Source organism: Panthera tigris, chromosome A2 (genome assembly GCF_018350195.1).
Source record: "Panthera tigris isolate Pti1 chromosome A2, P.tigris_Pti1_mat1.1, whole genome shotgun sequence".
Taxonomy (NCBI): domain Eukaryota; kingdom Metazoa; phylum Chordata; class Mammalia; order Carnivora; family Felidae; genus Panthera; species Panthera tigris.
The window spans coordinates 13,214,684-13,280,924 of record NC_056661.1 but is presented as its reverse complement, the minus strand read 5'-3'; the positions used below and the strand labels follow the sequence as shown (position 1 = coordinate 13,280,924).

At 55.5% G+C, this 66,241-nt stretch overlaps 2 protein-coding genes and 2 long non-coding RNA genes across 11 annotated transcripts; 2 read left to right on the top strand and 2 right to left on the bottom strand.

Annotated features, from left to right (window-relative positions):
- The first annotated feature begins 6,088 nt into the window (after positions 1–6,088).
- Positions 6,089–16,601, top strand: LOC122236625. Its single transcript, XR_006214727.1, has 3 exons — positions 6,089–6,382; positions 7,859–8,020; positions 16,331–16,601. It is a non-coding gene; the product is annotated as an uncharacterized LOC122236625 (long non-coding RNA).
- FCHO1 (FCH and mu domain containing endocytic adaptor 1) lies at positions 9,458–35,363 on the bottom strand. 6 transcript variants are annotated; one of them, XM_042978545.1, is made up of 29 exons: positions 35,317–35,363; positions 30,305–30,349; positions 29,985–30,074; positions 29,463–29,533; positions 26,316–26,407; positions 25,209–25,283; positions 24,031–24,172; positions 22,276–22,428; positions 22,072–22,176; positions 20,879–20,977; positions 20,689–20,785; positions 19,741–19,785; positions 19,545–19,623; positions 19,017–19,041; positions 18,632–18,689; positions 18,045–18,223; positions 17,935–17,959; positions 17,546–17,597; positions 16,609–16,700; positions 15,972–16,247; positions 14,023–14,135; positions 13,820–13,907; positions 13,574–13,682; positions 12,727–12,882; positions 12,279–12,411; positions 11,626–11,825; positions 10,678–10,733; positions 10,143–10,307; positions 9,458–9,730 (listed from the first exon to the last, which is right to left on the bottom strand). In XM_042978545.1, the coding sequence occupies exons 4-29, from the start codon at positions 29,487–29,489 to the stop codon at positions 9,708–9,710; spliced, it is 2,664 nt and encodes an 887-aa protein (XP_042834479.1). In that variant the 5' UTR covers positions 29,490–29,533; positions 29,985–30,074; positions 30,305–30,349; positions 35,317–35,363; the 3' UTR covers positions 9,458–9,707. The 6 variants fall into 6 exon arrangements, with proteins under 6 accessions (XP_042834479.1, XP_042834478.1, XP_042834480.1 ...); XM_042978544.1 differs by lacking the exon at positions 35,317–35,363 and adding an exon at positions 32,209–32,298; XM_042978546.1 differs by lacking the exon at positions 35,317–35,363 and adding an exon at positions 31,906–32,100.
- Positions 35,364–46,074: 10,711 nt separating this feature from the next.
- On the top strand, positions 46,075–51,840 carry LOC122236623. Of its 3 annotated transcripts, none has more exons than XR_006214726.1 (6): positions 46,075–46,465; positions 46,916–47,041; positions 47,297–47,566; positions 49,147–49,667; positions 49,843–49,980; positions 51,236–51,840. It is a non-coding gene; the product is annotated as an uncharacterized LOC122236623 (long non-coding RNA). The 3 variants fall into 3 exon arrangements; XR_006214724.1 differs by having other exon boundaries at positions 50,713–51,840; XR_006214725.1 differs by lacking the exon at positions 46,075–46,465 and adding an exon at positions 46,549–46,634 and having other exon boundaries at positions 50,713–51,840.
- On the bottom strand, positions 48,415–65,408 carry MAP1S (microtubule associated protein 1S). The gene is made up of 7 exons (XM_042978543.1): positions 65,283–65,408; positions 63,877–63,978; positions 62,333–62,415; positions 61,182–61,322; positions 58,158–60,513; positions 49,503–49,738; positions 48,415–48,661 (listed from the first exon to the last, which is right to left on the bottom strand). The coding sequence occupies exons 1-7, from the start codon at positions 65,401–65,403 to the stop codon at positions 48,506–48,508; spliced, it is 3,195 nt and encodes a 1,064-aa protein (XP_042834477.1). The 5' UTR covers positions 65,404–65,408; the 3' UTR covers positions 48,415–48,505.
- Between the last annotated feature and the right edge of the window lie 833 nt (positions 65,409–66,241).

Here is a 66,241-nt window from a genome sequence, read left to right as displayed (position 1 = left end):
AGTTTTTCTTCTTGCTCTAAAGGAAACTTCTAAGAAATGGGATCTTAGTCATCAAAATGCTGTGAGCTCCCCTTACTGGGACCCCGGCCGGTTTTAAGTTTAGAAAGTTCAGTCCCGGGGCGCCTGGGTGGCTGAATCGGTTAAGCATCCGGCTTCACTTCAGCTCCGGTCTGATCTCCTGGATCGTGAGTTCGAGCCTCGTGTTGGGCGAACTCAAGCCCTGCATCAGTCTCCGCGCTAACAGTGTGGAGCCTGCATGGGATTCTCTTTCTCCCTCTCTCTCTGCCTGTTGCTTGCTTTCTCTCTCTCTCTCTCAAAAATAAATAAACTTTAAAATAAAATAGGGGCGCCTGGGTGGTGGCTGAGTGGGTTAAGCGTCCAGCTTCGTCTCAGGCCATGATCTGACAGATCGTGAGTTCGAACCCCGTGTCGGGCTCTGTGCTGGCAACTCTGAGCCTGGAGCCTGCTTCCGATTCTGTCCTCCTCTCTCTCTCTGCCCCTCCCTGCTCAGTCTCTCTCTCTCTCGAAAGTAAATAAAACGTTAAAAATAATAATGAAAGTAAGTACTTGAGGAACCAAAAAAACCCCAAATTTCTTACAGTTCTCTGGATTAAGTATGAATTATGAGCAAGAGTTCCCCCCCCCCCTTTTTTTTTTTTTTTTGAGAGAGAAAGAGAGAGCAAGTGAGCAGGGGAGGGTCAGAAAAAGGGAGATATTCTCCAGCAGGCTCTGTCTGCTGTGAGAGCTCAAACCCCTAAATGGTGAGATCACAACCTGAGCCAAAATCAAGAGTCAGGTACTTACTTAACCGACTGAGCCACCCAGGCGCCCCCAGGGTCAGGGTTTCCCAAGGTGACCGAGGAACTCCATAGGTTTGCTGAGGAATTTAGCCTCGTTATTCAAAACTTACCAAGCTGGTTTCTGAGATTTTTACCAATTAATCCACATGCTCGGTGGTGAGGGCCAGGCCAAACACTGGATGACACACACTAGCCTGGTGAGAACATCCTGAAAGGGATTTGGAGAAACAGACCCCTAACTTCTGGCAAGATGCTAGAATTCTCGCTGGAAATCTCCACTGAGCAATTATAGTAGCTTTTGGAACAAAATTCAGGCTTGTACGGAAAAGCCTGGTGAACCTGTTCAGGGCCATTTAATCAATGTCAAATTGATTTTTTTATTATTATTTATTTACTTCCATATTTTTTTTGAGAGCTAGAAAGGGAGGGGCGGAGAGAGTGGGGGACAGAGGATCTGAAGTGGGCTCTGCCCTGATAGCGGAGAGCCTGACGTGGGGCTTGAACCCACGACTGTGAAATCATGACTTGAGCTGAAGGTAGACACTTCACGACCGAGCCACCCGGGCGCCACTTAAATTGTCCTGAAAGAAAATTCTGGTCTTCCTTTAGATGTCGGATCCACCCAGGTAGCATTTAACCCTTTGTTTTTTTGTTTAAAAAAAAATTTTTTTTAATGTTTGTATTTATTTTTGAGACAGAGAGAGACAGAGCATGAGCAGGGGAGGGGCAGAGAGAGAGGGAGACACAGAATCTGAAACAGGCTCCAGGCTGTCAGCACAGAACCTGATGCGGGGCTCGAACTCATGAATCGCGAGATCATGACCTGAGCCAAAGTCAGACGCCTAACCGACTGGGCCACCCAGGCGCCCCAACCCTTTGTTTTTATTAATGGGCTGAACCAGTTAAAAGGACCAGGATGGAAGGAGAAATCTGTCTCCGCTCCAGATTTAGTTAATTTGGCAAACCACCTCTCTGGCATCCTACATGAGTCAGCCAGAGGAAAAGCCTGCTAATTCTCAATTTTCAGCTCCAGCAAATGAAGGCCCCCAACCCACACCAACCTCCCCTGCCACCCCCGCCCCACCATTTTCCCCTATTACTGCCAAGGGCTAGAACATTGGAAAAAAAGATTGTTACCAATTTAAGTGCCCCAGGCGCCTTCAGCCCCCAGCCAGCCTTTCCAACGAATGCCCTTCTAATCCTCAGGGACCGGGGTTCTTCCCAGTCCTCCCTCTTAACTGGCTCAGAGAAACCTGTCTCCAGTTGGGGAATGAATCTCTCTGTGTCCTTACGGACACCAGAGCCACCCTCAGAGCTCAACCCCGCTGCTCTCCAGCAGCCCCTGCCTGGGAGGACTAGAGAGCAGTTCACGTAGGCCGGGCCTCTGATAGCCTTCAACATGTTCCTGTCTCTGAACTTATCCCCTTTGCGCCCTTTGAGAGACGCACACCCTTTTCTCCTTAGCTCCTCTGCTCCCATCCATGTGTTGGGCCGAGATTTCTCAGAAAAGTACCACGCTGGGATTTCTTCCGTCCGACAGGGGGATATAACTCTCGCATTTGACAGTGGTAATCAAAGTCACCCAGCAGGTGGACCAGAGGACCCTTCGACATCTTTGATTTGCTCCGTGTCTGACAGCACGACCCGTGGAGTCTGCGGGCACTGAGCACTTGTCCCTTTGGGTACAGCTTGCGTCGTCTTGCCCGGGCCAGATCTTCAACTGATGGCCGCCGAACTCACAGCACCTCGCGGCGAGATTCAAATAGCTCCCTTAAAAGTTCTCCCTGGAATTAATGAGTAGCCTATAAATAATGATATATAATGATAATAAGCCTATCATCGGGCCCACGATAGAGGACTACAAGCCTCATGGCCTCATTATCCGCTGCACGCGTCCTGTAACACCCTATTTTACCTGGGAGAAAACCCAACAAGGCCAAGAGTGGAGGTTTGTCTGGGACTTCCGAGCAGTAAATAGCATTGTCACCCCTCAGCACCCTGTGGCTCCCGTTCTCTGACACCCATTCCCACTGAAAGCCAATGTTTTCCTCTGTAATTGATTTATTCAGTGAGTTTTCGAATTTTTTTAATGTTTTATTATTTATTTATTTATTTATTATTATTTTTTTTAACGTTTTTTTAATTTATTTTTGAGACAGAGAGAGACAGAGCATGAACGGGGGAGGGGCAGAGAGAGAGGGAGACAGAATCGGAAGCAGGCTCCAGGCTCTGAGCAGTCAGCCCAGAGCCCGACGCGGGGCTCGAACTCACAGACCGTGAGATCGTGAGTTGAAGTCGGACACTTAACCGACCAAGCCACCCAGGCGCCCCTATTTATTATTTTTTTAATATGACATTTATTGTCAAATTGGTTTCCATACAACACCCAGGACTCATCCCGACAGGTGGCCTCAATGCCCATCACCCACTCTCCCCTCCCTCCCACCCACCCATTAACCCTCAGTTTATTCTCAGTGTTTTTTTTTTTTTAATTTTTTTTTAACGTTTATTTATTTTTGGGACAGAGAGAGACAGAGCATGAACGGGGGAGGGGCAGAGAGAGAGGGAGACACAGAATCCGAAGCAGGCTCCGGGCTCTGAGCTGTCAGCACAGAGCCCCAACGCGGGGCTCGAACTCATGAACCATGAGACCATGCCCTGAGCTGAAGTCAGATGCTTGACCCACTGAGCCACCCGGGCATCCCTCAGTGAGTTTTTTGAGTATTGCAATTGATGAGGAAAGCCAATATTTTTTTGCTTTCACTTGGGAAGGATGGAAATATACCTGGGCAGGAACGCCTACAGCTTCGCAGAGGGTCCTTCTTACTTTTCACAAATCTTCGCAGCTGATTTGGATGACCATAACCTTTCCTGAAGGTTCTGCTTTGTTACCATATGCCCAGGAGTTGCCTCTCTGCTCCCCTTCTGAAACCTCTTCACAGAAAGACAGCATCCACCTGTTAACATCTGTGACCTTAAAGGGCCATAAAGCCTCCAAAGAAAAAATTGCTATTCGCTCACTTGATCTCAGAACAAGTTTGGATCCAGGCAGCCTTCAAGGCATCCTGAATTTCCCCAAATCTGAAAATAAGTGCCCATTACGAGGCTTTCTTGGACTGGAGGACTACTGGCAGAACTGGGTGCCAGACTTCTCTCTTCAAGCTCAATCGCCATATGGCTTACTAAAAACAACAGGCCTGGGGCACCCGGGTGGCTCCGTCGGTTGAGCATCCGACTTCGGCTCAGATCGTGGTCTCGTGGTTCGTGAGTTCGAGCCCCGCGTCGGGCTCTGTGCTGACAGCTCAGAGCCTGGGGCCTGCTTCGGATTCTGTGTCTCCCTCTCTCCCTGCCCCTCCCCTGCTCGCACTCTGCTCTCTCTCTCTCAAAAATAAATAAACAGGGGCGCCTGGGTGGCTCAGTCGGTTGGGCGGCCGACTTCGGCTCAGGTCATGATCTCGCGGTCCGTGAGTTCGAGCCCCGCGTCGGGCTCTGTGCTGACAGCTCAGAGCCCGGAGCCTGTTTCAGATTCTATGTCTCCCTCTCTCTGACCCTCCCCTGTTCATGCTCTGTCTCTCCCTGTCTCAAAAATAAATAAAACATTAAAAAAAAATAAATAAAAATAAATAAACATTTTTAAAAATTTAATTAAAAAAAAATGGCTCCTGTGTCCAAAAATTATTAGCTGCCATACATGTGCTGGTCTCTCAGGCTATTATTAAGCTGGCCAGGCATTCCAGACTCAAATCCCAGGAGGACAAAATAAACCACCTCGCTGATGTTTCTGCCCCAAATGCTGCTCTCCAGAAAGCCAATAGCTAAACCTCTGTCATGGTCCAAAGGGACATTCTCCCACACGATAATTTGGAAACGACTAACCAGAGATATCCAATAACTGGCTCCAGAAAAGGAAAAAAAACAACATTGGGAATCTAATAATTGTCGGTTTGATAAAAAGAGAGAACTCTAGTTTGGACCAAGGAATTCGGCCCTAGCAGAAATCCTGAAATTCCCACGAGTTACCACTGTATAGGCATTAAGCCATTGGTCTCTTGACAAAATGAGAGCATCCATGAACCAGTGCTGGTGAGGAATGGCAATAAAGCCACCAAAAGTGCCTATCTCGCTTGTCTCACCTGTTCAAAATACAATCCTGGGAAACCTGTTTGCACAATGGATTTCATACAGCTTCCAATGCTCGTGGGTTCAAGCCCTGCATCTGGCTCTGCGTTGACAGTGTAGAGCCTGCTTCAGATCCCCTGTCTCCCTCTCTCTCTGCCCCTCTCCAGTGCCTGCTCTCTCTCAAAAATAAGCAAACATTTAAAAAATTAATAAAAAGGGGGTGCCTGGGTGGCTCAATCGGTGAAGCGTCTGACTTCGGCTCGGGTCACGATCTCACGGTTCGTGGGTTCGAGCCCCGCATCGGGCTCTGTGCGGACAGCTCGGGGCCCAGGGCCCGCTTCGGATTCTGTGTCTCCCGCTGTCTCTGCCTCTCTCCTGCTTGAGCTCTGTCTCTCTGTCTCTGTCTCTCTCTCTCCCTCTCAAAAATAATTGACATTAAAAAAAACTTTAAAAAGTTAATTAAAAAAAAAAAAGAGAGAAAAGATTCTCTCCACCTGGGGACTCCTCTCGAACTTCGTAGCAATCGGGGAACCCATTTTACCAGTCAGGTGCCTCAACAACCAGTCCGCTGTTTGGCTGGTTTAACTTTGACGGTGCATAGCATCCTCAAGCCTCAGGGTCAGTGGAAAACACTAACAGCATCATTAAGACTCGATTTAAGGGGCACCCGGCTGGCTCCAGCCGGTAGGTAGAGCATGCGACTCTTGATCTCTGCGTCATGAGTTCAAGGCCGACGTTGGCCATAGAAATTACTTTAAAAAAAGAAAAAAAAAAGACTCAATTTAAGACACAAAATTTGTACAGACTCTCCAAATGCACCGAGAACATTGCCGTTGGTCTTTGAAATCTCAAGTGCACCCCGTCTGGAACTCCTAGACGGTCACCCTTTGAGATAGTCACAGGATGTCCAGTGCACTTGACCGCTGTCTTTTTGGCCCTACAGTTGATAAAACTGTAGGGGCGCCTGGGTGGCTCAGTCGGTTAAGCGGCCGACCTCGGCGCAGGTCATGATCTCACGGTCCGTGAGTTTGAGCCCCGCGTCGGGCTCTGTGCTGACTGCTCAGAGCCTGGAGCCTGTTTCAGATTCTGTGTCTCCCTCTCTCTGACCCTCCCCCGTTCATGCTCTGTCTCTCTCTGTCTCAAAAATAAATAAACGTTAAAACAAAACAAAACAAAACTGTAAAACCCTAATAGCTTCTAGAAGAAACTAACCCTGCTGTGGTAGAAAGATCTTTTCACAGCCCGCTCCCCGGGGGCCGACGACCTTAAGCATCACCCCTTGCCAACCTGGTGATTTCACCTCTTGGAAGAGACACCTCCGGGGAGGCGGTCTTCAGCCTCGCTGGGAAGGCCCTTCTCAGGAACCGCTAACCACCCTTGTGCCACCAGACGCCACAGAGAACAGACTTGGGTTCACGTGACTTGTCTAACCCTGGCCGGGCCTGTGTACCATCTGGTGACTCGTAAGTAAAGACTTCCCAGAACCCAAGCCGGCGACATCTGACGTGATGGCTTCCCCACGATGTCCGCGGAGCCGGCCTGCACACCTTTTCTTAGAAGTTGTGCTGTTTTGCAAAAAGTTCACTAGCTGTCGCCTGCCCCGTATCTTCCCAAATGCATCTGGTAAATTCCTTCAGCGTACTTCTGCCGTAGTCGCTCTTCTGTTTTCATGCCCGCTTTAAGCAGCACTTCCAGGAGGCACACACGACTCTGGGTTTGCCTCCATAGAGAGAACTTTTCTCCCCTGTTGGAATAAGTGCCGATACATTAATTTTTACACTTGATCTTAGCCAAAAGGCCGAGAAGCGATGATACCTTAATTTCTAAAATTATTTGTATTAAAAAATATTTTTTAAGTTTATTTATTCTGAGAGAGAGAGAGAGAGAGAGAGCTCGAGTGCGTGCTAGCAGGAGAGGGGCACAGAGAGAGGGAGAGAGAGGGAGAATCCCAAGCAGGCTCCACACTGTCAGCACAGAGCCCAACTTGGGACTTGAACCCATGAACCGTGAGATCATGACCTGGGCAGAAACCAAGAGTGGGGCGTTTAAATGACTGAGCCACCCAGGGGCCAATCACCCCCCCCCCCCCGCCCTGCGATACATTTTTTTTAACGATTTTATTTTTTAGAAATTCTTTTGTCTCTAATGTTTATTTATATTTGAAAGAGAAAGATAGAGAGTGAGCAGGGGAGGGGCCGAGAGAGGGAGACAGAATCCCAAGCAGGCTCCGCAATGTCAGCACAGAGCCCCGACGTGGGGCTCGAACCCACGAACCACGAGATCATGACCTGAGCTGAAACCAAGAGTCAGACGCTTAACCAACTGAGCCACCCAGGTGCCCTAAAGATTTTATTTTTCAGTAATCTCCGCACCCACTATGGGGCTCCAGCTCACAGCCCCGAGATCAAAAGTCTCACGCTCCACCAACTGAGCCAGCCACGAGCCCCGGTGCCAATAAATATTTTTAGTTGGCTGCTCTCAGATCTGGGCAAATTTACGCCATATGGTAACTAACTAGAATTTAAAGGAAACCCTGAAACAAAAGCAAAACGAAACAACCCAAAACAGACACAAAAAGTGGCGCCAGGAGAGGGAGCCCTACCCCTCAATGTCAGTGACGGGAAGGACCGTCAATTACAGACTCGGACAGAAGAATCCTCGAGGGGAAAGAATCATCAACTAGCGCCCCCAACAGGAAAGGAGGGGCATTGCACCTCCTACAAGAAATTGTCCCCTCAACTCCCACTTCTGTCCAATGGACTTTAGTCCAAAACAACCCCATCCCGGCTTCCTCCTCCTCTGTGAAACAACGTACCTCTCCTTTGTTTCTTGGACATGCCTAGGTTTTGCCGTAGCTTTCGTGCCCCAAGTTGCAGTTCCTCTGTCGAGCTCGAATAAACCAATTTTGCTGGTAAAATATTTGCTGTCTTATTTTTAAGGTTAGCAACCCCTGCACTGGACTATTACTCAGCCATAACAAGGAATAAAGCGCTGACACGCTACGACATGGCTGAACCTCAAAAACACGGTGCGTGAAAGAAGCCAGACACAAAAGGCCGCACATAGTGCGCGACTCGATTCATAGGAAATGTACAGAACAGGTAGGTCTACAGAGGCGGCAAGCAGGTTGGTGGTTGCCAGGGGCTGGGGGAGGGGGAGGGGAAGTGACAGCTGATGGGGACGGGGTCTCCTTTTGGGGGGTGATGGAAATGTTCTGGAACTAGATAGAGGTGACGGTTGTACAACATTGTGACTGTGCCACGTCGCTGAATCGTTCACTTAAGAAAAGTTTATGTATCTTTGAGAGAGAGAGAACAAGCAGGGGAGGGGCAGAGAGAGAGGGAGACACAGAATCCGAAAGAGGCTCCGGGCTCCTAGCTGTCGGCACAGAGCCCGACGCGGGGCTCGAACCCACGAACCGTGAGATCGTGACCTGCGCCGAGGTCGGACGCTTCACCCCAGGCGCCCCAGTTGGCCCTGAAGTCTCAGCGCCGTACCTGTTTGAGGCGACAAAGTGAGCACGGTGAAGCCTGAACCCGTCGCCGCCTGGAACGCCCCCGTTTGTTACAGCGACTCCTGTAACTGCCGTCCATGCAGGCACCGACGATGATGCACTGGGCGGTTGATGCTCCCCAAACGTCTCCCGGCTAGAGGATTTCCCCCCCGTTTTGCAGATGAGGAAACTGAGGCACACCCAGACACCCCCCCCCCACACACACACACACGGTCGGTGCCTTGTGTCTTGGGAGGACCAAGTGGGAGGATCATCTGGCCCTGGCTTGGTCCTCGGGATCTGTGTGGGCTCAGGATCCTCACGTGTCCACCCGGACTGACCCGCGCCCCACTCAGGCCACACCCCTTGCCCATGTGCGCCGCCCTCCGCCCTGGCTCCCAACAGCTGCCAGCCCAGCCCTGCGGGGGGAGCTCATTCCGTGTCAGGTGGTCTTCAAACTGTGCAACCTCCCTTACAGCCTCCGACTGAGGTGGGTTACGGGGGAGGACACTCGAGGCCAGGGAGGTTAAGTCACTCGCACAAAGTCACACGGCCACCGGTGGCCAAGCAGGCTCTAAACCCAGACCTTTTGGCTTCAGAGCCTCATAGCTTCCAAGAGCGCTGTCCTGCTCACAGCCACGTCCCATACAGCCTGGCATACAGTAGGTAGTCAATTAATGTTTGTGGATTGACTAATTGATTTCTCTCAGGACTCACAAGTCCCCATTCCTTTGCCTGGGATGCCCATCCCCATCTTGCAAACTCTTATTCGTACGTCAGAGCCCCATTTATAATGCCCTCTCCTTAGGAAGAATCTGACATCCCCCTCTGGGTTCCTCTAGTCCCTTCTGCTAGCTCAGATGTCCATGGAGCCTGGGGCGCCTGTGTCTGGCTTTTTCTCCCCCTGGTGCCGCCTTGCATAGCGTGGGGGGGGGGGGGCGGGGTGATGAGGGAACATTAGGGCTATTATATCTTCCCAACCCATCCAGCCATCTTCCCTTCCTCTCCTCTCCGGCGACGTGAAGGAAATTTCCTGGAGCAGGAAAAGGCTTATTTATTTTATTAGAAAATAAAGTGTTTATTCAAAGAACATTAAAAGTCCGAGGACCCGCGTGAGAATTGGCTGGAGCAGGAGTGACCCTCAGGCTCAGCCAGGCTGGGTGTGGGTCTCCTCTCCGCGGAGTCGGGGGGCGGGGGGGGGCGCGCCCAGGGTCCGGCAGGAAGGCGGGGATCAGTCAGCGAGCACCAGGACAGTGCAGAGCTGGGGCCAGCGGTGCCGGTCGGCCTCTGCGGGCTCAGCAGCTCACCAGGTACATCCCTGTGCGGGTGGGACCGTGAGCAGGGAGGAAGAGGGGGGTCCCTTGCCCCTACCCTGGGACCTCCCAACCTTCCTCAAAGCACCCCTGTAATTCACTCTTCCGGGTGCCCCGTGGGCCCCAGCAGCCCCTGTGGCGGCAGGAGAATGGGCTGGGAGCCGCGTGGCAGTGGGGCTTCTGGCCTCCTGCCTTGGGTCCTGGCGAGGACACCCTACGGGGGCCCTTCCTGACCCCTCCCACTGGGGCCCTGCTACCCCTCCCCACTTGTGCCCACCAACCTGGGCCTCCAGGGCCCAACGCCCACCGACCTTCCCAAACGCCCCAACTCCTCCCCCTCCCCCCGTACCCTGGCAGAAGCAGGGGGCCCGGCCCCAGGGATGCGCAGCAGCCGGATGGGGGGGGGGGGCGGCATACCTGTGGCAAACCTCCTCTTTACAAGCGACATGCGGTAGCCGCTGCCCACCAACTCCAGGTCCACGCCAGACAGAGTGGCCCCCTCGCTGGTGAACTGGGCGGCCACAGGGCTGGGCGTGCTGGGCCCCGAGCAGGGCTCCCAGCTGGCGGATAGGTGGCCAGAGCCTGGGGAGGCCTGAGGTCAGCCGTGCCCCAGCCTCAGCCCGAGTCGAGTCCTGCTGTGACCTGGGCTCTTCCCGGGCCTTTTGATCTGTGGCCGCCGTCTGCCCCTTCTGACCTCCTCTTGGGCCCCGGTACCCTCCTCCTTTGGCCCCGTGGGGCTATGTGTAATTTGCAAAGGAGTTCTGCCTCAGGGCCTTTGTACCTGCTATGCCTGCCTCCCGCCATGTCCTCCCTCACAGCTTTGTCACAGCCCTTTCAAGCTTTCCCTCGTGCCCACGCTCCTCCACCCCGAGCACATCCCCAATTCTCCCCCATTTTCAATAAGCCCCTCCCACCTGAAACCCCCGCCATCTCCTGCACAGCCATAACTCACCCCCTGCTTCAGACACATCTGGAAGCTTCCAAAGGAGCCGCTTCTCCTCCAGATTCCTGGCATCAAGAAAAAGCTTGGTCAGCTCTCTCCCCGAGAGGACACGGGGAGCCCAGGGTCCCAGCTCGGTCACCTCTCAAGCTACACGACCCCGGCAAGCCAGGTCCCCTCTCCCCCCACCTCAGTTTCCCCATCTTTAAAATGGGTGTGGGGTACGGAGCAGCTGGTCCCCGGGGACCCCAGAGCCTCGCAGCATCTTTAGATCATACACTCAAGTCCTTTAAGCCTGGCTTCTTTGCGCCAGGTTCTAGCTTTGGCACGAAACAAAGGCGACGCTGCGTGGCGACTAAGAGACCAGGGCAGGGGCGCCAGGGCGGTTCAGTCGGTCAAGCGGCAGACTCTGGCTTTCGGCTCAGGTCGTGGTCTCACGGTTCCTTGAGGTTCGGCCCCAGGTCAGGCTCTGTGCTGATAGCGTGCAGCCTGCTTGGGATTCTCTCTCTCCCTCTCTCTCTGCTCCTCCCCCGCTCGCGCACACGCACCTGTGCGCTCTCTCCCTCAAAAGAAATAAACTTCCAACAAAATAGCCCAGGGCAGAGAGGGGCTGTCTGGGTTCAAATCCTGGTACGGCCTCAGATAAGCGACTCGGCCCCTCTGTGCCTCGGTTCTGCCTCCGTTAAGCGGGAATGACGGCAGTCCGCACCTCGAGGGGTTGCTAGAAGCCCTGAGCCGGTCAGCGTGTATGGAGCCCGTGGAACACGCCCGACACACAGGAAGCCCTTGGTGTCCAATGTTATTATGGTTCAGCGTGTCGTCCTGAGCTCTAAGCAAGGCGAGGGCACACGGAACGGCTGGACCCGCGGGGGACCCTTTAGCTGCTGCATCGAGGGGAGGCCCGGGAGGGTCCTGGGCCAGTGCTGAGCCTCCTCCGGCCTCCCTCCCGCACACCCTCACCAGGTGGCGGCTGGCTGTAGGCGGATGTTGGTCACGGGCTCCCCCACGGGCAGCAGGATCTGGACGTTGGTGAGGGGCGTGGGCACGGCCGTGGCGCCGGGCCGGTAGCTGTACTCCACCGACACCTGAGTGAGGGTCCCCCCGCACTGCCAGTGGGCGCTCAGCTGCAGAGGCACAGACTGGGGACCCGGGCGGGAAAACTAGGAGGGGCGAGAACAGGAGACAGCACACAGCTGAGGCCCTCTGGTCCTGCCCCAGCACGTGCTGTTCCACGAGGACCTAACTCAGACCCAGCTCAGCGTCACCGCTGCATAGACCACTGGGTGGGGCCTAGTCCTTCTCCCTCAGAGACACCGCAGATCAGGGTCCGCGTGACGCAGATCCAGCAGAGGGCGAGAGAGCGCCCGGTTTCGACAGAGCGGTGGGCAGGTGCTGGTGCAGGGTCCTTGGGACAGGCCCTCTTCTAATTTCCATAATGGTGCCGTCTGCACTGCGGCGAACGCCCACCAGCCCCCATTCATTGGCTCCCTCCCTGACTACCTCCCCTGCTCCCTCTGCTCTCTTTACCCGCCCCCCCCATTGCCACTGCTTGCTCTCCTTGCCAGCCCAGCCCCTCCCTGCTCCCTCCGTCCGGGCCCATCCACACGGCCCACCTGGTATCTTAGCAACACCACATTGTAGTAGGAGGCAGCTGGATTCTGCTCTGCCTGGTGCTGCAGGGCCTCAGTCAGAGCCGCCATGTTGAGCCAGAAGTCTTTGGTCTCAGGGTCGCTCTGGGAGGGGTCACTACGGAGACCAGGAATAATCACCCCAACCCTTGGGAGGCCCCTTCCCAAGTTCCTCGGCATCTGACCTACCCCAAGGGCTTCCTAAAGATGCAGATTCCTTGGCTCACCTTGGGGCCAGTAGAGCATGACCCCCCCCACCCCCCGGGGGGAGGGGGGGGGATGGGAAGCAAAGGAGAAAAGAAAAATGAGGTTCAGAAGGGACAGTGATTTGCCCAGGGCCACACAGCAAATCCCAGGAGGCAGAGCAGGAATTCACCGCCGGGGAGTTCCCGGGCCCCCCTGCCTCTGAACCCCCCAACTCCCCCTATAGTACCTAAAGAGCAGGTCAGCATTGGGCTGGAAGTGCTCAATGGCGGACGTGTGCACGAGGCGGAAACTGAGGACAGGTGGGGGTGGGGTCCCGCTGAACACACGCACGATGCCAGCAGGGAAGGTCATGGTCAGTTCCCCAGTTACTCGAGCCAGGCAGCTGAGGTGGGGGGGGTGAGGAGACTGCGTGTTGGCTCAGGGCTCTGCCTGGTACCTCGTCCTCCCCTCTCTCCTGGCTCCGCTGTAGCTTGTGGCCCCCCAGGCTCCCCAGAAGAAGCAAGGCCCTGACCGTGCCCGGCATCCTCACTCCCAGCTCCCCTCCTTGTGTCCTTGCCTGGACAGCCATCCAGGCACCGGGAAGAAACCACACTGGGCTGAAGAAGGCAGAAACATCCCCTTTCCCTAGTTCTCTTTTCCTCTAGGCCGCCAGGAAGCTCAAAGCAAAACAGTTATAATACGGTCCTCAGCTTGGGTTTCAGGCCTAATACTCTCTCCTATGTGTGGTCTGATCTTTCCTGCTGAGCACTGCTCCCAGATTATTCCTGGCCCCTCAACTCACCCTTAACCCACCCCGCCAAGGGCCTTGCTCCCTTCAGTGTGATGCCCACAGCAGCCTTAGGGGACTTGCTCTCAACTGTGGTTACAGCAAGGCCTGGCCCCTGCTCAAACACCCTCTGTGGTTCCCTCGGGACAGGGGCCTGGTTGCTAGGCTCAGAGTTCAAGGCCCTTCTGTGGTAAAGCAGGTCAGGAAACACACTGGAAGGCTGTTTCTCCTGGACCCTAGACACATAGGTCCCAGAGAGTCCTGTTTGTCCCTGTCACTGTCTGTACTCTCCCCGACCACTGCGTACCTGGGGCTATGGCCTCGAAAGTAGGCGTGGACGTATTCGGTGAAGGCTGTAGCCACAGGCAGGGCATCCTGGGAGCCCAAGACCACAGGGCTGGGTCCCCGGGAGACTCCTGGTGGTGGAGGGGAGGGGACAGGGACAGACAGAGTGGGCACGGGTCCCAGGCTCCAGAACCCACCCTCTGCCCGCCGGGCCTCCAACGCATCACTTAGTGATGCCCGAGAAGGGCCCAGGGCCGCCCCCCCATACCGTGTCCTGCCTGCGACGAGAAGCTAGGCCGTTCTGAGATGGTGCTGGCGGACGAGGAGCCCAGCGGGGAGGGGCTCAGAGACCGGGACTGGGGAAGGAGACAGGCCGGGCTGCGATCACCCAGGAGCAGTGCCCTGGGGCTGCCCGTGCCCCCACCAGAGGCGCCCCCAGCCCCACTCCTGCCGCGCGCCCCCTCACCCTACCAGGTCCCCGTTGCTGCGCGTGAGGGGGCAGGACACCTTCCTGGTGCGGGGTCTCCGGGGCGGGGCTGCCAGACCGTCTCTGGCTGTAAGGTCAGCAGGGGCAGGCATGAGGTCTGGGGAGCGAGCGTTAGACAGACAGAGCTCAGTTGCTGCCGTGGGCCTCTCGGGCCGCCCCAGAGAAGGGACTCGGCCCCAGACCGGGAGTCGGGCTTATTCTGGGGACACCCCTTGGGTCTGAGGTCTCGGGGCCGCGGAGAGAACTGCCGGACAGGACTGCAGAGGCCATCCACAACCCCCAGCCTCCCAGACACCAGCCTGACGGGAGGTTACTGGGAGTGCACAAGCAAGGGTTGGATGCTCAGGAGGCAGGCACAGTCCGGGGGTGGGGGGGGGTGGGGGGGGGGACGCGGCAGGCGTTTTCATCCAACATCAGCAGTTCCGCGACCTTCATCCTCTCCGTGAGGATGAGGTAGCCTCCCACCCTGACCTCTGTCCGAGTCTCACCCGTTAAGATTAACTAGTGACTGCATAAAACTCAGCTTCCTCTCGTTTCCCTGCTTCCTCGGTGTCCCCTGCCACCCACCCCCGAGACGTGCTCCTCTCTTCCCCAGGGCTGCTCAGCCGCGCTGCTGACGCCTGGGGCTGGAGCATTCTCCGGGGGGGGGGGGGGGCGTCCTGGGCACCGTGGGGCGCTGACCAGCCTCCCTGGCCTCCACCCACCGCAGATGTCCCGAGTACCCACCCCCCCTAGTGGTGACAGTCTAATATCACGGGTGACACCGCCCCAAGTGTCCCCCAGGGGGCAGAACAGGCTTGGTTGAGAGCCCTAATTCCATAGTGCCGCTCAGACAACTCAACTGGACTAATCTACACCGTGGTCTACACTCACTCTCCTGGACCCTTCCTTGACCCAGCTCCGAACCGGCTCTTTCTCTATTCAAGGATGGTGCCAAGCATCCCTGTCACCACTTCTGGGGACCTCATGGGGTCGAAGCCCACAGCCCTCGGACTCAGGCCCCCAGGAGAGCCCATCCCCCACCCCCTTCACTTGTCTCTTCTTACGACCTGTAGCACTAGGCCCTGCCCTCTCCCGGGTGGCCTCCCCTCCCGCTTCACACAGCTGTGCCTGGGGTGCCCCAAGCTGGACTCCCCCGAACTCAGGGCCCACTGTCCGCCTGACATCTAAAGGCCCAGTCCCAACACGCCCCGGGCTTCTTCCGCCCCACATTCCCTGCCCCTCCTGTCCCTTCCTGGAAGAACAGCCAGCTGCCCGCAAGCCCTCCTCCCCGACCCTGCTGCCGTCTCAGCCCTGTGCCCTCGCACCCGCGGCTCCCCACCTCCCTGGACTCCCGTCCCTGGTCTCTAGCTCCCACCCTCGCCCCCCAGGTGGACAGAGGGAGCCTGCGATCTGAGTCAGGTGCCGCTACTCCTCCGCTCACAGCCCCTCTGTGGCCCAGACCTTGCTAGGAGTAAAGCTCACATCACTCCCATCAGGTCCCAGACCCGACATGGGCCCATCTCCCTGCTGACATCGCTCCCTCCTCTCCCTCCGCTTCCGGGTCATCACTCTGTTCTGGCCTCACGGCCCACCCCCCAGCCCCCAAGCTGTTCCTCAGAGGGCCTAGGCAGCTACCCACCACAAGGCCTTGGTACAGGATGCGCCCTCTGCTGGGAAGCACCCCCCCCAACCCCCCACCACATCCCAATGGCTCCTTCCTCACCTCCAACAAATCTCAGCTCAAATGTCACCTCCTCAGGGAGGTTCCAACCTTCTGAGCCCTCACCAGGCACCTGCCACCTCCACTTTGTTAAATGTCCATCTCATTATTGTCCCTGCCAGGGTGAAGGTTCTGGGCTGTGTCCCCAGCCGCCCATTCAGGCCCTGGCCACAGCAGGCGCTCAGTCTTCCCCACCCAGGGCTCTGATGACTCTCAGACTCCTGGACTCACCTCCTCCGGCCACAGCCTCCAGCCCCCAGGGACCCGGGGATGGGGCGAGGGGCTGCGGCGAGTCCGATGCTGGCAGGGGCCGTGTCCCCCTCGACTCGGAGGCCGGTGCCCTATAGCTAGGTGGGCTCTGCGGGGTGCCGGGGCGGGGGACCCAGGAATCCGGGGAGGGGCCAGGCGCCACGTGGGATGGCGAGTCCAGGCCGGAGTCCTCCACATTCTCGGGCGACGAGGAGGAGAAAGGTGAGGGGCTGGAGGTGAAGCCGAGGCTGCTGGAGCCTAGAGGGGGGGGGGGGTTGGGGGGGGTAGGGGCGCCAGCTCCAGACCCCGCCCACACGGAGGCCCTTTCCTTCCTCCTGCAGGCCACGCCCACGCCGAGGAGGGGCCCACCCCCCTCAGGCCAGGCCCTCTGGTCAGTTCCATCTCCACCGATGCTCCGCCCATCTGCCCATTGTCACCTACACTCCCCGCCTTCTCGTCGGCCCCGCCCACCATCTCACTGCCAAGTCTATCTTCTCGGTTGCCTAACCAGGACCCCCAAGTGCTCCCTCCAGCCTGTCCCCCGCCAAACCTGCCCTGGCAACGGACCCACCCATCTCGCTAGCCAAGCCGGTGGCCCCGAAGTCCCCACCCCCATCACCTGTAAAGTCTTCGTGGTCAAAGGCCGACTCTAGGGGCGGCCCAAAGAGGTTCTTGGAAAACTGCTCATCTGACTGCAGCTTCTCCGCACAGCTGTGGACCAAGCGGAACACAGGGATGGTTTCTATCCTTTCCACGTCTCCTCCCCTCCTCAGGGCCCGTGCACAGACCGTTCCTGGTCCCGAGCTCCGTGTCCCCAGCCCTCCCTGAGGCCACATCCTGCCGTCTTCAAGGCTGGGCTCAAAACCTCCCACCCCCATCCCAGAGCAGCCTCCCGGGCCTCAACTAAAGCTGCCCGCTGGTATCTCCCACCACACTGCCTGCTTTAGTTTCTTCACAGCATCTGGAAGTATCCAACATGCTCTAACTTGTTTGCTGTTCTTCAAACCCGAGCCACGATGGGGCGCCTGGGTGGCTCAGTGGGTTAAGCGACTGACTTGGGCTCGGGTCATGATCTCACGGTTCGTGAGTTCCAGCCCCGCGTCGGGCCCTGCGCTGACAGCTCGGAGCCCGGAGCCTGCTTCTGATTCTGCATCTCCCCCTCTCTCTGCCCCTCCCCTGCTCATGCTCTGTGTCTCTCTGTCGCTCAATAATAAATAAACGCTTAAAAACAAAAACAAAAAAACCCCGGGCCACGACAATGTGAATCTGAGAAGGAAGAGCTATCTTGGGCATATGTCTCTGAACCCAGAATAGCAGGAGTACACAGTGAGTGCTCAATAAATGCTCGTCAAATGAACGACTAAGTGGTTCCTCAGATACAGCATACCCTCAACTCCCTGCCAGGGTGAGAGGAGGGGAGGCAGAGACACAGGGAGGCAGCAGGGGAAGAGGGGAGAGGAGTCAGGGACAGCCCCCATCTGCTCATTCATGTGGGCCCAGTGTGTCCCCATCAACAACCCCCCCCCACCCCCCCCACCCCCCGCTCTAGGACCCACCTGCTGGCTCTTGGGGCAGATCGAGGCCTCTGTGGTTTTCCAGCAGCGTCCCCTATGAGAGATATACCACCTTGAGCCTTCCTGTCACCCTGCCTCCAGTGCCCCCTCTGTCACAGACCAAGAGACTAAGGCTTGGGCCTGTCCAGCCAGCTGTCCAAGGTGATCAGCAAGTCGGGCAGAGAGGGCTTTGCGCCCGAGCCAACCTGTCTCAGCTCTCATTTAACTGTCGCAATGACCCCATTTCATAGAAGAAGAGACGGAGGGTCACAAGGGGTAAGCAGCCTGCTTGCACGGCAGGGCTGGGATTCAAAGCCACACTCATACTCCAGGCCCAGCCTCCCCTCTTCGTGCTCCTCCCCACACCCGAGACCCCTTCGGAGGCTGCTCACGTGAAGAGTGGCGTTTCATGGTGCCCTGTGGACAAAGTGGGTGGCGTCAGGTCGGGTGCAGCCAGCCAGCCCCACCGGCCCCACCCGCGCACACCCCTCCTACGCCTCACCCCTGGGCCGGGAGGAAGGATGAGGCTGCCGGCCGTGGCCCTGAGTTGCGCCGCAGCTGCCTCGGGGCTGCAGGCCGGGGCGCGGGCAGGGGCGGGCTTGATGTGCACGTAGAACTTGCGGGGTTCCTCGTCATCGAAGTCGGAGTCGCTGGAGGAAAAGCGGGAGGGCTCCGCCGGGCGTGCACCGCGGTCAAGGGGCCAAGCGGATCCCGACACGGGGGTCACCCACCCCCTCAAGGCCCTGCACAATCCGGTCTATCACCACTTGCCACCCCGGCCTCGACACCACGGTTTTGCCCCCAGGTCTTTGCACAAGCACGCACGGCCCTAACTAGCAAACTCTTGGTCAGATGCTAAACCCCAACACCGGTGCCCTCTCCTCCAGGAAGCCCCCTTGGCTCTCGCCCTGCCTCTCTTCCTCAGCCCTGAGGATTCTTCGTTTCAATCTGCTTTGTCTACCCTGGAGGCCCCCCCCCCCCCCGCAGGATGTACGCAGAGAGGGTCGCTATTCGCGGAGGGATCGCGGCCGCACAGCGCTTTGTCCTTGCTGTGCCCACAGTTGCCGCCAGGGGGCACCAGGAGGATATTGTTCTGGGTCACATCAGGCCGGACAGTGAAACCTTCTTCATCCACCTCTGGACACGTCTGCGGGGACAGGCAGGGAGTCAGGCTCCCCGCTACCGAACCTCCCTCCCGTCTCTCCCTGCCACGGCCCCTCCCACCTCTGGGCCCGGACTCAGACCTAAAAACAGCCCCCGTGGCAATAACAGTCTTCCCTGGTGCAAGCAGGGGCTTGAGGGAACAGCGAGTACGCCATGGCGGTAAGACTGAGGGGCACCTTGAAGCTAAGTGGGGACATCAGTCCCTCCCACATGGCTCCACACGCAGCCGGGATGAGATTTAGCCCCCTGAGCTCCAGGCTTGGGGCCCAAGGTGGGATTGAACCCCTCGCACTCGCAGCCCGGTACTCACCCCTGAATCGGGCTCCAGGGAATCTCTGGGGATGGAGAAAGAGATAGCGATGTCAGCTCTCCCACCTCACCTGCATGCTCCCGACCCCCCCCCCCCAACACTAGACATGGCGCCTGGGGGTGGCCCCTGGGCCACGATGTCCTGAGCTGGTCCTCCCGGTGATAGGACCCAGGGGTTTGCCTGGGGCTGGGGACGGTGAGTCTGGAGTTGGCTGAGCACAAGGTCCCCGCGAACAGCTTGGCAGGGGAGGAACCTGGGGCTACTCTGAGGGGTTGGCTCGAGGAGGTCGGGAATGGAAGGGCTAGCCTCGGCAGGGAACCACCAGGACTGACCTTGACAAGAGGAAGGGTTTGGGATTAGGTTGGGGAGTGGCAAATTGAGCTAGCCGGGGGACAGAGGTTTCGGGATAGCCTGGGACAGGAATTCTCCCGGGGCTACCCTCAGCAGGGGACTTCTGGGATAGCCTGGGAAGGGGGAAGGGATCCCGGGCTAGCCTGGGCCCAGGGCTGGGCAGGGGTGCTTCCTCACACAGCTGCAGGGGGCTCCCGCTCCCGCCGGCTCAGTCCTGGGAGGCGAAAGGCCTTGGCTCCCCGCAAACGTTTCATTGCTGAGAACAGAGGAGGGGGTGCGGCTGAGCCCTGGGGGTGCCCCCTTCCCATGCAGATCTGCCTCCCGCACCCCCAGCGTCCGTCCAGCCTGGGCATCCAGGCCCAGACGTACTTGCCTTCCTGCAGGGCAGCTGCACTGTATGCCTCAAAATCCAAAGGCCCTGGGATGGAAGAGACGGAGAAACTCAGCCTGGCTGGGAGACCCGGCCCGGGGAAGGGCAGCGAAGCACCCGCGGGCTCACAATGGCACCTGCATCGGAGCTCGAGGCCAGCGGGCATCCAGTGCGCAAGCCAAGGGGCTGAGCCAGCCCCAGAGATGGTCATGAGTGGGATGGGCCAGGGGTTCAGGTCCCCCTTGGGGATGCACCGGACGGAGCGATGCCCGAGTTACTTTTTCTACTTCCGGCATTGTTCACGGGCACTTGAGTGGGTCAGGGGATGGACCGTGAGTCTGTACAGGGGACTGAGGCTCAGAGAAGTCAAGACAGTCACCCAAGGTCACATAGCAAGTAGTGAGGAACAGACACAAACCCAGATCTGACCCCAACACTTTTGCTCTTCAACTCCTCCCTGACCTCTCATTTGGACATTGGTTTTTCAAATTGGTCCTTTGCTCAACAGTCCTCAAGGGCTCCCTTGGGCCCTCAGGGTAAAGAATGAAAGGCTGGGCCTGGCCTTCAAGGTCCCTCTGGTATCCGGTTGTAAGAGATTTACACATAAGATGGGCCACGAAGGGGCGCCTGGGTGGCTCAGTCAATTAAGCATCTGACTTCAGCTCAGGTCATGATCTCACGGTTTGTGAGTTCAAGCCCCATACCCAACGCTCAACTGACTGAGCCACCCAGGCACCCCTGGGTGTAGATTACTTAAATAAATAAATAATAATAATAAGATGGGGCATCAAATACTGTTCCTATGTGGGCTGCGGAGTTAGATTTGTCATCGGCCCGTTTTTCTGATGAGGAAACCGAGGTGCAGGGAGGTTCAGTCTCCTGCCTCTTGAGTCCTGTTCCTTCCCTGTAGTTGTGGCCCCAGAGCCCAACCCCCACGATGTCTCAACTCACTAGGCTTCTCCTGGCCTGTGCCCTTGCTCTCTGCAAACTTCTTCAACAGCATCTCCACGCTGACGTTCTCGATGTTCTGCTTAAACTCCTCGTGCACCTGGGCCAGGCGGATGAAGCGTGTAACCAGGCGCGGCCGGGGCCCTCCTGCCCGGCGCCCTTTGCCTCGCTTCCCACCCCTGGGGCCCCTCACCTGCCCGATCTGCACATGGGTGTCCTCCACGGAGTGGGCGTAGGAGCCTAGCAGTGCCTTCATGTGACGCAGGTGGGTCTCCTCCATGGCTTGGAAACGCTGAGCCGGGAGGGGAGGGGCAAACAGGAAGGTGGAGGCCACGAGGAGTGGCCAGGTGACCCAGCCTGACCAATCAGAACGTTCCAACCCCCCTGGCCTCAGTGACTGGGCGGGGAAGAGCCAATGAGAGTCTTCCCTGGGACTTTGGCTAAAACTATGGGAAAAGAGACACTTTCGTACCCTGAGTCAATGAGATGGTGGGATCCATGTGGAGGCTGCAGGTGGCCACTTTGCTGCGAGCGTGTGCCACCGCCCCCCACCCCCGCAACAAACACACACACCCACGCACACCCAGGAGGGGCATCTCGGCTCGGGTGTGAAGTCCCCAGGGAGAAAAACAGACTCAAAGAGAAGAGAGGCACAACTTCCCGCCAACACCAGTTGAGTACCTGGATCTAGCCATGCCTGAAGCCCTCCCTTCAAATTTTTCAGTCCCCTGAGCCTTTAATCTCCCTTATCAGTCTGAATGAAGGTTTCTATCATTTGCAACTTTCTATCACTTGCAGATAGAAAGTCAGAAAAAAAAAAAAATCCGATTCCTAATCCTGACATTCCAATCTGCTTTTCACACATTTGAGTAGTTCCAGAGAGGTGTAACGTCTTATAAAAAGGTTACATAGCTGGTGAAGAATGGAGACTGGGGCGGAACCCAGGTCTTTCAGCCACCATGAACCATCAGTAGGCTCTTGGCTTCTAAACCCTGCCCTGCCCCGTTCAAAAACCTCATCCGTAACGATAGAAACTGTAATCCCTTCTAGAGAGGTGCCCATGCACCCAGTACTAGTCTGCAAACATCACATAGACTGGTTCATTTAATCTTCACAAAAACTCCGCGAGGCAGGTACTCTTACTGTCCCCATTTTACAGATGGGGAAGCCGAGGCACAAAAAGGATTTGGCCTTTGAAATACTAATGCCAACAACAACCACCACCACCACCACCACAGCCAACAGTCTCTAGGATTCTATGCCTTTAAACCTGCGATTCTAAGGCTGCCGGGAGGCGAGGCTTTCAGAGGTTCTGGACTTCCGGCGCCCATGGATCCTGGGCCAAGGGATGTGTGGGTCTCCAAGGTGCCGATGCCTGCTTCTTACCACAGCCGAATCCAGCATCTTCTGCTCAAAGTCTGCGCGGGCTGAGTTGTATTTTTCCACCGAGCGCCTCAGGCTCTCTGCCGCCTTCTTCGTCTTGGTCTCCGCCTAGGAGGCACAGGGAGGGGATGAGGTCGGGAGGGGACACGCGTCCCCTGGGTCTGCAGAGGGCCGACGGCAGCTGGGGACCCGCAGCCCAAGGCCCACCTTGTCCATCTCCTTCTGGCTGGTGCTCTCCCTCCGCAGCCGCTCCTGGTCCATGCAACGGTTCAGGTAGTTCTCGCGGGACTTGGGCAGGAGCTGGCTGACACCCGCCAGGACCTGCACGGCGTCCAGGGTGCCCACTGCTTCCTCTTTGCACTGCAGGGGGGCGGGGGCAGGGGGAGCATGGGTAGGCCCTGAAGCCCCCAGCAGGTGTCCACTGGGAAACTCCCGGCTCTGAAACCCAGGTTCCACAGATTACTTTTTTCTGAGTATTCTATTGCTTTCAAAAGTTTTAACTTTTTAGGGGCGCCTGGGTGGCTCAGTCGGTTGAGCGCCGACTTCGGCTCAGGTCATGATCTCGCGGTCCGTGAGTTCGAGCCCCGCATCGGGCCCCTGTGCTGACAGCTCAAAGCCCGGAGCCTGTTTGGGATTCTGTGTCTCCCTCTCTCTGACCCTCCCCCATTCATGCTCAGTCTCTCTCTGTCTCAAAAATAAATAAACGTTAAAAAAAAAAGTTTTAACTTTTTAAAATAGGTGATAGTTACACATAGTTCTTATTTCAGAAAGTTTTACGGGGTGAGCTCAGGGAAAAACCTACCCCTCCCTGATCCCCAGCCTCCCAAGCCTCTGCCTAGGAATAGATCTGTCTCCAGAAATAATCAGCACATAGACAAGCAGATGTGTTTGTTCTAGGCCATTTTTTAATGACAAGTAGGGGCAACCTCTGTTTAAGTCACAGCTTTTTCAGCTTCATAATCTATTCCCAAGGTTATTCTGTATTAGCCCGCAGAAAACTTCCTTGTCCCCCAGTTCCAAAAAAAGAAAGAAAGAAAGAAAGAAAGAAAGAAAGAAAGAAAAGAAAAGAAAGAAAGTTTCTTTTGGGGGGGGGTATTTATTTCTTTCTTTTGAGAGAGAGAGAGCAGGGGAGGAGCAAAGAGAGAGGGAGAGAGAGAGAATCTCAAGCAGGGTCCACATTGTCAACACAGAGCCTGATGTGGGGCTCAAACCCACGGACCACGAGAGCATGATCTGGGCTGAAGTCAGACGCTTAACTGACTGAGCCACCCAGGCAGCCCCCCAACTCCCTTTTTGGACAGGAATAGATGCGGCTCTAGGCCAATAAAGCTTGATTTACTGGCACTGAAATCTAAGGGTCATAGAGTTTTCACCTATTATGAAATATTCTTCTTTTGATTCCCCCCCCCCCCCGCCCTCACCATTTAAGAATGTAAAAACCAGGGGCGCCTGGGTGGCTTAGTCGGTTGGGCATCTGACTTCAGCTCAGGTCACAGTCTCGCGGTTCACGAGTTCAAGCCCCGCGACGGGCTCTGCGCTGACAGCTCGGAGCCTGGAGCCTGCTTCGGATTCTGTCTCCCTCTCTCTCTCTGCCCCTCCCCCACTCACTCCCTGTCTCTTTTTCTCTCTCTCTCAAAAATAAATCAGAGCTAAACAAACAAACAGATAAAATTAAAAAAAAAAAAAAAAAAAAAAAAGCACGCAAAATCCATTCTTAGCTCTCAGGCTGTACAAAACCAGGCTGGATCATCTGGTCGGTGTCCCATAGCGTGCAGACCCCTGGTCTAGAATTTTGAGTCTGAAATTTGACCGGGGTCAGGTCTGTGGGACCCTGGGTTTGACGTGGTGGAATCCACTGAATTCGCGGAGGAACACACGCCAGGAGCTGGAGGTTCAAAGGCCCCGTACGTTCTGGGGTCCTTCCTGCCACTGTCACCACCCGCCCCGCGCCGACACACACACCTTTTTGTGTATCTTGAGCTGCTCCTCGCCGTAGCGGAGCACGTCCTTGATGAGGTCCTGTAGTTTCCGTGTCAGCTCTAGGTGACAGAGCGCCAGCTTGTCTGAGGAGACGCGGAAGACCTCCCACAGCGGGGCGAAGGTCCTGGAAACAGGTCACACCCAGGGTTCGGCGGGGCCCACCCCCCCGGGGGCTCTCCACAAACAGCACGCCAGCACCCACCGCGCGCCCCAGGCCCTGCTGAGGCAGCTGCACCACAACTAGGAGGCAGGTCTGTGACAGATGGGGAAACTGAGGCATAGGAGGCTCCACAATTCACCCGAGGCTCCTTAGGAAATTGAAACCCAGGCTCTGAGGCCCCCAGCATCCTCACTCTGGACTCCAGGCCCCAGCTGATACTCAAGGGCAGCTAAGGTTCAACTTGCCCAAATCAAGTTCACAGGGCTTTCCTACATCCGCAGAAGGCCTCTTTGGCCTCCCACCCTCCCCCCCAGAACCTTTGCCCCAGAGCAGCCCCAGGAAATCCTGCAGATGCCAATGGGACCACGTCACCTGTGAATCGGGCGTGCACCGCCCCCCCCCCCTTGTCCAACCTCCCGTCTCATCTGTCCCTCACCCAGACCCTGCAGCCAGCCTCTTTGCTCTTCCTTGAACATGCAAAACCCATGGTTGCCTCAGGACCTTTGCACTGCCTGGATCTCTGACCCAGACACCCCTGTAGCTGGCTCCATGCCGCTATCAAGGTCTCAGCTCACGGAACCAAGCCCACCCCAGAGGAAGCACCTGACCTCTCACGCTCCCATTTCATCCCCTTCCTAGAGCTGTTCACCCCAGGAAGGGACTTTGTTCATGTTTGTAGTTAACATCTATCTTGCCGCACGCCCTACATGAACGTGGCATGCAGGTGACTGGGGTTTTATCTGTCTTGATCGCTCCTGGGCCCCCAGGACCTAGAATGGTGCCTGGCACACAACAGATAAATATGTGTTGAATGAATGAATGAGGAGGAAGCAAATGAATGATTTATATCCTCCTGTCCAATTAGCCCCTTGCGTGGGGGAGGGTTGACTCCCTATTCTACATATCACTTGTGTGAAGAGATGTCCACCCAAGAGTAGGCCCCCGATACCCCAGGACCCTGCATCCTTGGCGACCCCTGCCTCAGCCAAGGCCCACTCACCCCACGGGGGTCCCGTTACTGGCCAGCTTGGAAAGTTTTGCCATCGCCTTTGAGTAGGTCTCCTCGATGGTGGCCCTGAATAGAATGGAAAAAAGATGCAGAAGGTTCTGGGTGCCCTTGGGAGACGCTCCATCCCCTTGGGCCTCAGTTTCCTCATTCAGACATCTGAGCAGTAGCTCTCAAGGAGGATAGTATAGTCCCCTGCTGGGAGGAGGCATTTTGGAAAGTCACGGGCGAGGTTAAGTAATATGCTTTACTAACGACAGCAGGAGGAACAGCAGTAACAGCATCAGATAAAAAAAATTTTTGAGCACATACTACAAATGCTTTATATGCTTCGTCTTGTTTAACTGCGGGAGACGAACTTCTATTACCTTTTTCCCTCTGGACAGACACCGCTAATGCCTACCTAATCTCCACTCACATTTTTGTCCAGGTTAACAGAACCTCGATTTTGTTTGGGGCCACAATATGCCCCGTGAAAACCAACTACCCATGGGCTCATTTTTTGATAGAGGCACCCAGAGGGTACCACGGGCAATCGTGGATGGGTCCGGGAGGGCTCTCTAAATAAAGAGTGGCCCCTGTCCTAGACAGCGCAGACAGGTCTCGCCAGACAGCCACAAAGAGAAAAACCTGGTTATAATCTTTTGAACTCTGCCCGGATTCAACGCACATTCAGCTAGCGAGTGGCCGGGGGGCAGAAGGCTGCCTTGCAATTTCAATGTATTATGTTTTCTGGGATATAGATGTCGGAGCATGAGCATTTCCATGCCGAAATGTCGATTATTTCCTCATATGTGTGTTTTATCATATTCAGGGCATGAGACTGAGTTTTCAGAATTCCCCTTGTAAGTAGGTCATATCACCGTCTCTTCAGGAGGAGGCGTCAGAAACCTGGGAATTGTTGACAAGCGGGCACAGGGCTGACAGTGTTGAGAACCGCTGGTTTCCAGGGCGTGCGAGCAGGTTGGGCAGGGTGTGGAGTGGAGGCGGTGGGACGGGCCGGGGAGAGATGGGGCGGAGCCAGGGCGGGGCCACGAGGCAGGCGGGGCTGACTGGGCTGCGGGGCGTGGCCAGGTGCGGACCGAGCCTAGGGATCCTCACCTCTCCCGGATGAAGTCGGCCAGCTCCTTGGTGGAGATGGGCCCCTGCTTCACGCTGTGGTACAGGACCTCAAAGCCATGGTTCTTTTCACCCTGCAGGGGATGGACGTGGAGACTGAGAAAAGGGGTGGAGGAGGCATCAAAGGTTGCCTAGCAACGGGGGCGTGGCCGGAGGAGCCAACCAGCGGAAGCCCAACCCCTTGGCGGCGGGGATTGCTTCAGGCCTGAGCCAATCAGCCTGCTGTCTATCCCCTTGGGGGGCTTGAGAGAAAGGGAGAGAGGGAGAGAAAGCGAGAGAACGAACAAGTAGAGGAGGGGCAGAGAGAGAGAGAGAGAGAGAGAGAGAGAGGGAGACAGAGGATCAGGATCCGAAGCGGGTTCTGTACTGACAGCAGAGGGCCCAGTGTGGGGCTCGAACTCACGAACCACGAGATCATGACCTGAGCTGAAGTCAGAAGCCTAACCGGCTGAGCCACCCAGGTGCCCCTCATTTTTTAAAGTTTATTTATTTATTTTGAGAGAGAGGGGCGGGGGCAGAGAGAGAGAGGGAGAGTAAGAGAATCCCAAGCAGGCTCCACCTTGTCAGCACGAAGCCCAACGCGGGACTGGAGCCCGTGAACGGTGAGATCATGACCTGAGCTGAAACCAAGAGTTGGACGCTTGACCGACTGAGCCACTCAGGCGCCCCTCAAAATTGGCTTTCCAATCTCATCCCCCAGCTTCTTCCTCTTGGCCTCGCCAGAAAAATGGCACACAGTGCAAAGACATACCGTGCCTTCCTACCACTGTCCCTTAGCCTGGGCTGTTCCAGCCCACCAGGGTGCCTCTCTTCCCATCCATCCAAATCCTTCCGCCTGTCAAGGATCAGTTCCAGGCCCGCCCTCTTCGGAGGCTCACTTCCCTGAATGTTCAGTGGTGCCCCCTCCTGCTTCCCAGGGATGTCTCAGAGCCTCCTTTTGTGCCCTGGGTCGCTCTGAGCTAGTAACTTCACCTCTCTGGGCCTCCGTTTCCTCATCTGACAAATGGGGACAAGGACAGCACCCACCTCCCACAGGTCTCAGTGGGATGAGGCTCGCAGTGTGCTGAACACAGGGCTTCCTGCACAGTGGGGAGGGCTCAGCAAACAGGCCCAGCGGCCCCCCCCACCCCCGCCTGCCCCACCCAGGGGATCCTCGAGTAAGGCTGCACCAGGCACCGCTGCCCAGGCCAGCATCTGGGGCTGACTTGCAGCCAACCACTGGCCCGTTTCCCAGACCTGGCAAGGCCCCCAGTGGTATCTGCCTCTCTCAGGCTGTGCTGGCAGCGAGGGTCCTAGGAGGGGGTGTCTTGGGCCTGTGTCTCTTATCAGAACCTCTCTGGACTCCAGTCTTGCCCCCAGGCCAACCCCAGAGGGATCTTTCTAACACCCTCTCCTGCTCACACTTCCCTCATGGCTCCCCAGTGCCCTCTATGCCTCCAGCCCTGCCTTGGCCCAGTGGGACCAGGGCTTCCCTCTCTGGCTTGATCTCCCCTGACTGGAGGAGCCTCCTTCAGGCCAGCGACACCCAGCAAAGAGCCACCAATACAGACAATTGATTAAAAGAAACCTTGCCAGTGAAAGACATCCCAGGGTGCTCCCTGAGTCCTCTTGGGAGGCAGGAATTATATCCCCTTTCCCAGATGGGAAAGCTGAAGGCTGGAGAGACAAAGTCACTTGCCCAAGGGCTCCCAGCAGAGCCCAGATCAAATCCTGAACTCAAAGCCCTTATCCACTCTGCACCAGGCTATCTTTGGGTGGGGAGTGCATCGGGGGTGGCTTCTATTTTCTCTCTGCTGATCTGGATTTTCTGCAGCAAGCTTGCATGCCTCATGCAATTAAAAAGAATTTAAAATAAATGTAGGTGCTGCTGTCAGGGTTCCAAAACGTGGGCAACAACTGATCAGCAAACAGTCAACCTCCTTACATAGAGGCACCAACAGGGGCTCAGAGAGGAGCGGGGGCCCCTTGCTGGGGTCACATAGCTATTCAGAGACAAATCCCGGGAATCTGACCCTTGGGGAGCCGGTGGAGGTCAGGCCCCCTCCCCCCTCTGCCCCCTCCCCCCACTCCCTCCCAGCAGGTGGCAAGGGGGTGAGGCCCCTTTAAGAAAGCAAGTGGCAGTAAGAGGAGCCCCAGCTGGGGAGGGGAAAGGGAGGGAGAAGGCCTGTTGCCAGGGGCAACCAGTTACCTAGCAACAAGCTTCCTCTGGCAAGCCCAGGGCGTGCAACTGGGGAAGGGGCTTTCTGCCCTGGTCCTTCCTAGATTCTTCTGTTCATACATTCCCTGTGGCTTCCCAGTAGCCCGGCCCTGGAAGCGGAGTCCTTGTGCCCTCAACTAGTCAACCTTGTCACGCTTCTGGGCTTTTGCTCAGGCTGTTCCCCCTGCCTGGAATGCCTTTCTTACATCCTGGAAAATCTCAGCCCTCCAAGCCCATGGGAAACATGGCTCTCAGCCCTCCTCTGGTTGCCCCCAAGTCGGGGGGCCCAGCCGTGACCCTGCAGGGCTGCGGATCTCTGGCTGGCTCTATGATTCCCAGACTGGGGGCTTCTTGGGGTCAGAGCCAGGATGAAGCCTCTTGGGGGCCTCCTCAGGTTCCACAGTAGGTTGGGTGTGGAGTAATGGTGGGAGGGAGGGAGGGAGCAAATGAATGAATGAAAACAACTTTGTCTCACTGGCCCCCTTGGGTCACAGTATGTGGTCCCCAGCCCGGAAGGCACAGGGCTGAGGGGGGCCACTAGGGGCCAAGTCAAGAAACCCCCCAACTCTCCAGGGTGGGAAAGACGTGGAAATTCCCTGGCTGCAATGACCCTGGATCCTGGAAGTTCAGTCCGGCGCTGGGTTTGAGCCCCGACTCTGCACTTTCTCACTAGGCAACTTTAGGAAAGAGAATCCTACTCTGGGCCTTAGTCTCCCTGTTGAAGCCGGGACTTGTCCAAGGTCACAAGGTCCATGAGGTCTGAGGGTATAGATTCATATCCAGCCTGACTCCTCCCACATTAACTTCGACACCTTGCAGACCCTCCACCTGTCCAAGGCTCTGCCCATAGGCCGCCACATACCCCCAGCTCTGTAAAAGTCCCCACAGCCCTTCCAGGAGCCCCCACCAAAATAAAAGTGCATCTTACTTACCCAAAAGTGCTCCCCAAAATACGACATCCTGATGGCCTCTGTGGAGCCCCCGGCAGGTTCCTGTTTAGTGTCTGTCCAAAAAGAGGCAAATTTGAGCTACAAAGCCATGGCCAGCTTGGGCCTAAGAGGGGAAATTCCAACTATCCTCCCTGTGGAAGAGGAAGAGAAAGGATGAAGGAGGAACCAAAAGCCCCAAGGCTGGCATGCCAGGGCCCCTGAGACGATTCATCCCCAGGCCTGGCCCCCAAGTAGCCCCCATTCTAGCGGGGACAGATCAGGATATAGATGTCCCAAGTCCTGTGTAGTCAGAGCTGGACTAGATAGAAGGATAGGGGCTGGGGAGCTTGGTCTAGAGGAAAAGGCACAAGAGTCGGGGTTTTTAAGCACAAATAGGAGTTCACTGGGGGCTGGAATACTGGATGAGCCCCTCAGCCTGAGCAGAAAACCTCAGGGCCATTTCACAGATGGAAAAACTGAGCCCCCCACCCCCCCCTCCGCCCCCTGCAGAGGGAAGCCACTTGCCAAGGTCACACAGCCAGGAAATGACAGTAGATTTTCACCCTGGGCCAGCTGAATCGAGACCTGAGCACTCAGCTCCACGCTGGGCAGCTCCTGTTGGAAAGGGTCTGCTGAGAAATGGACACTGGGACTGTGATCAGCCACATGGGGGCTGGGGTCCCTGAAGTGTCCCCAAGGACCCCTGGGGGTCTCCCAAATCCCTCTACACCAGTCCGCATCTCATGCACGCTCTGGGATGGAGAGCTCACCCCTCACCATGATGACCCAGCTGGCAGTGGGGCCCCCATGAGTCCCAAGCCCGACTCCCAGAAGCCACTGTTCACCTGGTGTCTGAGTCACTATCCAGCTCTGTGCCTCAGTTTCCCCATCTGCAAAACAAGAGGGAATGCCTAGAAGGGGTCTTGTTGGGGGAACCCAGGCCTCCCTGCAGAGGGGGGCTGGGCCAAGCTGCCTGGCAAAGGAGGGACACTTGGTGTCCTTGGCACGTTCTCGACGCTGGGCTTGTCACAGGAGCCCGCAGGCCTCATCCATAATTCATGACCCCTCGGGCAGCTCAGCAGCAGCTGGGAGCCTAGGAGGCACAGTGGCAGCAGGGACAGGGCTGGTGACCGCAAAAGGGAAAGCTCCTTGGGCCTCACTGGGAAAGGACCAAGCAAGGACCTTGGACAAGGCTGCCTTCATCGAGCCTCAGTTTAGCTAATCTTAAAAGTGAGTTTAATTTGAACCATTGTCATCTAGCCCCAGGTCCTTTGACTTCTCTAAGTCACCCAGCACATGTACCCATGTGGCCAGGGCAATGCAAGGGTTCACGAGAGGGACCCGAGGTCTGGGTCCTGGGTCTGGTCACTGAGGAGCCTGAGGAGCCCCCAGCCTAGGGGTGTAGAGCCAGACGCAGACGCACCAGTCCTGCAGGATTAGGGCTGGGCCAAATGTTAGAAGGGACTGTGGGAGCCTGGACTGAAGGAGGGGGGCATGGGAGGTGGGAGGTTAAAGCATGGATAGGAGTTCACCAGGCAAAAAATTATTCCATTCAGCAAATATTCCCCGGGGCGCCTGGGTGGCTCAGTTGGTTAAGCGTCGGACTCTTGGTTTTGGCTTAGGTCACGATCTTCGCGGCTTGGTGGGTTCGAGCCCCCTATTGGGCTCTGTGCTGGTAGCACGGAGCCTGCTTGGGATTCTCTCTCTCTCTCTCTCTCTCTCTCTCTCTCTCTCTCTGCCCCTCCCCCGCTCATGCTGTCTCTGTCTCTCTCAAAATAAATAAGTCAACTTAAAAATACGTGTATTAAAAAAATATTTACTTCCAATAACCACCCTGTGCCGGGTGATGCTGGGGACCTTGAGAAACCCTAGACACTGTGCCGTCCCAGAGGAAACCCAGTCTGGTCCGGAGCTAGGCTGACCTCCCAAGGGGGAAAAGCCCTAAATTCCCATCTCATTTCTTCATTCCTGACCACGATTTGGACCCGGAGTATCTCCAGATCCCTTAGGGCTGAGCTGAGTGATATGGGAGCCACTAACCTCATGTGGCAACTGAATTTTAAACGAAGTGCAATGAAATACAATGAACGCCCCCTCCCGTCCCCCCCCCCCCCCAATCCCAGCTCCTTGGAGCCAACCTTGCTTCCAGGGCTGGTGGCCACCATATCGGACAGCACTGAGAGAGAAAGTTCTGCTAGAAGATGCTGCTTAGAGGATCCTAGGAGCCCCCGGGCCCAAGTTCCTCAGAAACCGAGAATCTCAACTGTTTTCACAGCTCCGATTAGATTGCCCCTCCCCCCACAACGCGCCCAGAGCCAGTATGTTTGTGGGTCGGTACCCAGCTCCCCCCCGAGAGGTACCCGTTCATTCAGCCTTCACAGCCACACCATGGGGCTCAACCCCAGCTTTACAGATGAGGAAACTGAGCCACAGAGAAAGAACTCACTGTCCCGAGGTCCCTGTGATTTTGTCCCTGGCCTGCCTGCCAAAGAACTCTCGTTTGGAACCACCGCATGCGGCTCTGGGGGTCCGTGTCCCCCCCTACTGCCCCACAGCCAGGCCCACCACTCCGAACCGTAATGGGGGGCAGAGGGGCAGAGCGAAAGGTGGCCACCACGCAAGCTCCTGCCCGGCCCAGGAAGTGACACCTGCTGCTTCTCCAGAAACCCCAGGCCAGGCAGAGGCCCCCCCCACCAACTTCTGTTCCTGAGGGGGGCAATGGGGACCTCCTGGCAGGGCTCGAACTCACCAGACAGGGCAGCGAGCGGGGCTGGGGGCCCCCCGACAGACAGGGTGGGCACCAGGAGATAGCCACGCGGGCCCCTGTCACTTCCGTCAGTCAGCACCAAGCCCCAAGGAGGCCTGTGTGCCTGGGGGACAGGAAGCTTACCCTGCCCCGCCTACCTCCCAACCGCCACCTCACCTCCCCCACCAGACCAGCACCCCTGGGACCTCCCTGGAACTGGGCCGGCCGAGGACGGGTAAACTGAGGTACCTGAACCTGGGGCCCCAAGGCTGGGGCTGTTATTACCCAACAAATAACAATCATGACAACAATTGTGAAATAACAGCATGCCCTAAATTGCATCTGTCCTGGGCTCAGCTTTCCACATCTCCCCATCCTGAGGTGGGCTAATGATGGCTGCTTTGCAGAGGGGAAACCAAGGCTCAGAGACGGGGGGAGACCACATGCTCGTGTTTGTACAGCCGAGGCTCCAACGCAGGGCTGCGTGAAAACTTTCACGGGCCCCTTCCTCTAGCAAAAAAAAAAAAAAAAAAAAAAAAGAATTTAAACTACATGTTACGATTGCAGTGGCACAGAAATGCATATATTAATATTACATGTTAAAATGTCTTCTTTCACCCCAAAGCTCATCTTCTTCCCTTCTGATTTTGAAAGAGGTTAAGACACTTCCACGGACCTCTCAAAGTATCGTGTCTGAGACACGGTGGCCTCTGTATCTGATGGAGAAAAGAGGTCCATAGCACCAGGGCAAAGCCCAAAGATGGACAGGGACTTGCCCAAGGTCACACAGCAGGCTGTCAGTCGACCGGGATGCCCCCATCCTCTGGCTGCCTGGAGGAGAGAACAGAGCCTCTCTGACACCTGCCCCAGGAGCTGCCAGCACCAATTCCCCCCAAAACCTGGGGCTCTGCACTGGGTCGAGCATGTGAGCAGACCCAGGAACAGAGAAAACAAGACAGGAATGGAGTCAGCAAAGAAGGCAGGGTTCACTAACTCTAAGCCACCTGTCCAAAGCCCCTGACCTCCTGCTGTGACCTTGGGCCTACCCTGACCTCTGGGCCTCCAGGGTCCTGTGGAAGAGGCTCTGACATTTTGCTCCCCGCAGACTCCAGTCCTGTACCCAGGAGGGCCAGTTTGGGGTTTTTCTCTTCCTTTCCTGTGACTGGCCTCTTGGCCCTGCTGTTTCAATGACCATCTTCTGTCATGAACTTCCTCCCTTCCAGGCCCAGCCACCAGTGACCTTTGCACAATCCGGGTTGATTCTCGCTTCAAGGCAGTGTCTCAGCTTGGCCATTACCCCGCTGGGGAAACTGAGGCACACGCCCCATGTCATACGGCGCCCAAACTGTCAGGCTCAGGAAGTTTTCAGTCCTCCCCACTAGTCTCTTCCCTCTTTGTCATCTATTTGGCAAACACCTATTGAGCACCAACTGTGTACCTGGCTGCCGGGCTCTAGAGACACAGCAGGCAACACCCTTGAAGACTCTCCTCTCTCCTCCCTGCTCCCAGGCAGCTGTGACCCCATTTATGATCACTAATTTTGTAATAGTATTATAATGACCATGTCTGTATTTACAGCGCTCCCATCTTCCCACGTCTCTTATGATCTTCCAAGGGGGATTCAGCCCATTTCACAGAAGAACACGCCAAGTCCCGGGGTGGGGTGGGGGGGAGAATCGAATTTAAACCTGGGGGTGTTGGACTCCCAGGCCCACACTCACCCCTGTGTCCACTGCAGAGACGAGAGATGGGCTGGCCTGGTGCCTCCCACCTCCTCCTACCCAGGACCCCACCCAGGAACTGGCTTACCCCTGGCGTGGGTGACAATATGTGGGTCAGGGTGTGCCCCAGGCAGTCCCACCAGTAAGACCGGGGTGGTGGAGCCCCTGTTCCAATGATCGCAGCTTGGTAATATATTTTACCGTCCGGCAGAATAGCCCTTCCAGCAATGCCAGAGTGACCACGAATCCATTTTGCGGTGCAGTAAACTGAGGCTCAGAGGCCGGCAAGGCATGTCAGGGGGTCTCTCAACCCACTGCCCTCTCACCCCCAAACCACTGACATCTTAAGCAAAAGGGGAAGTTCTAGTTTGGCTAATGATGGAGTGTGTGGGTTTCAGAATCTGTGGAATACAGCCTCTGAAGCCCTCAGCCCCATTTTCAAAGGAGAAAACCAAGGCTCAGGGAGGTGCTGTCACCTGCCCAAGGTCACCAGTGAGGCAGGTCCATCAAAGCTGCCTCCTGGTCCCCACTGCGGCTGGGGCAGGCAACTCCCAGATTTGAGGCAGATGGAGGGGCCGCCCACCCCACAACCCTCCTCCGCACCCCACTCGCAGTCAGCCTCCGGCAAGATCCTAATTTACCTCGATTTATTTTAATCTCCAGAACAGATGCTGGCTGCCCACCCCCCACTGAGACAGGGACCACCCCCAAGTCCGTGCTCCAGGCCCTTCCAGGCCTTGCCTGGCCAGTCCCCATGCTGACCCCTCCCCAGAATTCCAACTTTGGGGGGTCCCTGCAGAGGATGCCCGTGAAACGCCCCCCATCTCATCCTTGCGGTAGGGGGCTGGGATAGAACAGTCCAGGGGAGGGGCCCGGGGACCCCCCCCCCCCCCAGCTCCTCCTCCAGGCAGATCAGGGTTCACAGTGGAGAAAAAAGGGAAGGGGGTTCTTCATCTCTGTCCTCAGGGGTCTGCAGACCAGAGCTGGGAAGAGGGAAATTGAGAGTGGTCTCCACTTCGGCTGTCCTGGGTCCCAGGCTGGAGGGAGAGCGGCGCCCCCATCTTTGCAGCCCTGGAACCTGCACCCAAATGCAGGCTTAGAATAAAGAGATTTGGGGAGGGGTCTCACGTGATAGCCGCCCTCCTGCACGCTCCGATTCTAGGCCAGGAGACGGGGGAATTGGAGAAGGGTCCCTATCTCCCTCCAAAGACCCCCGATTATGGCCGCTGGGAGGCCGGGCGCCCACCGCGCAGCCCCCAACCCCCAATTTCGCCATCCCTCATGCCCTGCCGCGCCTTTGCCCCCGGTGGCTTCCTGGGCTACTGGGCGCGGTACGCATGAGGGAGTGCGCGGGCCAGGGGATTCGAGGGGTCCCGAGGACTGCACTCACCTCCCGAGCTCTGGCCGAGCCCCGCGCCCGCCGCCACCTGCGGCTCGGTCTCTGACACCCGAGCCCGCCCCGCCCCTACCTCCGCGGTTGCGGCGCGGCAGCCGCCTGGCTCCGCCCCCGGGGCGTGGCGTAGAGAGTCCCCACCCACCCGACGGCGCCCGGGGGCAGGGGCGGGCTTGGAGTCCGCGCGGTCCGCCATTGGGCCATTCAGGCGGCTGGCTCCGTCGGTCCGGCGAGCTGATTGGCTGATCCAGAGGAGCGGCTCCTTTTTTTCATCACCCCCCCCCCCCCACCACCACCCGCAGTTTATTTGCATAAGTTAAAGCAACAGGCGCCTCTCCCGCCACCTGAGACCCAGGGGGAGAGGGACGGGGTGACCACAGTTTATTGAGGGCCCACTGTGTGCCAGGTACTGAACAGAGCTATTTGATGTCCCCCACCGACAAGCTTGTGGGCGGAACCTTATCGGACCTTATTGATTCTCAGTTTATAGATGGAGAAAATGAGACTCAGAAGGGAAGAACTCCCTCGGAGGCCACACAGCAAGTCCGCATCCTTGGCCCCAGGACTGGGAAGAACTATCCCCAAGAATGTTGTCATGTCACAAATCAGAAAGGCTTCCGCCCCCCTCACCTGGGCCCTCATAAAGTGAGATTTATACAATGCACCTGTCATTCAGCCCTCCATTGGAACACTAGGATGATCTCCCGGCCCCAGGCCTGCTCCCCCAGCTCAGTAAGGGTAGCCCAAGAGCATGCGCCCCGAGTCCCATAGTCTTTTCTTCCTGTCATCCACGTTGGTCCTGCTGGCCCTGTGTTCCTGAAACACCCCAATTTGTCCATTTTCCTGTAACTCCTCACCCCGTGGCCCAAGGTCAGGCCGAGTCATCTCCAGCCTGGATGCTGCCTTGGCTTCCTACTCGGGCCTCTGGTTGCCTCCACCCCTGCCCAGAACAGTCCCTGTTCCCATGGCAACTATAGGGTTTTGGTTTTGTTCTGTTTTTTCTTTTATACCCGATTTATTTTAGGGGCGCCTGGGTGGCTTAGTTGGTAGAGTTCCTGACTCTTTTTTTCCCCCATTTATTTATTTTTTAAAATTAATTAATTAATTATTTTTAAAATTTTTTTTATTTTTTAAATTTATGTCCAAATGACTTAGCATATCGTGCAACAATGATTTCAGGAGTAGATTCCCTAATGCCCCTTACCCATTTAGCCCATCCCCCCTCCCACAACCCCTCCAGTAACCCTGTGTTTGTTCTCCACATTGAAGGGTCTCTTCTGTTTTGCCCCCCTCCCTGTTTTTATATTATTTTTGCATCCCTTCCCTTATGTTCATCTGTTCTGTGTCTTAAAGTCTTCATATGAGTGAAGTCATATATTTGTCTTTCTCTGACTAATTTCACTTAGCATAATACCCTCCAGTTCCATCCACATAGTTGCAAATGGCAAGAGTTCTTTTTTTTTTTAATTTATTTTTTTTAACATTTATTTATTTTTGAGAGAGAGAGGCAGAGTATGAGCAAGGGAGGGGCAGAGAGAGAGGGAGACACAGAATCCGAAGCAGGCTGCAGGCTCTGAGCCGTCGGCACAGAGCCCGATGAGGGGCCCAAACTCACAAACTGCGAGATCATGACCTGAGCCGAAGTCGGATGCTCAACCGACTGAGCCACCCAGGCGCCCCAAGAGTTCATTCTTTTTGATTGCCGAGTAATACTCCCTCGGCCACATCTTCTTTATCCATTCACCCATCGATGGACATTTGGGCTCTTTCCATACTTTGGCTATGGTTGCTAGTGCTGCTATAAACATGGGGGTGCATGTGTCCCTTCGAAACAGCCTGACTCTTGATGTTGGCTCAGGTCATGATCCCAGGGTGGTGAGCATGGAGCCTGCCTAAGATTACCTCTCTCTCTCTCCCCCTCTGCTCCCCGCCGCTCACACTCTCTCTAAAATAAAATAAAATAAAATAAAATAAAATAAAATAAAATATACACAGTTTATTTTAGTTTATGATTTCCAGAATTATGGTGAAGATAGTACAGAGTTCCTGTATACCCCATGCCCAATTTCCCCGATTACTAACACCTTACATTAATCCGGTATATTTGTCACAATTGTGAACTGAATACCAAGACATTGCTAATAACTAGAGTCCATATATTATTCAGATTTTCTCCACTTTCCCTAATATCCTTTCTCTGTCCCAGGACTCCATGTTTTACTTCGTCTTCAGGTCTCCTTAGGCTCAGACAGTTTCTTGGACTTCCCTGTAGTTGTTTAATGTTTATTATTTATTTTGGAGAGAGAGAGAACGTGCAGGGAAGGGGCAGAGAGAGAGGGGGACAGAGGATCCGAAGCGGGCTCTGAGCTGGCCGCAGGGAGCTCGATGGGGGTCTCGAACTCACGAACTAGGAGATCATGACCTGAGCTGAAGTCGGAGGTTTAACTGACTGAGTCACCCAGGAGCCCCTTGGGCTTTCTGGTTTTTGATGTCTTTGCCAGTTTTGAGAACTGGTCGAGTGTATTGTGGGAAATCCCTGAGCTGTGATTTGTCTGGTGTTTTTTCATGGTTGGCCTGGGGGCGGGGGGAGGTGGTGACAGCTCTGGGGAAGACCACAGAGGTGAAGTGCCCTTCTTGTCACACCAAGTCCACAGAACATGCCACGAGCGTGACTCTTGACTGTGACGTTGACCTTGCTCACCTGCCGGAAGTGGCATCTCTCAAGTGTCTCCACTGTGAAGTTACTCTCTTCCCTCTTTTGGCGCTGTGCCCCGTGGAAGGAAGTCGGGGTGTGCAGCCCACGCCTAAGGGGTGGGGAGTCAAGTTTCCCCCTGCACAAATTATTTTGAGTTCCTCTCTTCTCCCTGTTTATTTATCTCTTCAATCATTCACATCGGTATGGACTCATGGATATTTATTTCCTACTTTGGGTTAAAACCCAATACTACTTTATTGATTTTCTTGCTCAAATTTGTGTCAGCTTTGGCCATCGGAAGCTCATTCAGTTGGCTCCCAGGGCTCTTTGACATGCCCCCATGACACCCATGCCTTCCCCCTCTTAGTACCTCCTTACTTTGTCCCTACGAAATACTTTATGCTCCTCTTGTATATTTCCTGCCCCCCTCTGACCGTCGGCCTTCTCTCCAAGGAGCAGCCCTGGTGCCTTTTGCTGGAGGGTACAAATAGTCTCCCCTTTTGCACAGTGTCAGTGGTCTGTGATCAACCGCAGTCCAGAAGCAGATGGTCAGAAGGTCAACGGTAGCCCGGTGCTACATCACAACGCCTGCGTCATTCGATTCACTTCATCTCCTCACATAGGCATTTTATCGTCTCACATCACCACGAGAAGAGCGAAAAGAGTGAGTACAGTACAAGATGCTAATCTGAGAGACAGACCGCAGTAAAGTGTTATCATGTGCCTAATTTAGAAATTAAACTCTATCATAGGTATGGATGGAGAGGAGAAAACATAGGATAGATAGACAGTTCATGACTATCTGTGGCTTCAGGCATCCGCCGGGGATCTCGGAATGTATTCCCCACAGATAAAGGGCGCGGTGCTGTATTAATATAAACCAAGATCTGGGCAGGTGTGTGTGTGGCCTGCCACCGGGGTGTCATTGCTTCTAGGCCCTCAGAGCTGACGGACCAAGGATCCAAAATGTGTCTATTAACTATGTACATACACAGATCTATAAATACCTCCATATGTAACTGTGTCTATATTAAGTTACACATGAATTCATGCAGATGTCTCCACGCCTAATCCATTAGCAGACGGATCCTTCTAGTCTCCTCCCCTTGCCTGTCTATAACATGCCTCGCCGACAGTGAGAAACCTGGCCCCCACCCTCTGCTTAAGTGCCCCATTCCAGTGTGTGCACGGTGGCTTCAGGATGTTTACATGTGCCCCTGGGTCTGGGCGGGAGTTTCCAGACAGAAACGGATCACCTTCCTTTCCAGCTCCAAGCCCTCTCCTGAGGGGTCAGCACCCTTAGTAAAGACCCCCACACCCTCCCCACAACCTTCCAGGCCTATGCAGGAGGGCCCTGTGCACCTCCTTGTCCTCATTTCTCCCTGCCTGTTCACTGCTGCCCTAACAAAACCAGTCCCACCTCAGGGCCTTTGCCCCTGCTCTTCCCTCGCCTGCAGTGCTCTCCTCCCAGCTCTACATCTGACCTGGTGACTTAGCTCTTAGTTCCTACACAGAAGCCCTGGCCCAGGCTTCTTTCCGACCCAATGCTGAACACCCCGCCCCCCGGACCAGGGGAAAGGAGGTGGTGATTCTTTTTTTTTTTTTTTTTTTTTTTTCAACGTTTTTTATTTATTTTTGGGACAGAGAGAGACAGAGCATGAACGGGGGAGGGGCAGAGAGAGAGGGAGACACAGAATCGGAAACAGGCTCCAGGCTCCGAGCCATCAGCCCAGAGCCTGACGCGGGGCTCGAACTCTCGGACCGCGAGATCGTGACCTGGCTGAAGTCGGACGCTTAACCGACTGCGCCACCCAGGCGCCCCGAGGAGGTGGTGATTCTTATGTTACAGGACTGAGGCTCTGAGGCTCCGGGACAAGAAGCTACTCTTTGAAGTCCCACTCCGAAGACAGGTCAGAGGCAAGACTTGACTCGGGTGCACTGGTACCAAAGCTCTCACCGGCCCTGACCTTGGATCCTAAAAACCGATGCTGTGGGGATGGGAAGGACAGGATGCAGAACTGTCTGTTGGGGAAGGAAGCCCTGGGGGTGGGGGTGGGGGGGAGGCCTCAGGCCCTGAGGCCACCTTGAAATTCAGGCCAATTTTCTTCCTTCTAAGATAGGGAGAGGTGGGGGCAGGGGCCTACAGGGAGGTTAAGTAACGTCCCCAAGGTCACCAGCAGTGCAATCAACATTTCCTGAGCACCTACTATGTGCCAGGCAAGGTAAAGGCATATATCGTGTGTAGATGGGTGCCCACCTTGTCCCGTCCTGGCTGCAACCCAGACTACAGATGAGAAGGAAACAGAGGAGGGTGACTTCTGGTGGCAGCCTGGCATTTAAAGGGAGTGGGTCGGGAAGAGCCAGAGGAGGGCCTGGAGTGGGGTAGGACAGAACCAGAGGGAGCACAGGGAGGGCTTCCTGGAGGAGAGGTCCTAGCAGGTGGGGCTTGGAAGACGAGAGCTTATTGCACTGCTGTTCCCAGGAGAGGCAGCCATCCCCTCCTTCATAACCACCTCCTAAAAGCCCACTTCTTCCCAGAAAAATGCCCCAGATTCCCAGCCCCATCCTGCTCCCCCCAGCCCCTTGAAGCAGAAGCCCCAAGTGTTCGGGGGGGGGGGGGGGGTGTGTCCGGGCAGCTGTAGGGCCCGCCCTGACCTGCAGCAGCCTCCCCCTGGGGAGCTTCAACACTACCAGTCTTCCCCCCCCCTTCCCCCCCCCACCCCCCCCACCCCCGATTCCTTTAAGAGACCGAGCCTGGGCCTCTGTGGTCCCTCCGCCAGGTGCGCTCTTCCTCTTCCCCTAAAGTGGTTTAATTCTCCGCTTCCTCCCGAGGGTTTCTCTCATCCCCAAGGGGCACGTGGGTCCTCCTCTGGCCCCGTGCTTCCCGCCCACCCCCGCCCCTGACACCGTGGGTGCTTGTATCGCCCTACGTGTCTGACTCTCCCACTGGACACTGTTCCCCGTGAGGATCCAGTATCTGTTGACTGACGAATGGCTGGATGGTGGCCTCCCAGAGAGGACAGCATGGGTGCAGAGGCCTGGAGGTCTGACCTGGATGCTGAAGGAACATGGAGAAATCAGGGGGCAGTTGTGGCCCAGGCTCAGGGAAGCAGGGAGGGGCTGCCCGTGAGCAGGCTTGTGCTGAGAGTGCCCGGGCCAAGGTCGCACATCCGGCTCCTGGCGCATGCTCCAGGGCCCCCAGGTGCTTTGGCTGCCGCCGGGATATTTTTAGTGCGCACTCTGGCAGAGTCTGGGCCAGACAGCTGTCAGGACGGCTTGTGGGGAGAGGGAGGAAGAAGATAGACACAGAGAAAAGAGAGGGGAGAAAGAGGGAAGCGGAGGGGTGAGACCCCAGGCCCCAACCCCTTCTAGCTATAGATGCGAAAGAGTCAGATGCCCCAGACCAGGAGCTGGCAAGCCACAGCCCAGAGTCCAACTCTAGTCCACAGCCTCTTTATGTAGTTTTTTTTAATTTATTTTTTATTATTAATTTATTGAGAGAGAGCAGGGGAGGGGCACAGGGAGAGGGGGACAAAGGATCTGAAGCGGGGTCTGGCTGACCGCAGAGAGCCTGATGTAGGGCTCAAACACACCAATCATGAGATCATGACCCGAGTTGAAGTCAGACGCTTAACCGATTGAGCCACCCAGGCGCCCCGTCCCCTCTTTGTGAAGTTTCACTGAAGTTTTTAATGCAGTCATTTCCATCTGTTCAGCTACAGCAGAGACCGTATGGCCCGAAACACTGAAAAAATTTACTAACTGGTTCTACGGAAAAAGTTTGCCAGCCCCTGGCCAAGACAAAACTCTGTCTTTGCAAGAGGGACCGGTCAGTAATCAGTTGATTTTCACCACTGTTTCTGATTCTCCTCCATCCAGGGAGGAGTGTTCCCCTCAGCCCCAGAATCAGGCAGAGTCATGTGACCCTCTTCCATCAACGAAATGACAAGTGGGATTGTCACTTTCTGGTAGGAAGCCCTGACTCACCGTGTTCCTTTCCCGCCTTGCCACCTGATATTCTAGGCAGTAAGAGTCCTGTAATGCTGGGCTCAGTGAGGGTGATGAGCCAACATCAGAAATCCGAAGGGTAGGGAAAGATCCACCAAGGACTGAGGGCAAAAGCCCAGATCCCGCCCCTGGCCCCGCCCCCTTCCCAGTTTATGAAAATAAAAACACAAAGTGGAGTTATTCCTAGGAATGTGAGAATAGATCAGTGTTAGAAAACCTACTAACAGGGTAAAAAGAAAAAAAAAGGTGAACTTATGATCCCCTCCAGGGGTTCTTTAGTTTGAGGCTCCCTTGTTAGGTGCATAAAAGTTCAGAATGGTGACATCTTCCTGGTGAATTAAAAGTTCTGATACAATATTCCTTATTTCTAAAAATACACAAAAATATAACTTTACTAATGTATGTGAGCTTTCTTTCTTTAGTATTTGCCAGGTTTATTTTTTTCCCTACGTTTAAAATTTTCAGCATCTAAGCATAAATGTTTAGGTATTTCTTATGGATGGCTTAAAAACTTGAATTCAAAAAAAGATAACAGTCTGGGGCACCTGGGTGCCTCAGTCAGTTAAGCATCTGACTCTTGATTTTGGCTCAGGTCATGGTCTCACAGTGCGTGAGTTCAAGCCCTGGGTCCGGCTCTGTGCTGACAGCGCAGTGCCTGCTGGGGATTCTCTCTCCCTCTGTCTCTTTCAAAATAAATGAATACACTTGAAGAAAAAAGAAGTTAACGGTCTGACCATCTTTTGTCTTTTAACTTGACCATTTACATTTATTGTAATCGCTAGTAAATTTTATGCACTTCCATTATTTTATTTTGGGCTATCTGTCCCTCCTTCCCTATGGAAGGATTATTTTGGATTATTTCCTTTTCATTCTAATTTTTGCTCCTTCCTGGTTTGGAAGTTGTAGACTAGTTCTAGTCTCTTATTATTTACCACAATCATTAATGTTCCTACTCCATTCAACCGGGTAATATGTCACAGTCTCCTCAAACAATACAGGCATACCTCAGAGATATTGTGGGTTGCATTCTAGGCCATGACCACAATAAAGCAAATATTCTAATAAAGCCAATCGAATTTTGTGGTTTCCTAGTGCATATAAAAGTTATAGTTACGCTGTACTGTAGTCTATTCAGTGTGCAATAGCATTATGTCTAAGAAAACGCACATACCTTAATTAAATCATCACTGATCACAGGTCACCATAACAAATACAAGAGTTTGAAATACTACCAAGCGTTACCAAAATGTGACAAAGCGGAAGATGCTGTTGGAAAAACGGCACCGACAGACTTGCTCAACACAGGGCTGCTACAAGCCTTCAGCTCGGAAAAATTGCTAGATACAAAGATTTTAAAGCCTGACTCCAATTGGCTATGTTTTGCCGTTGTTGTCTAATTTAGACTTTAATTGTACACATTGGACATTTTAGTTCTTGCTAATGAAGGTGATGTTTCTTCGCCTCAGCTCAGGCATTTCCCACCTTTTCTGCTGTCTCCTCCTGCGTGTCAGCCCTTCCACCTGGCTCATTTTCTTTCTGCCTTGAAACAGTTTCCTCAGAATTTGTTCCAGCGGGGATCTTCACTTCTCTACCATTTCTGTCGGGGGAGCATTTCTGGGCTGCTGCTTTCTCTCAGAGCCTTGCATGCGGTGCCCCTCTGGGTCCTGAGTTCCAGGCTCTGGGTCTGAGAAGCTGGCTTTCCATCCTCAGGCTCGCTTTTCTTGCTGACTTGGATTTTCTGCGCGGAATCGGCCGTGTCTTTTTATACACCCTGCTTGGGACGCAGTTGGCTTTCTGAATACCGGTGAATTGACGTCTCGCGTTCGTTCTGGAAAATTCTCTGCCTTCATCCTCTTCAGAGTTTGCCTCTGCTCTTTCTCTCTTACCCTCCCTTTTCTTCCCATATTTGGGAAACACACTCTGCTCGGACAGCTCAAATCCATGGTTAGCCGCATCCAGTGTTTTGAGACCTCCATTATTTGCTGATTTCTTAGTTATTTTTGGCTCTTCTCCATATGTCTTGCCCTCTGTTCCACACTTCAGGATTAAACACACTAATTCTGGGTCTAATGATGCTGAGCTGCAAGTCTCTGCTGCCTTCAGGACCGCTGGCTCCCCGCCATGTGGACAGGTTGAGTTTTCGATACCAGTTCATACGCAGTTCCTGGGACGTGACTAGGGGAGTTCTTTGAATGTTTGTTTATTTTTGACAGAGACAGAGAGAGACAGAGACAGAGCACAAGTGGGAGAGGGGCAGAGAGAGAGGGAGACACAGACTCTGAAGCAGGCTCCAGGCTCTGAGCTGTCAGCGCAGAGCAAACACGGGGCTTGAACTCACAGACCACGAGATCACGACCTGAGCTGAAGTCAGAAGCTTAACCGACTGAGCCCACCCAGGTGCCCCACGACTGGGGGAGTTCTCGAAGGCTGGGGTTGGAGGCTCAAACCGCAAACCTTCAGGGTCACCACCACCCTGGATGACTTTAAACTGCTTTGTCTACTGGAGGCCTCTGGACACCCAGATACTGCTGGAGCTGTAAACTCAAGCGAGGTCACCAATCATTGGATTAGATTCTACCCCCCTCTTCCTCCCAACAGACAGGCTGGAGATAACCGAGTTTCCTTTCCATTCCTGGGAAGATCTTATTTCGATTGTGACTTCACCCTGTGAGGTCTTGACTTAACAGACCCACCATCTTGAAGGTCCATGAAAACGAAAGACCAAACCCAGCCTAACGCAAAAGCTGCCTCCCGCCTCTGTGGACATCCTGGCCTCTGACTGCTCCTTTGCCTCTGTTTGCCCGCGGACGCGTTAATCAAGATTTAACTCTTTTTACTCGGCAGTTTTCACTGTTTTTCTTGGAAGATCGGCTTGAGAATCTAGTCTACGACGTGGTCAAAAGCAGAAGTTTATAACATTTCTTTCTTTTCTTTTTTTTTTTTCTCTTTTCTTTTCTTTCATCCCTTCCTTCTTTCTTTTTAAAAGATTTTTATTTTTTAAGTCATCTCAACACCCAGCGTGGGGCTAGAACTCACAACCCCAAGATCAAAAGTCACATTCTTTATTTACCAAAGGAGCCAGCCAGGCGCCCGTGTGACATTTCTCATACATGTGTTTGGGCCCCCTCTGTGGAGATTCTAGAACTCCCAAGAGGAAGGAGCCTGTGAAAACAGCTGGGAATTTAAGAAGGGAAAAAATAAAATTAAGGAGAAAGAACCTGCTAAGGAGCTATTAAGACAGACACACCAGACTATATACCAGTGAAAATAGCAGGGAGAGGGCCAGAAAAGCTGGTGATGGATTAGAGCAGATGTAGAAACAGACGCAAACCCACGGGGTCTTATTCAGGGAGGAGGGAGCGTTTCAAATCTGCACAGGCCTGGGACAATCGGCTGGCCCTTGGGGCTGGGGCAACCCCTCCATCTCTCTTCATCCCCAAATAAGTCCTAGGTGGATCAAAATAAAAGTTAACATGAGAAACACAGAGAAAACACCATGGGAGAACTTGTGCCAGCCGCGAGGAAGGCCTCTCAGAGCACAAAAGAAAGACCTTTAAAGATTGTGGTCTGAAAACCATGAAAACAAAATGCTTACAGAAAAACTGTTCATAAAGTGGAAAGATGTCGGGGGGAGAAGCAAACTCACCGCACAAGAGCTTAATGGTTAAGAGGGTAAATCTTATGTGTTTTTTAGCACAATTAAAAACCTTTTCACGTTTCTTGAAAAAGTAGAGTTGTGACGTATCGGTGAGAAGAAACACCTATAATAAAACAGTGGAAGCAGCTAATTAAACAATTAATACCAACGCGAAACCCTCCCTGGTGATAAACGAAATGGAGAATGGGAGGCAGCACCTGCCACAGGGCAGTCTGGCCAAAATGACACCTGGGGCAGTGTTATAAACAGTGGCCCGCCCCCAGGCCCTGAGCGAAGAAGCCCACCCTTACCCGCAACAGGAAAAGGCAAGACAAAGGGCCGTAACCCTAACCCGCATGCGCACGTGCGGCTTTGCGAAGGACACGCCTGGCAGGGGGGGGGGGGGGGGGGGCGCTCGGATCCCAGCACTTCCGCTTTCCCGGTAAACGGATGGACGGAGGGCGCAGGGTCACAGACCCAGGTCCCAGGCGCTGGGGAACTCCCCAGGTGGCTGCCGCACCTGTCCCCGGCCGGGTGCGCATTGACCTTGGTCGCGGCCTCACCCACGGTGCCCTTGTGGGTCCTGTCCCTGTGGGCGCCCACGCAGGTTCCCCTGGCGTCCACCTGCCCTTCCTGATACCCGGCCCTGTCAAGTCCCGACATCCCACAGGAAGGCGGCCAGACGCCGGTTCGGTGGCTCCCACACGAAGCAGTCAGGTCCCACAAACCAACCCTTGGTAGACAAGATGTGTCCCTGGCTGCTGCGGCCCTGCCAGCTCCAGACGGAATTGTGTGCCCCCTGTGGGGTAAGGCCAGTTTGTTTCCTTCTTGTGATGCGAGTGCGGGACTTACGCTTTGATTGCCCAGGCATCCTCTTCAAAGATGGTAGCTGGAATGAACCTACTCGCCAGCCACGCCTCTAGAGAAAGAAGCCAAAGAGGCCGCCTGCCCCGACTGAGGCTCCTTGTTTTAGAGGTCTTGGTTGATTTTGGTAACTGGCCTTTCGGGCCACTCGTTTTGTTTTGTTTCTGCTCCCTACCATCGCTTTAAATTCCCACTGGGAGGTTTTAAGTTTACCAAGAAACAATGGGCCCTGGAAACCCTGGGCTCCCATCCTGGACCCAATAAGAGCAGAAGCCTGGCCAGTGAACAAGCAGCTCTGTCTCAGTACCCCCCTCGCCCCTCTCACTATGTGGCCCTGGGGGCGCTGGGTGATCTCCAGGTCTGGTAAGTGAGAAACCTTTATTTTTTTTCAGTTTCCCGATGGGTGTCCGGCAGAAGGGCGTCTTGTAAGCAGAACCACAAAGGCCAGTCCAACCACGACACTAGTCATCGATCAGCTGAGCCCTAACTAGTGCAAAATACCCCCTCATTTCCTATGCGTGAGCCCCACTCTCCTTCGTGATGGTGTCTGGGGAGGAGGGGCGCTTCGGGAGAGCGTTAGGTCGCGGAGGCCAGGGGGGTGGGGTCCCATCCCGGGGTTGGTGCTGCCGAAGGAGGGGCCGTGAGAGGATGTGCCCCCACGCCCCTTCCCTGTCCACGCGGGGACACAGCCAGAAGGCAGCCATCTGGAAGCCAGAGGGCCCGCCCTCGGCAGACCCCTGGCACCCTGATGCACCCTGGTCTCAACCTTCCAGCCTCCGGAGCTGCGGGAAGGAAGCGTCTGTCGGAGAAGCCGCCTGGTATCGTGCCACAGCAGCCTGGACGCGCCGAGCTGGGGCCCGAGACGGCCGGAGGAAGGAATCTGTACCAGGACACGTACACGGCCACGCACAGGGACTCAGGCCGCCATGTCCAGGGAAGCGAGCCGTGTGCCGACCGGCTCAGAACATCTCCCGGGACAGTCACAAGGTCCCACACACAACAGTTCATTCTTGCAGTTCTGGAGGCCCAGCTCTGAAATCAAGGTGTGCACAGGGTCGGTTCCTTCAGAAAGTTCTAGGGGACAATCACTCCTCACCAGCTTCTGGGGCTGCAGCATTCCTCAGCTGTGGCCCCATCACCCCACCACCCCAGTCTCTGGCTCCATGTCCGCGTGGTCTTCCCCTCTGTGTCACCTCCTCTGTCTCTTATAAGGACACGCGTCATTGGATTTAGGGCCCATCCAGAGAATCTCAAGAGCCTTCATTTAACTGCATCTGAAAATCCCTTTCTCCAGACACAGTCACACTCACAGACATCAGGTGTCAGGGCTCAGACGTACGCTTTTCGGGTTGCCGTTCAACCCAGGATGCACGGCACCTCGTCTAATGTTCTAGCTAGGTTATCTCCACGCGTGCAGAGAGCAGGCAAGGGGTTCTTCGGGAATGGATGTTTTGTAATCTCTGGGTTTCAGGTTCTCCTCTAAGACCTCCCTGTGGCATGTGACTCTCCTGCCACGAGCATGAGGTATGTCTAGGAACAGAGAATGACCTGTTCTATCGCTTTGGAGCACAGAGCCCGGGGTTCCAGTCTCACCCTGTCCCTGGCCGGTTTGTGTGGCAGAGTGGAGTCCGGCTGCCCTCAGGGGTTCCAGCTTCCCCGCCAGTAAAAATTGGCCTCTCATGCTTGCCGGGTCCGGCCGGAGGGCCGCGGTCAGCGGCGGGCACTGGCTGTCGGCGGTCACTACCGGAAAGGCACACCCCCTCCCCGGGCCTGGGTTTTCCGGCCTGCGACACGGAGGCCGGAGCACGCCTGACCTGGGGGCCGACACGGCGGCGATGACCGTCCCGGAGGCTGCCAAGTCTCCCGCCAGCGGAAGGAACTGAGGCCACAGCCGGGTGGAGTACCTGGTTTATTTGTGACGCAGGTGAAATCTCAGGGTCGGGGCGGATGCCGGGCCGCGGGGGCGCATGTCAGGCGCCGAGCTAGAACTCGACCTTGCAGGCGGGGAAGGCCTCGTCCTGCATGGATACGGTGCTGTTGCTGCCCAGAACGGTGATGCCCAGCGCCTGGTGCCGGGCATGTGTCTCCTCGTACCACTCGTGCATGGCCGCGGAATCGAAGGTGGGGATCAGGGTCACCTGTGGGTGGGACAGACGGGCTGACGGTGAGGGGGAGCACCTGTGACCTCTGGGCCCAGGCCCCTGCTCCACCCCCGGCATCTGAGACCCTTCTTCTCTGACCACAGTTGCTCCGCTTCCCTTAGCTCTCGCCTGGATGTCTGCACCCGCCCATCCCTCAGGTCCTTTCCTGTCCCCACGGCACCCAAAGGACCCGGGCCCCTCTCCGGCTCCTCCCTTGGACACACCAAGTTTGCCCTACCTCTGCCCGGTGCCCGGAACCCTCTGTCCTGGCTCCCGACAAGCTGTGGGGTGGGAGGGGACACGGGGGGGTGGGGTGGGGACAGGGGCTGCGCATGCTCCCTGAGGCTGGGCGTCGGCACCTCACACGCCGAATGGGTGGCCAGGCACCTTCAAGCCAGACTTGCGTCACCCTTCAAGGATGTGCTTCAAGGCTTCCTTGGGGGATAGCCCCAGCCCACAGGATCAATTCTCAACTTTCGCAGCTACGTGGACACCTCACCTATTCCTCCTGGCCAATTCTCGTGACTGGGATGGTTAAGAGCCCAGGAGTCAGGGAAGCGGATCAAACCGGGCCCGTCCTGCACCCTCATCCAGGCTGCTCCAGACAGACGGAGGGGACAACGGGAACAGAGTCCTGAGAGCTGGTGGGACCCGTGAACCTGCCTTCATTTCTGTGGCCTTGGGGACACAGCTCGGGCTCTCTGAGCCCCACTCCCTCTTCTGTGGGCGGGTGAAGGTCACACAGACCTCCCAGGACTAAGTTCAACAGGAACACGCCAGGAGGTGTGCGGCCCGACCTCGTGCCAAGACTGTCTGGGGCCCCGGGGTGGTCACGCACCTGGAGGTCACGGTCCCATTGCTGCTTGCCGGCCAGCAGTGCGTCCAGGACAGCCCTCATGCCCTCTTCCTTGCGTTGGTCCTGGCCGCTGATGACGTAACAGAGCGCACGCACCCTTCGGAAGAATTCCTCGTCCACCAGCCGGGCGCTGTTCCCGCTGGGCAGGTAGGCCAGGTCGAGGTAGACGGGGGAGCCGGGAGGGGCTGCTGACCCACCTGGTCGGCTGCCAGCTGACCCTGCGGGCAAGAAGGATGGGGTCAGACCTGAGCTCCTGGGACCCAGGGCCTGGGAAGGGGCTCCCACCTCTGTCTACATCTCTCTGAGTGGCTCCCTCCTCAAGGAGGAGGCCTGATCTATCTTAAAGCTCTCCTTGGCATGGGAAGTTACTCAACGAACTCTGCAAAGACCCCTGGCCATATCCTCAGTGCTTGGACCCTCCCTGGCTGGTCCCTGGACACAGACATACCCAGGGCCAGAGGTAAGGAGGGTAGGAGGAGGCAATCAGGGAGGGCTTCCAGAAAGACGGGGTTTTAGAGCTTCAGCTCCCAAGGCAGCCAGTATCTAGAACAATCTGCTGCTTCTGCAGCATCCATCTGCTCAATTACTCAAAGGGCATTTATCAAGTCCTCCCGGGCATTAGGCACTGGGGACGTGCCAGTGACCCAGACAGGCAAAAATCCCTGCCCCCAAGGGCAACGGGGAGACAGAGTGGGTGTGGGAAGGACAGAATTGCAAGAGGGAGACTGGACGTGGCATTGCTTTCAGAGCCTCATCCGTGGCCCTGAACCTAGAGCTTATGCAAAGGGGAATGAGGCCACCGGTCCCAGGCGAGTGTCTCATAATCATAATCAATTGAGGACAAATCGGGATCTGAGGCACAGGAAACTGGCCAGATGCTTGACATCTTTGGACCGTAAACACTGCCTGGCTCAGGGCGTGGGCCCAGAGGGCTGCCGCGGCATTTGCGGGGTGAGTGAATCCCCTAGCTTTGGGCAGGCGGCATCCCTCACTCATAGCTGGGAACAGTGGCGGTGAGGATCTTAAGTCTCAAGAAGAGAAAGCCGCCATGGCCGTGATGAGCCCAAGGGAGACAGGAGCAGCAGAGGCGGAACAGCCAGACAAGGGGAACATGGGCAGAGGCCGCAGGACAGGAGGACGGGGTAGGGCAGGGACCAGCCAACTACAGCAGCACCTGCTTTTGTAAACACAGTTTTACCGGAACGCCCTTTGGGTTCCATACGAAGCTGCTGTTCTGCCGCGGCACGGAGTCAAGTTGTTGGGACAGAGACCACCTGGCCTGCAAAGCTGGCAACGTTTACCCTCTGGCCCTTTTAAGACACAGTCTGCTGACACTAGCAGAGGGTCAGTCTGTCCGAGGCAGTGGGAGAAGGAGCCCAGGCACACACGGGCTCGGATGACTCCCAGCCTCCAGGTGCCAGCCTCGGCCACAGGCCTGGGTAGCCACTCTGGGCTGGGGACCCCTGAGCTGCTAAAGCTCACAGGGGCCCAGCAGGTGTCTCTCCCGGCAAGTGCCCAACGAGGATAAGAGGGGGCAGCTCCGGGGGGCACCGAGGCTGGGAACTAATGACAAGCCACGGGGCGAGAGAAGCCTGGGACAGCGGTCAGCTTCCGGAGGGCAGGGCCACCAAGGCACCTGCAACCGGTGAGCAAGCACTCGGGGACACCAGCTCAAGTCATCACCGCTGCTTTCCCACCACCCCCGGTACTTCCAGGCCCGCAGTGCCCTCCGCCGTGGTCACCGAGCACTGGAACGTGGCAGGGACGAGCTGACACGAGCTGGGGTTCGGTGCAAAGCACACACCAGGCACCCAAGACTCAGCGTGGCCACGAGAAGGGGAATTAGCTAGTCATCTTTCATACCGACGGCATGCTGGAATATTCTGCGATCATAGCACGCGTACAGAGTATGAACTCGGCAGGAGGACCCGGGGGATGACGGTGCAGCTGGGAAGCACCGGGAATCCGTCTCCCCTTCCAGACAAGAGTCGTGCTGGCAGCCTCTCCCTGACTTCCAGGAGATGGAGAGAACGGGAACATTTTTTTCTCCTTTTCTCCCATCTACCCCTCCCCACTTCATTTTTCACTTTTTCCCCTTTTAAGGAGCCAGACACGTAAGGACTAAGCCGTTCAAAAGCCAACACGTGGAATCGTTATCCTCTACACCTGAAACTCACATAGCTGTTAACTATACTGGAATTAAAATTAAAAACTTAATAATAAAAAGAAAAAAAAGCCACTATATATATGGGAGATTTGGGAAAATCACCACACACACCCAGAAAGGTGCAGGCTCATGAAAACAGAAACAGCACATGATAATTAAACAAAGAAAGGGCGCCTGGGTGGCTCAGTCGGTTAAGCGTCCGACTTCGGCTCAGGTCATGATCTCGCGGCTTGTGGGTTCGAGCCCCGCGTCGGGCTCTGGGCTGACAGCTCGGAGCCTGGAACCTGCTTCAGATTCGGTGTCTTCCTCTCGCTCTCTGCCCCTCCCCCGCTCACACTCTGTTTCTCTCAAAAATAAACATAAAAAAAAAAAAAATTAAGCCACACAAACCTTCCCCCTGGGGAAGGGGGAGATTTGGATCTCCGGAGTTAACACATTATTAAACTCAAATGTCCAGTTTTCAACAACAGCAAAAATCACAAGGCGAACAAAGAAACAGGAAAAGTATAGCCCAAGGTAAAAAAAAAAAAAAAAAAAAAGAAAAAGAAAAAGAAAAAAAAATCAACAGAAACCACTCCTGAGAAAGGCCAGATGGTGGGCTTACTGAACAAAGACTTTAAACCAACTTAAAAATGCTCACAGAAAGGAAGACATGCAAGAAAACGTTGTGTGAATAAAAACAGAAACATCACTAAGGGCAGAGAAAATTTAACAATAAACCAAAAGAAGATCCTGCAGCTAAAAAGTACAATAACCGAAATGAAAAATTCACCAGAGGAATTCAATTCATGATGTGAACAGTGATTTCTGATAGGACAATAGCAATTATCAAGTTCGAGGAACAGGGAGAAATAAGGACCGAAGAAAGTGAACGGCAGCATGAGGGATTTGTGAGACACCATCGAGAGGGCCGACAAAACATGTGGAGTCCCAGGAGGAAAGGGGCAGAATGATTATTTGAAGAAATGATGGCCCCACACTTCCCATGTTTGATGAATGGCGTTAGGAAACATCCAAGAAGCTCAACAAATTCCAAGTAGGATGACACACATTGAGACACATGAATAGTCCAACTGCTGAAAGAGAATCTCTTTGAGAGAGAGCAGAGATAAAAGGCAAGTTTCTATGTATAAGTGTTTATATTAAAAAAGAAGATCTCCATGCAACAACCTAACTATTAACCTAAGGAACCAGAAAACAACAAAAGTAAATCTGAAGCTAACAGAGGAGAGGAAATGATAAAGATTAGAGCAGAGATTTTAAAAATTGAGAATAGAGGGGTGCCTGGGTGGCTCAGTCAGTTGAGCGTCCGACTTTGGCTTAGGTCATGATCTCGTAGTTCTTGAGTTCGAGCCCCGCATCAGGCTCTGTGCTGACAGCTCAGAGCCTGGAGTCTGCTTTGGATTCTGTGTCTCCCTCACCCTCTGTCCCTTCCCTGCTCATGCTCTGTCTCTGTCTCTCAAAAATGAATAAACGTTAAAAAAATTTTTTTTTTAATTGAGAATGAAAAACACAAAAGATAACCAACAAAACCACGAGTTGGTCCTTCAAAGAGATTAACAAAACCGGGGGCGCCTAGGTGGCTCAGTCGGTTGAGCGTCTGACTTCGGCTCAGGTCACGATCTTGCAGTCGGTGAGTTCGAGCTCCACATCGGGCTCTGTGCTGACAGCTCAGAGCCTAGAGCCTGGAGCCTGTTTTGGATTCTGTGTGTGTCTCTCTCTCTGACCCTCTCCCATTCATGTTCTGTCTCTCTCTGTCTCAAAAATAAATAAACGTTAAAAAAAAATTAAAAAAAAAAAGATTAACAAAACTGACAGGCTTTTAGCTAGACTAAGAAAAAAGCGAGAAGACTCAAATTGATAAGCTCAGAAATAAGAGGGGGACACTACTACCTACTTTACAGACATAAAAAGCATGATGAGAGTACTCTGAACAGCTGTACAACCAAGAAACTGCATAACCAAGAAGAAACGTACAAATGCCCAGAAACACAAAACCTACCAAAGACTGAATCACAAAGAAACAGAAAAGCTAAACAGATCTATCATTAGTAAGGAGATTGAATCAGTAATCAAAATCCTCTTGAGCCTAAGTTTCTACCAAACATTTAAAGAAGAACTAACATCGATCCCTCTCTGACTTTTCCAAAAATACTGAAGAGCAGGGAACACGTCCTAACTCATTCTAGGAGGCCAGTGTTGCCCTGATACCAAGGTCAGACAAAGACACTACGAAGAAAAGAAAACTACAGACCAATATCCCTTATGAACCTTGATGCAAAAATCTTCAACAAATATTAGCGAGCCAAATTCAGCAGCATATTAAAAGGATCAGACACTGTGGTCAAGTGGGAATCCCTGGGGTGCAGGGATGGTTCCACATATGAAAAATCAATATAGCCACATGTTTGGTATAGAGATTACTTAAAAATGAAATTAAAAACCATTTTTTTAATGTTTATTTATTTTCGAGAGACAGAGACAGAGTACAAGCAGGGGAGGGGCAGAAAGAGAGAGGGAGACACAGAATCTGAAACAGGCTCCAGGCTCCCAGCTGTCACATAGAGCCTGGTGCGGGGCTTGAATTCCCGGACCGTGAGATCATGACCTCATGGGTGGACACCTAACCGACTGAGCCACCCAGACACTCCAAAAAATGAAATCTTAAAAAAAAAAAAAAAAAAAAAGTATGTATGTATGTGTACACACACACACACCCACACACACACACACACACACACACACACACACACATGGGCCGCCTAGCTGGCTTGGTAGGTACAGCATGTGACTCTTGAGCTCAGGGTTGTGAGTTTGAGCCCCACGTTGGGTGTACAGATTACTTAAAAATAAAGTCTTAGAGGGGCGCCTGGGTGGCTCAGTCGGTTAGGCGTCCGACTTCAGCTCAGGTCACGATCTCGCGGTCTGTGAGTTCGAGCCCCGCGTCAGGCTCTGGGCTGATGGCTCGGAGCCTGGAGCCTGTTTCTGATTCTGTGTCTCCCTCTCTCTCTCTGCCCCTCCCCCGTTCATGCTCTGTCTCTCTCTGTCCCAAAAATAAATAAAAAACGTTGGAAAAAAAAAAATAAATAAAGTCTTAGGGACGCCTGGGTGGCTTGGTCAGTTAAGCGTCTGACTTCAGCTCAGGTCATGATCTCACGGTCTGTGAGTTCGAGCCCTGTGTCGGGCTCTGTGCTGACAGCTCAGAGCCTGGAGCCTGTTTCAGATTCTGTGTCTCCCTCTCTCTCTGCTCCTCCCCTGTTCATGCTGTCTCTCTCAGTCTCAAAAATAAATAAACGTTAAAAAAATTAAAAAAAAAAAAAGTCTTAAAAGGAAAAGAAAAATCAATATAATAGACCACATTAACAGAATGAATAAAACAACGCAATCATTTCAACTGTTGCAGAAAGGCATTTGACAAAATTCAACACTCTTTCGTGATAAAAACCCTCAACAAACTATGAATAGCATGAAACTGCCTCAACATAACACGAGCCATGTATGAAAAACTCACAGCTCACATCATACCCAATGGAGAAAGACTATCAGCTTTTTTTCTAAGAGCAGGAACAAGGCAAGAATGTTGGCTTTTTCCACTTAGAGTCAACACAGTACTAGAAGTGCCAGCCAGAGCAATCAGGCAAGAAAAAGAAAAGATATCTACGTTAGAAAAGAAAAAATTAAAGTTATCTCTGATCACAGATGACACGCTCTTACGTGCAGAAAACTCTAAGATGATGCGCACACACACACACACAATCTGTTAGGATAGATGTATTCGGCAAAGTAGCTGGACACAAAACCAACACACACAAACCAATTATGCTTCTATATGCTAATGGTGAACGATTTGAAAAGGAAACTAAGAAAACAACTGTCTTTACAATAGTATTAACATAGAATAAGATACTTAGGGATTAATTTAGCCAAGAAAACAAAATATACGAAAACTAAAAAACACCGCTGAAAGAAACGAAAACATAGAAACTCACGGAAAGGACATCCCATATTTGTGGATTAGGAGACTTAATATCCGCTGAGCCGTTGACACTACCTGAGGCAAACTACAGATTCGGTGCTGTCACGATCAAAGTGCCAGCGATGGCTTTTTGCAGAAATAGAAAAACCATCCTAAAATTCATATGGAATCTCAAGGGATTCCAGGAGGCAAGACAATGTTGAAGAACAAAGTTGGAGGACTCACACTTCCTGATCTGTAAACTTATGGTAAAGGGACAGTAATCAAGACAGCGTGGTGTTGACATAAAGACGGACACATGATAGGCCAACGGAACAGAAAGCCCAGAAATAAACCCTCATGTATGTGATGAGATGATTTCTGACAACGATGCCGAGACCATCAGAGGAGAAAGGACCGTCTTTTCAACCAATGGTGCTGGGAAAATCGGAGGTCTACATACAAAACAATGAAACTGAACCCTTATTCGGCACCACGGACAAAAATTAACTCAATTTATCCTGGAACAAAATGTGAGCGCTAAAACCATAAAACTCTTAGAACAAAGCAAAAGCTTCACCCGACTGGATTTAGCAATGATTTTTTGGATGTGACAACAAAAGCACAGGCAGAAAAAAAAAGCCGAACTGGATTTTATGACGATTACAAACTTCTCGGCGAAGAACACGATCAACAGAATAAAAAGGCAACCCCACAGAATGGGAAAAAAATATTTGCAGATCATATACCTGACAAAGGGTTAATATCCACAATATATACAGAACTCTCATGACCCAACAGCAAAAAGACTACCCGATTCAAAAAGGGGCAAAAGACCTGAACAGACATTTCTCCAGAAAAGGTATATAAATGGCCGACAGCACACGAAAAGATGCTCAACATCATTAATTCGGGAAATGTAAATCGAAACCACCACGAGGTATCACCTCACAAGCATCAGGTGGCTACTCAAAAAATAACAAGTGCTGGCGAGGATGTGGAGAAACTGGAACCTTCTTTGCACGGCTGGTGGCATTGATGTAAAACGGTGCGGCCATTGTCGAAAACAGCATAGTGGTTCCTTAAAAACTCAAAAATGGAATTACCGTGTGATCCAGCAATCCCACTTCTGCGAATATACCCCAAAGAGTTGAAAGTAAGGTCCCCATGAGATATCTGTCCAGTCACGTTCATACCAGCATCATTCGACAGTAGCCAAAAGGCAGAAGTAACCCAAGAGTCCATCCGTGGGTGAACGGATAAACAAAATTTGGTCCATCCGTGCAACACGGTATTATTCAGCCTTAAAAAGGAAGGAAATTCTTAAAAACGAAAAAAAGGGGAAGAGAATTATGACACAGGCTACAACGTGAATGGACCACGGAGACATGATACTAAGTGAAATAAACCAGTCACAAAAGATACAGTATGATTTCACTTGCAGGAGGTCCCTAGAGGAGTCAGATTCATAGAAACAGAAAGCAGAACCAGAGGGTGCCAGGGATTGGGAGAGGAGGAATGGGAATTCGTTTTTTAATGGGGACAGAGTTTCAGTTTTGCAAGAGAAAAAGGAGCCCTGGAGACCAATTGGTGGGGCTGGTTGCACAGCAATGCGAACGTACTTAACGCTACGGAATTGTGCACTTAGCAACGGCTAAGGTGGTAAATGTCCTGTTAAGAGATCTCATCACAACTGAGGAAGACCGGGAAGAAAAGTTACCGCAGCGTACCTAAAACTGCTATCCTTAGATAGGTCTGCTTACGGGGTGGCCCTGGCTGGAGTCTGGGGAGCCTGGATTTCAGAAAGGTTCCCACCCCTAAGGGACAAGAGTGGCTCACCGCGCCTGTTTGCTCCGCAGCAGCGTGGCTCAGGCTGAACGCCTGCTTCACCCTTGCTGAGGAGTCTGGGATGTTGGCACATGTCAGGCAGAGGGTGCCAACGCGACCAGCAACACCCTGGGCGCTCAGTCTCTAACGAGCATCCCTGGTGGACACCACCTCGTATGGGTCACCAGGGCACGCTGCTCGGGCATTAAGCACACGGTGGGACCACACTGGGAGACGACTCTACAAGCCTGTGCCTGCCCCCCCCCCCCCAGGAGCCCCCCTCCCCGTGCCCCTTCTCTTTGCCGATTCCCTTCTGTATCCTTTTGCTCCAACACAGCTGAGCCAGGAGTAGGACTGCATCCCGAGTCCTGACTGCAACACTGAGCCTGGTGGTGGGGGGCTTGGGAATCTCTACGCAAACAGGTTAAATATACTATTAAAATTAATTTCACCCGTTTCTACTCGCTGTGGCACTAGCGACCTCATGATGACAGATGTGTTCACATTATGCTTCCGTGGGTGGCACTGCTTGAATGCCTCGGAATTACAAGCGAGCCAGAGCTTCCGTTTTGTAGGAGAAACTGACGCCCAGAGAGGGTGGCAGGCATGGCTGAGGCCACACAGCAAACAGGGAACAAAGACTTGGGACGGTAACCCTGCTGTAGGCCTCCAGCCCCTGGGTACTTACCGGATGGGCCCCGAGTGGTCGTCTTGGGGACCGAGGACTTTCTGGACAGGGGTGCCCGACCTCCCTTGTCACTGGGCTCGCTCCGGGTGCCGAGGGGCCGACCGGCCCGGTCTCCACCGGCCAGTCCCTTGGTTTTGGCAGTGGTCGCGGGAGTGGCTTTGGAGGCGGCAGTGCTGGGGTGAGGGCGAACCCCGGACTTCCGGGTGCGGCCGTGGCCCTCCGTCAGCCGGGCCTGCTCAGGGGGCAGCACCTCGGGGTCCACCATGCAGATGCCGGGCGGGGTGGGCAGCGGCGGGGGGAACTTGAGGGGCTCGGGCAGCGGGTCACGGCGAGGGACCCCTGCGCCCTCCATGTCTTCATCCGAGTCCGCGATGCCGGGGGCGGCAGGCAGGGGGTCCGAGTCAGACAGGGTGGGCAGGGACTCGCTGACGGAGGTGGGTGGGGTCTCCTCAGCTCCCGGGGCCCCCGCCCGCTCCTGGGACCGGGCGCTGCTATCAGAGCTGCCTGGGGACGCGGGCGCGGGCGCCACGGGCACGGCCTTCCGGTGCTCAAACTCACAGGGTGACACCAGGCACAGGTCCACGTCGTGCGGGGAGGCCGATCGCCGTACCCGGGGGCCGCGGAGGGGGAGGCTCAGCCCAGCGTCGCCCGCGGCGGCAGGCGGCGGCGGCAGCACCTGCTCGAAGGAGACGGACAGGGACTCGTCCACCTCCGTGGAGTGCGGGGATCCCACCTCGGCAGGCAGTGACGGTGTGGTCACCGTGGGCGAGGCATCCGGCCCAGCCTCCCCGCCCCGCAGCGGGCTCAGCGACAGCCGCCCGCTGCCCTCCGCCGGGCCCTGGTGGGCTCCAGTAGGCGAGGGTGTGCGCGGCCGGGGGGTGCTGGCACCCAAAAGCAGCTCCAGCGTCTTCTCCTCCAAGGTGCCGCCGTCCTCCCCGGCCGGGCTCAGCCCCAGCTCCAGGCTGCTCTCCTGGCTGGGGGTGGCCACCAGCTGGGGGGCGGGGGAGCCGCAGGCCTCTGGCGGCGGCGGGCTGGCCTCTCCACAGCGGAAGCTGGGGGGGCTGTGGGGCCCGTTCTCCACCGGCGGGACGCCCGGGCGGGGGATATTGGGTGCCCTGCGGGGCCTGGGGGCGGCCTGGGCACCCGCCTTCTTCACGCTGACCGAAGCGGAGGCTGCCCGGCGCACCTCCTGGGGCTGGGTCCGAGGGACGCTTGGCTTGGGGTCCTTCTTCACCTCCCGGGGGAGCCTGGCTTCTTTCTCAGCCCTGCGGGGGGCCTCGACTCGAGGCGGGTCCTTCCGGGCCCCCACAGGGCGCGCCGGGGCAGGCCTGGCCGGTGCCGTCGTCCGGCCTTCTCTTCTTAAGCTGTCCCGGGAGCCCACGCTTTCCTTGCTCTCCGCTCGCCGAGGCCCCACTAGGTCCTGGGGGGTCACCACAGGCTCTCGCAAGAACCCCAGGTGCTGCAGGCGGACCAGGCCATCCAGGAGGCGGGCGGGAGGTGTGCAGCCGGGGAACAGCACGCGCACCACCTTCTCGGTGGGGCCCGCGGGGTGCCACACTAGCAGGGCGCACACGGAGGCCGACGAGCGGTCAGCACCAGCCGCGGGCGGGTGCAGCACATACATGTCCAGCCGGCCCACGCCCATCTTCTGAAAGAGCACGGTGGGCTCGGCCGGGAGCGGCCCGCGGTTCAGAGTCAGGGGCGCGATGCCCAGCCGGGCCAAGAGGCTCAGGGCCAGCTCCGCCTCGTCCTCGCCGCTCACCAGACGCGAGATGGCCACGCGGGCGTTGAGGAACACGACCCCCAGGTTGGGGGAGATGAGCCTGCGGAGCCTGTCGTCCCCGGAGCCCCCGCCGGCCGCCGCCTCGTCTCGCTCGGCCAGCTTGCGCCGCAGAAGACTGTTGAGGCCCGGGAGGCTGTCGGCGCCGGCGTGGGTCACCAGCACGGCGTCCACCCGGTCCAGGTGCCGCACCAGCTTCCAAAAGCTCGACTTGGGGTTGGAGCCACCGTTGACCAGCACGGTGAAGCCATTGACGGCGAAGAAGGCGGCGTCGCCGAGGCCGCCGGGGAAGATGTAGCAGCAAGGCCGGGCGAGCCTGAGGAAGCCCACGGACGCTGGCGGCTCGAGCAGCTCAAAGGGAGACGGGGCCTCCAGCGACTCAGCCACGTACTCCAGGAACTGGCGCAGGCCCTCGGAAGCCGGCAGCTGCACGGGTGGGTTCCACTGCACCCGGAGCGCGCCCTGGAGGCCCAGCACCTCAGGTGCCAGCTGGGCCCAGTCACCGAAGGTTGGGCAGGTGATGGTGAGCTTCGGCAGGTCTGCAGGTGGGGGTGTGGACGCCAGAAGATCCCGGATCTACAGAGGGGCGGGGGTGACGGTTAAGAAGCCCCCTGGAGCCGGGCAACACCCAGCGCCTCGGGAAAAGTGGGCAAGGGCCCCTCCACCTTGATTCCTGGGGCTGGGAGAGTCCTTTGGCCGACCCTCGTCACCATTACGACAAATCCCAGCCATCCCCCTGGTCCGCAGAGACACGTGCTCCTGACTCACCACCTGCTTCCCTCCCCCCCCCTCCCCTCCCCTCTCACTCTCCCTGCCCCAAGGCCTTTGCACTTGCTGTTCTCTACAGCACAGCTCCCTCCAGGGACACCGTCTATGCTCCCCACCTCTGCTTTTTAGCTCACCTTCGTCACCTCACTCTCTACAACGGAAAAAGGTAAGGTTTATCGGCTGGCTTTGTTCATTTGCCACACCCGGACGAAGGACTTTAGAAAGGACCCTACCCAGCTGGGACCTGGAAGCTGGGGTGCCGCTTGAGGTCTCTGGGATGTCTGCTGATCTACAGGCCCAGCCTCAAACCACACGCCGTCGTGGGTGAGGGAACTGGGGCCCGACGATGGGAGGGGCATGTGTCAGTGCTGCTGCTCCACAGAGGAAGGGATGGGGTGCAGAGAGGGACAGGTCACTAGGGCCACACAGCCCGAACTCAGAGCCAGGGGAAGCAAGACAAGGAGGAGGCGGCTTACCTCTTTGTCCCCCAGGACCTGGAGGAAGTGGCGGGGCGAGAAGCCCCCCGTCTGGAGCAGCAGCTCCCCTGTCCCTTCCAGGCAGGGCCCAGCCAATACCAGCAGCTTATGAGGGGCAGGGTCCAGCAGAAGGTTCCGGAGCTGAGGAAGGGGGAGACTGTTAAAGGCCCCACTCTGTGCCGTGACAAGGCCTACACCCTGCTTTGAGATGGCTCCCAGCCCCAAATCTCCATACAACCACCCGAATCCCTGTCCCCCGCCCAGTACTCAACTAGAAGCTGGCAGGGTACCCTCCGGGCCTCCTGCTGAGCCCAACACCCTTCCCCCAACAAATTCCTGCTGCTCTTCCTACAAAGCCAGGCTCCGGGGCCTCCTCTTCCTAGAAGCCCACCATACCCTTTCTGGATTCCCTGGAGCCCACTCTCTCTCTGGCCCAGCCTCAAGGCCATGGAGAAGAGTGTATCTGTGTCTGGCTCTATGTCCTTCAGAGCTCCTTGAGGGAACAAAACGGAGCATTTTTGATCAGAGGAATCCACCTATACCGGGGTCTCTAGAGGGGCGTCCTGGGCTTCATCTTGTTCATTTTTCCTATGGGTAACTAGGAGAAGGGCATAAGCTGTCCATAAATTAGAAGGATTAGGAAGTCAATTCGGGGCTCCAGGGTGGCTCAGTCTGTTAAGCGTCCGACTCTTCGTTTTAGCTGACGGCACAGAGCCTGCTTGGGATTCTCTCTCTCCCCCTCTCTGCCCCTTCTGTGCTCTCACGCACTTTCTCTCTCTAAATAAATAAATAAACTAAAAAACAAAACAAACAAACAAAACAAAAACAAAAGTCAATTCAGACAACTCCTGGGGGGGCCCAGCTAGCGAGGGAGGCACAAGATGCAAACGTCAGCTGAGTCCTGCCTTCCTGCCTCCAGACCTTCCTCGCAAACTCCAGTCTTTCCTGGCTTCACCTGTTCCTCCCACCGTCACCTCCGAGGGGGTGACAAGCTGAAGCTGAGGCCATCCAGGGAGACTTCCTGAAGGAGGGGGTGAGGCTGCTGAGTGTCAAGAGAATTTCAAACGGCACAAAGTCAGGGACGCAGGAAGTCAGGACTTGGGATGGTGCCGGTCCCGACAGCCTGCCCCCTGCGGATGACTGTTCCCTACCTCGTCACACAGGGACTTGTCTGATGGATTCAGGAGGACCAGTGTCTCCAGGGTGTCTCCGCGGTGGTGCAGGCTCCGCTGGCCTGTGGGGGTATTGGGCTCTGTGAGTTTGGGGCTGGGCCTTGTGCACAGGGTCAGGCGGTCCCGGTGTCGAGCCCTGCCTCCCTGTGTGACCCCAGGCAGCCACAAGCCCCTCCAGGACTCTGCTTCCAGGAAACCCCAGCCAGGGGGTCATCTGAGAATCAACAGGCGCGTGGTAGAGCTGCGGGTCAGGATGAGGCCAGAACAGGAAACCAGCGTTGGCAGGCCTCACATTGGAAACAGTGACAACAAGGCCATCCCTGCTTACAGGCCCCAATTCACAGCAGTCAGCCCTACGGGGGACGTCACTGTCACCCCATATAGGTAAGGAGCCAGAGCCCAGGGCCAATGAGGTACACCAGGAGGAGGGCAAACCATGGGCAAGGGCTCTGAGGCAGGACTGGGCTCCAAGTGAGGATCAGGAAGTGGCGGGTGAGGCTAGAGCGAGGGGAGCATGGGGGAGCATGGGGCCAGGGAGGCCTCATGGGCCAGGAAGAGGGGAGTGGGGATGATTCCGGGATCTGAACCCTCGTCTGTCCCTCAGAGCCCAGAGGTTTCGGAAATGGAGCACCAGGCCTAAGGCTAGAGAGGCAAGGACCTTTCGGCACCGGTCAACCTTTATCAGTTTATCACACGCTTATCATCATGGACGGATATTGCCCCATTCCGGTGGGGAAACCAAGGCACAGAGAGAGGAAATGGCCGCCAAGGACACACAGAACCGATGGGATTTCCAGCCCCTTCCCACCCCCAAATCCTGCGAGGGGTCAGGAAGCCACCAGGAACCGCTGGGACAATGAGGCGAAGGACACTTCCTTCCCCTCCTGCAGCGGCCTAGAGGTGACTCAACGGGCTGGCTGAGGCAAGAGGGGCTGCTGGTGACACCCGGAACCCGCCCAGTAGCTGCTCTGTTCTGTGGGTCATCCTGGGCCGTGTGGGGCTGGCCCAGGCGTCCCAACCCCTCCCTCAATCCTGCTCCTCTCCCAGCTCCCCATCCACTGAGCACCTACTGTACAGGGGTCACAGCCACAAACCATACACAGTCCCTGCCACGCGGGGCCCACACTCTACCCTCCAGGCCCACTCAGCAGCCCCTCACTTTCCAAATATCTTCTCACCTTGCCTGGGCCCCTCCCTCCACTTGACACATCAGCCCCCAGATGCCTCTCATCCACAAAGCCCACTTCCTGGAGGTCTCCCTGTCCCCCACCCCTCAGCTGCCTCATCTGCAAAATGGGGACAAAAATACGAGTTCCTGCCACGTGTAGACCAAGGGAGTTAGCAGTGCTGGTCGGGGCCCAGCCCTGCTCCAACTTGACAGATCTCGGCTGTATTGTTACTGTGGTTGTTCACAGCCATACCCGAACCCTCCCCCATGCCTGGCACACAGCTGGCACTCAGAGAACACTTGCCCAATGAAGGGGAGCGGCTGGGACATGGGGGGGGGGGGTCTCCAGTCTCACCTTTCACGATGCTGGAGAAGGTGGCAGAGTGCCGGGACACGAAAATCTTGAGCTGCTCATCAAGGCTGCAAATGCCAGGGTCAATGTCCCAGGACCGGATGCCTGTTGGGGGCAAGGGGGGTGGTGGCCGGAGAAGTGAGGCAGGAAGTCAACTAGGCTCCCCAGCTCCCACAATATTTCAGTTAACTAGCATCTGGCAGGTGGGAGCCGTCCCAGCCCCTTCCCCTCAACCCGCCCCTGTACGCAACAGCCTGGAGACTCAGAACCACCTAAGGTGCCTCTGGCCTTGTCTCTGCATCCGCACCAAGGGACCCAAAGCGTTAATTTGGCATTTCACAGAGAAGATTCACAACATCAACAAAAGAGCCCCCACCTCCCGAACAGTCATCTGGTCCCCTCCATCATCTCCCCACCCCCACCACTGTCACACAGCCCCTTCTGCCCTGCCAGGAATGTTCCCACCTCCTGGCCTTTGCACCAGCTCTTCCCACTCTCAGGAGGTCCTTCCCTCTGTCTCCCGACCCACCCTTCAGGCCCTCAGCGCTCTGCATCCTTCTGAGCACTCCTGACAGCCTGGGAGCTTAAAACTTGTCCTCACCCACTTCGGATCCTGCACCCTATCAGACTATTAGCACCGTGAGGGCAGAGCTGAACCTGTGGTTTCCACACTATCCCTGCGCACGGGGCGGGGTGGAGGTGGGGGAAGACATGGGCACAGACGACGACATTCCCAAGGACGCAGAGATGTGCGCTGCCTTTCCATTTTGCAGGCGCCAGACCGAAGGCCCTGCCCATCTGAATGGGGGGGGGGGGGAGATGAATGCCCTCCAAACACGGTGTGGGGTGCACGACGCCTGTGCCAAGCGGCTGCAGGTGAACCTCGCAGGTGCACCTACATGATTCATCTCCCCAGATGCCAAATCCCTTGGGCAGGCTGCGCCCGCCCACACCCCAATTAGCAACGGAAAGTGGGCCCCGGGGCTCCAGGCCCAGTCTCCCCATCCCAGCTCCTCCCTCCGGGACATCCAAGCTGCTATGACCCGGGGCTTCGAGGCGACCCCGCCCTCCCCTCGGCGGGCCCACTGGGCGGGAAGCGGAGCCGTCGCCCGTGTTGCCCAATCGCGCGGGTCCCAAAGCCCGGGCCCCCGTCCCGTCCCCGGGCTACACCCGGGGCGGGGCGAGGCAGCCCAATCCAGGCCCGGGTACCGCTTCCTCCGTGCGCGCCCAAGGCTTCTGCCCGCGCCGTAAGCCTAACCGTGAGGAAGACCGAGCCTCTGGGCCCCCAGGATCCCGCCGCCGCCCATCGCCTCCCCGCCCCCAGCCCGGCCGCCGCCCCCCCCCCCCCTCGGGCCGAGACGCGCGGCAGCGCCCGCCTCTCGCACCCCGTGGCCCCAGGCCAACCCGACCTCGTTCGAGCTCCTCCAGCACATAAGCAAGCAGCCCCGAGCACCCGCACTCGCCGCCCACCACGAGCAGCAGCGAGCTCGGTGCCTGGGTCGCCCCGGGGCCCGCCGCCGCCGCCGCCATCTTCGCGCCGCACTGACGCTCCGAGCGCCCACCCCACTGGCCCCGCCCCTTAAAGGGGCTGTACCGGAAGACCCGAAGACCCCGCCCGGAAGCCCCCTCGCCCCTCGTGTGCCACGGCTGGCCCCTTTAGGTCTTGGGAGCTGGGGACGTGGGCACGGAAGTGGCTGGCAGGCTCTTGGGCTTCCACTTTGGCCACCCTTTCCAAATGATCATTCATTCATTCATTCATCCATCCATCCATTCGTTCATTCAAGAAGCTTTGACTGCATGCCTACCACCTGTTCTCAGGGAACTCATCACGTAAGAGTGGGCCCAGTTAGAACCAGGCCCACATGCCCCTAGGTCCCTGGGTCAGGGCTTGCACAGAGAAAAGAGAGGTATCTTACAGCTAGGGCTTTAAGGAATGTGTAGGAGTTTGCTAGGTATGAGTGGTGGGGCAAGAGCATTTGAGGCAAGTTAGAGCATGTGCAAAGCTTTAGAGGTAGGAAAGTCCATTTGTGGTTGGGACACATTCCAGAACACTCTGGGCCCTGGCGCAGGGTAACACGCTTGCACCTATATGTCAGGCATTTTACTCCATTAGCTCGGTGAATAAACCTATGAGGTAGGTGATGTGATCATGGTCGTTTCAGAGCAGAAGCAGGCTTGCAGAGATGAAGTCATGAGCCCCTTAAGTAGAGAGCTGAATCCAGGGGAGTCTGATTTTAAATCCAGTCTGCAGCAGGTGCCGACTGCCTGCCTCACGTCGGTAGTAACCCTTCCTCCCCAAACAATCGCACACAGCCTTTTAACTATGGTGGTCACTGCTTTAAAAAAATCATGTTGAGGGGCGCCTGGG

Coding starts and splice junctions, on each gene's coding strand:
- FCHO1 (XM_042978545.1), bottom strand. CDS start 29,489: ATGTCGTATTTTGGGGAGCACTTTTGG. Junction 26,408..29,462: donor ATTTTGGGGAGCACTTTTGG/GTAAGTAAGATG, acceptor CATCCCCTGCAG/GGTGAAAAGAACCATGGCTT. Junction 24,173..25,208: donor AGTAACGGGACCCCCGTGGG/GTGAGTGGGCCT, acceptor ACCTGTTTCCAG/GACCTTCGCCCCGCTGTGGG.
- MAP1S (XM_042978543.1), bottom strand. CDS start 65,403: ATGGCGGCGGCGGCGGCGGGCCCCGGGGCGACCCAGGCACCGAGCTCG. Junction 63,979..65,282: donor GCTGGAGGAGCTCGAACGAG/GTCGGGTTGGCC, acceptor TGCCCCCAACAG/GCATCCGGTCCTGGGACATT. Junction 49,739..58,157: donor GACCACTCGGGGCCCATCCG/GTAAGTACCCAG, acceptor TCTTGCCCGCAG/GGTCAGCTGGCAGCCGACCA.